Genomic DNA, 72089 nt, shown 5'->3' with positions numbered 1-72089 from the left:
GATAGGAATAAGACATGCTGCCCGAACGGGCGCTTTTGACACGTGGAATGAGTAACAATGCTTTATCACTCGGTCTCAAAAATCTCCGCGGGTTGTAGTGCCTACGTTTGGTAGCTATTTAACCAGGACAGTTTCTAGTTAGAGCTTTATGCGTAAGACAACACATTTTAAAAATGATTCACTTCCGAACCGGGAGCCAATGCAAGGTCTACAGATGGGGAGCTGAGGCAGCCCCAGGTGACAAATTGCAAAGCAGGCAATCCACGGTGTTCTGTACCACCTGTAATTTTGATAGCAATGTCTCATTTGCAAAACAAACGTTGCAATAATCCAGGCGGCTAACCACAAGGGCCTGGACCGTCATTTTCCTTGCTGAGAGTGGAAGGAAGAGAAACGCTCTTCTCAATAAGTGCCTGATATGGAAACAAGAACCTGAAGTTGACATCACCTGCTCTTTCAAGGTAAGAGGTTGGTCAAGGCGGACTCCCAAGTTCTTGACCACCCGCTTGGGTGTTGGCACAATCCCAAGTTCTGATGGACACCAGTTAACAGTCCATAGTTGGTGGGCCTTGCCAAACAGCAGTTTTTTCTGCATTCAACTTGAGAAATTTTTCTGTAATCCATGTGCCAATTGCTGTCATCCGTCTAAAAAGCTTTGTTTAGTTTTGGCTAAATCTTTCTCAAAGTAAATTACAAGCTGTGTATAGTCTGCATATATTATGATCTCAAAGGCTCTTACAATCTTGGTGAGTGGTGCAAAATATATGTTGAAGAGCAGAGGGTCAAGACAAGAGCCCTGGGGCACCCCCTTGTCCAGCGACATCGTGCGAGATTTAAAAGAGCATAAAATAATGGTTTGGGTTCTGTTGGACAGGAAACTGCCAGGCAAATTTAGCTCTGTCCCATGAATGCCAATCTATTGTAACCTATAGAGTAATTTGGGATGGGTCACTGCATGGAACGTGGCCGACAAGTTGTGCAATACTAGCATAGATGGTATATTGCCATCTACAGAACCTCTGATATGGTCTGTGACCACTACCAAGGCTTTCTCAGTGCTGTAAGACGGTCTGAAACCCACTGTGATGGGTCTAGGATGTAGTTAACCTCAAGTTACTCTAAAAGTTGTTTGTTAATTAATCCTTCCAAGAGCTCACCTAATTAATGAAGCAATGCGATTGGGAATTAATTAGATAGGTTCAAATATGTTAAACTAGCCTTTTTTTGGATTGGCCTACCCTGGGCAGCCTTCCATGTGGCAGGGATTTTTCCAGTGTTAACCAAAAGATTGAATAACAACGGAGATCTTGGCGGGACAAATATCTAAAGGAGATCCGGATTTTTCTGAAGCAAGTGTCACCTGAATTTCATCCAAGGGAAGCTTCTTGAACTTTTCCAAGTTTGATACCCCATGGGCGAGGGGAGGTAAGGAAAAGTCACCTCCAGATAGTAGGGGAATTTCTGACAGATTTTGTTTAGTTTTTCTTCACAGTGATTAGCCAGAGAATCTCAAGGAGGCTGCGATGGCTGGGTGACTAGAGTAAATTTTCTAGGGTTTACAGAAACATTTTGAACTCTAAATAACATTTCAATGAGTTTTTTGCCTGTGAAATGTGATCCGAGATGTATAGTTTCCGAGATGTATAGTTTCCGAGCAGCATTTACGGTGGTAGCATGTACGTGCTGCTCTATACAGCTCTCTGTCACAAGTATTATTAGAGCACCTACACTGTCTTTCTAATTTTTTACATGATGATTTCTCCGTTCTAAGAGCCAATGTATACCAAGGGGCTTGGGCACCATGTGAAGGAATATGATCCCTTTGAAGAAGGGTAATCTTATCAGAGGCACAATTTAGAACATTGTGATATTTAAAAAGAGCTTGATCCACATCTGGGGTACTTGCTGTGATGGGATGATTAAATGCTAAAGCAAAGGACTCAGGAGTGATTTTGCGCCAATGTCTACTTAGGTTTTTACCTACTTTAGATGATTTATGCATTTCTGTTGTCGTAGGAATCCTAAAATTGATCAAAGAGTGGTCCGTCAAAAGTAAAAATTGTTGATGTTCACAAACCAGAGGAATAGGGATGGTGAAAACTAGATCTGTTATATGCCCTGTGACATGCGTGGACCCGTTTACTCTTTGAGGCAGTCCGAGAGAGGCCATGTCAGCAATAAACAGGCTTGCCTCCTCATTGTCTGGGTCTTCCGGGTAGCAATTAACATCACCTGATAAAAAAAAACTGTTTTGCTGACAGGACATGAGGAGCCATGTATTCAATTAGGTGCTCAATAAACTCCATTTTAGGCCCTGTGATCGATATACTAAGGCACATCTCCAGTGATCCTTGGGAAAAAGTTCCAGTTTTAATATGCAAATCTCTGCCCAATCAACCGTGTCAGCATCTATAATAGACATTTTAATCGTGTTTTTGAAAATAATATCAATACCTCCCCCTATCCTGAGATCCCTTTCCAATCTAAACATGGAGTCATTTAGTGGGAGGGCCGTTGTTTTAGCTGAGGAGGAGGCTGGGGTCAACAGGTTTCAATAAGGAAACCTACCTCCAGAAGGCTTGCAGAGTTCGGTCGTATGTTTAGACAGTGACCTAACATTAAGAAGGAAACAATCTAAGCCCTGCAGAGTTGAAACAAGGCATGCTTGACACACGACGCATTAACCGCAATGCCTTTTTCAGTGCATTGGCACCGATGTGTGACTTACGAGCAAAACTACGTTTGCAATGTAATGCACAAAAGGATGAATGTTTGAGTTTCGGCCCCGCACGCAACTGGCCTATTGTCTGCGATACACTGTGTAGTAATTTGTACATTGCAGGTGAACACAGCTTGAGCCTCACTTACCTTGCTCCTCTCATCCCACCTGACAGGCTTGATATCATCAGATGGCTGCATTGTCATTGTAAAAATAGTGCCTATGGGTGGATTTATGCCTTTCTTGTGCTGACATATTGGTTGACAATATTTTTATGTGAGGAACACATCCATGTTGTGATGTGTAGAGACATAACAAACCATTTGATGTTTTGTGGGTTGCAGTATGCTTGGTGAGACGTAGGTAGCTGCGGAGTAGTCATCTTTTTGCTCTATTATATAGCATTGCTATGCCTATGAAATACAATGTTGTATAAACTATCATGCACCACATCAATATTCATACATTCTGTCTGCATTGCAGACATAGATTTGTTTACGGATGCAATTGATACTAAGGGAGGCACAGAGACTGACTCAGCCCTGCAAAGTACCACGCATCAGGCGTTGGACTAACGCATTTTAGTGTGGTGGTCCCCATCACCGCACTAAAATGCGAAGTCACACATTTATAGCGGCTCCTGAAGCTGTCAAGCCAAAGCACTATAACTGACCAAAGCAGCGCAGGGCCCATTTCGCTGCTCTCACCGAATCTGAATGCTGCAGGAACTGGGGGCTGCCTCAGCTGCACTCGCTGGCTTCATTCGGCATTGCATTCACATGACAAAGAGTCATGAAAAGTCATTGCAACAATGTGTCCATGTTTAATTTGCCCAGTAATGCCGGCCAGGATGCAAACTATAAATAGTGCAGGCCACACGGGGAGCGGGAGTGGACGCCAGTTATCACATTTTCTTTAAGTTAAATTCTGGCTGGAGTCACCTTGCCGGTACCACAGGCAGTATTTGGTGCGTACCTGCTGCCTCTCGAGTGAGTGCCGCCTCATGGGCTTCTGGACAGACTGCGGTTGGTGCCTGCAGCCTGTTATGATCATGTTGTGTGAGTTTGGACTGGACACGGCTGCCAAAGAATATTTGGTGCCTGCGGCCTCTCATAACCCTGGCCCCGACAGTACTCCTTAGATCGCTCTGCCAGAGCCAGACTGTCAGAAGTCTCAACAAGGTTATTTAATACTATTATATTAATTTTTGAGCATCAGTAATCACTGTGCTGTGCCTGTTACAGAGCTTACTGCTTGACTTTCTACCCTGTGTTTTAATTGGATATAGGACACCTGACTGGGACCTGCAACAGTGTCCGGTGCCCTTTCACTTCATTCCTAGCCGGTAATCCCAGGCAGAAAGGGAACCATTAGCCCTTCACCAGACCAAGTCGGGATAACATGGGGGAGCGGTGGTGGTGGTGGAGGAACCCGTCCCGCCCCCGTAGAGCAAATCTCAGGTGACACAGGTCAGACCTCCGTTAGGTTGCCCAGTGCAGAAGAGAGTGTGCAACTGCAAAGTGCCAGTGCACTACCCAATTGCCCCAGGTATTCAAGCACTGAGAAAAGCCGCTCACCCCTCCTGACCACGGAACTGCACAGCAGGAAAGTCTGTGCCCTGGAGAGGGGAATGGGGTTGCATCCGTACTGGCCACCGTGAGAGAATCCATAGCTTGGCTCTGGATGGGTAAACCGACAAAGCTTCAATAAAGCCTAAACCGGCCTTGTGCTTTTTGTCAGTGCATGTGGGTCAGCCGCGGCCGGTAGTGGGAGTAACGGCCGGGCGGTGACGTGGGGAGGGGGAGGGGCAGGGTGGGGGGTAGTAATGTATGGATTACGACCTTTAAAAGGTAAGTAACCATAAAAATAAATAAAACGAATTTCGTTGCACACACTGCATCACATTTGGTGATGCAGTGTGTGCAACAAAATTCGTTTTATTTATTTTTATGTTTACTTACATTTTAAAGTCCGTAATCCATACATTACGTACCTCCACCATACCCCTCCCCCTCCCCACGTCACCGCCCGGCAGGTACTCCCACTACCGGCCGCGGCTGATGGGGGTTACTGCTGAGACCACAGTGATTTGCCCCCTTAGATGAGGTTGCAGGTATCTCTTAAGTTGCCGTTCTGCTACCAGTGCAGTCAGATCTTGAGACTGCAGGTCAGTGTGTGGGGTTAATTTTTTTTGTCTGTTTATGTGCTTGTCGGGCTAGGTGGCTAGGCTGGACTGCTGAATTTTCTGGAAATAAAATCCTGCATTAAGCTTAATTGGATGGAATATGACATATGCAAAATATGTATATAGCATATGAGGAAAATCTGAAAATGTGGCAGCTATGGTGTAAGTCATGATCTCCTACTGTTGCACTGACTTGCTATACTATTACAATGTGCTTTTGCTGGCACAGTCACGTTGCTCAAATGGGTGTAATTTCTGATATTTTTGTTTCTCTCCTCTTTACTGCTTGATTTTGCTTGCAAAAAAGTGTTACTCATATTCGTTGAATTTCACTCATAATTTCACTAAAATTATGAAAACGTCACAAATAGCAATTCGAAACCTTGGCAGCTATGCTGGCTGGTTCATCCAGTCTACAGTGTATTTGGCATCCTGCTTACCATTTTACAGGACAAATATTATGCTGTGTTGTTAAGCTAATATGACCCCTGTGACTGTTGGACAGACATCAATTACCACACTGCACTAGCCAACTTCCACCCTGGAATTTAATGGCGCAGAGACATTTGCTTTTTGGGCTTTGTGTCGGAAACAAGATCTGTGGCACAGGCACAATGCACCTTGGAAAAAGTCTAATCGAAATCTGTTTGCCTATGGTATGACCATCACGAGTCCAGCTTCAGTAGGCCAGACAAGTGTGATTTTTTATTTATTTATTCATGAATCCTGAGTGCCACTATATATGTATATATAGTCCCTACATTGCATTACTCTGGATTAGAGAGGGGTTCCTTCACTTTTGCATGTGGGTAGCCATGCACATCAGCTGTAAATATGTGCATATACTGAAAGATGACACTCGGCAAACCTGTAAAGCGTCAGTGACTGCTACCTTCACTGGAGTGATAGCACATGTAGTTACACCTTACCATTTAATCTTTTCTATTTTATTGGTATCCTGTGTACAGCAACACACATAGTTGGAGCACTGGGGCAAACAGCAAAGATAGGTTATCACACATTTACAGTCGCATCCATTTCTAGTTGTAACAGTCACATCCTTGCATCGTGGGGCAAGTGTGCCTGCACTGGCCCTAATTTGCCATTTCAGTCCCCGCACAGGTCAAGAGGTAACATTTTTAAAGGTTTATGTTGGATACTGTACAAATCTTGCAATGTACTTGTAAACATAGCTGTGGCGTAGGGAGACTGTCTGTGTGGCCTTGTGTGGCCATTGCCAATATACGCTCCTCTATTTCTAACCTCAGGACATCATGTAGACTATACAGTGTTCCACGTATGTAAGACCAAAAGTATTGTCATTGTCATGACCCCCTCATGCACCCTAAGGGCAGTGGGCTTAACTTGCAGGGATCATGTTGTATTACCCACGTGGTGCTTCATGGACTGCAACTATGCCAAGACTGAGTTTTCATAATCCCTCAAATTCCTTGAGACTTGAGTCTGTTATTTTACCCCTGTGCTGCCCCACCGCACTTAAGATTCCATGACCGTTGATCTCATTACCCGTCATGCCATTGTGCTTCAGTGACATCAAGCGTCCCCCACAACCCATGACCATATAGGTACCTTGCACCCATTGCCACTAGAGTCTTGGTTTTGAGTTCCTTTGTGCAGGTTTGAGCTGAATAGAAACATTAGTTTCCTGGCTGATTGGATCCAAACATCAGTTTGCACCTGCCCTGCCTGTAAGATGGAAGCCAGTGCAGCAACACATTTATCCTTCTAGAGTCACAGGGAATCGTCCAGGCTGCAACATGATGCATGTATCACATGTGAACTGCTACATCTGTTGGATTCTCAACTTGGTATGTCAACCAGCCCTAAAACCCAGGACCTTGCTTGTCCTATGCACCCTGCAAAACAATCTTCACACGTCCCAAGCACATGAAGAATCTGCCAGACCCATTCTGTTATCTGGTCTTAAGCAGTTTAAGCTGGGCTGGTTATTCCCATGTGTGCCCAGCTCCCTCAACTCCGCCTTCTTCTCAGCCTCCTGCAGAGCTACTCCAGCTACTGTAGCATGATATGGTATATGTGACAATGTAACCAGAAAAAAGTTCACATTTGCTGTGTTTTGTAGAAAGCCACACATGTGTTTATGCATTGTTTACAAGTGACAGTTGTTACATTTTCGCATGACTAACAACCACAACACTTTGCATCATCTGCCAATGTAGAAAAAGCTAGAGGTTTGCGAAGTTTCATGGAGATTCATCAAAGAGAAGTCAAGTTATTAATGTTCAAAAACCCAGGAAATTCATAACTGTGTGTGTGTGTGGGTGTGTGCACGTGTGTGTGTGTGTGTGTGTGTGTGTGTGTGTGTGTGTGTGTGTTTTGTTCCATTACCATTTTTTACCATGCCTCACGAAATCTGTATTTTCCAGGTGTGGTACACCTTGACATGTGAAAATTGTTCACATCCGAAATAAAAAGATACATTTAGCTCATGGGCACAATATACAAAAGAAGCCAAATGTTTTTTATTTCAAGAGAACACCGCGCCCAAATAGGTTTGCTATAGTTTGTAAGGTACAAGTAACACTGGTTGCTACATAGTGTACTGCAAATGTACCCACACTGCCCTGGGGAGCATCAGACAGACAACATTTTCACCAGGTTCAACCATAAGATTTCAATGTTGGGATCCAGTGAATACTTCACAAACAAGCCATCTAATAGCTCAAACACTGTGCCAGACAGACAACGTGGGATCCAGCAAGATTAGAAAATATACAATTAGTGACCAAGAATTACAGATCTTATCAGATAACACAGTTAAAACCTATTACCACTGCATGGGTCATTTAATGGGGAAGATGCCACCTATGAACATCAGCGAATTGAACTGACGTCACTCAGGAAGTTACAGCAGCATCACATTTTCCTTGTGAAGTGGAAGACGTAAAGAAAAAATATCATGACTTAAAAGGAAACGTGTAAGAAATGGTTGCAAAACATAAGAATAGTATAGCTAGCAGGAGTGGTCCACCACCTAAAATGCAATTTAAGTCATGGAAGGAAAAAGTACTGAGTGCCATGGACGTGCCCTCAGTATCTGACATTGCAGGTGGACTTGTGGTTGAGAAAGAGAAGAGGATGGAGGCAAGTTATTTGGAATTACTCTAATAACATCAAAAAGTTACAAAAAAAGAAAATGAATAAATGGAATTAACAGTACTGCCACAAAACTTGTATTTACTAGCAGATATATATATATATATATATATATATATATATATATATATATATATATATATATATTTCAAAAAGTTCCGAAAAGCCCAGGCAAGCCAAAGACAGACGAAAATTAGAATGGAACCACCAACTCCGTGCCGATCTTTTCAGTGCATTTATTTGTGCATAAATAAAAGCCCACAAGTCGCCATGACGCGTTTCACCTCAGCCGAGGCTTGATCACATGTCATGTCAAGGAGATAGAAAACGGCATTTATAGTGCAGGTGACCAATGGCAGACTGATACAATTTCAAATCACAGAGTTTAAACGGACATTTGTTTTAGTAATATAGAACATAGTGTCCTTTACGTACTGGGAATACGACATATTAATTCCAACAAAATATTATATTGGCATGTAGGGGAAAAGAAGAGAAATATAAATATTTCATATTGCTTCAATGTTTAAATACTTTCATTATGAAAAAATATAGTAAAATGTCATTGAAACAACAACAATTCGTATATTTACATATAAAAAGAATTATAATTCCCAACTGCATGTACGTTTCTAACAGTTATATTGTTGCCTGCGTAATTCCCAAAAATTGCCCGTTAAAAATCAGGACTTCATTGACACCCCAATGGGTTATCCAGAAGTTAAATATCTGCCTACCAATCTAGTTAAGGTAACACTCAGCCCAAATGCCTCAATATGGGAAAAACCAAAGGTTTTTATCAAATTCAAAGTGCACGTGATAAACATTACATAATGTAAACAAATATACATGTTAAAATCTGTTGCGACAAGCTGCCCAATCTGTTTAATTTGGCCATAAAGGCATCATTTCTATGTTATGTTGTTCATCTATTTCTTATTTACTCTATATATAGATGTATTCAGTTATTTACTATCATAATTTATGAACAATTCTAATGGTTTAAAGGCATGTGTACAAGTCCTCACTGATATAAGTCCCCCAGGCTGCTTACTATTAAGTTCTAAGATGTAACGTGTTTCCAGAAGACGGAGTTTACCGTCTCTGTCTCCTCCCCTTTTCAGTGGTAAGATGGAGTCTATTAAATAGTATCGAAGCAAGCTTGGGTCGCTTTTGTGACAGCTTTCAAAATGTCTCGCAACTGGGTATGACTGACCCTTCCCCGTAATAGCCCGTAGATGCTGTAAAATACGTCTATGGGCGGGAAGTCGAGTACTCCCCACGTACTGCAAACCACAAGGGCATTGCAGTACGTACACCACAAATTCGGTTTTACACCCCAATTGCTTGTTGATCATAATGGGTTTTTCCTGGAATGGGCTACTGTAGTGGGTTTTGTTAATGCCATGTTTGCAAGCCTTGCATGTTTGGCATTTCTTGAAACCAGTGATGCAGTCCCACCATTTCTTGGGGGTGTCCAAAGTGTTGCTAACCAATGCATTGGCCATGGATGGGGATTTACGAAGAGTTATGTCGGGTCTACCCTTTACCAATTTACCAATGACTGGATCCCCCTGCACCAAGTTCCAATTTTTGGTGAAAATTTTACGGATATCTGCATGCTGTTGGCTGTAGGTCACTATTGCCCTGCATTGCACTTGTTCCTCTCCCTTGCCAATCATAATTGATTTTTGGGAAGATTTCAGTGCTTGGTTTCGTGTTAATTTAGCAGTTTTTGTTATAGCATCATCAATCAATTTGTTACTATATCCCCTCGCCAAAAACCTCTTCTTACACAAATCTTGAGCAAGCGCACATTCAGTTGCAGTGCTACAGATGCGTTTCAACCGCAGCATCTCCCCATAGGGGATGCTGCGGATGAGATGGCGGGGGTGATGACTGGATGCATGTAATAGCGTATTACCCGCAGTACTTTTCCTATGCAGTCTGGTCTCTATACAATTTCCACAAGCATACACTTCTACATCTAAAAAATTAACTGTATTTTTACTGATGTTGGAGGTGAGCTGCAGATTCATATCATTCACATTCAATTGTTCAATGAAATTTCTGGCACTATCCTCAGAGCCTCTCCAAACAAAAAAGAGATCGTCTATATACCTTAGATACATCATTACATGCTGTTCCACAATCTCCCTATGTTGACCCATGAGGACCCGCTCCTCCCACAGCCCCATGTGCAGACACGCGAAGCTGGGGGAGAAGCAGGACCCCATGGCAACACCTCTCAACTGTTGGTAGGCCTGCCCATTGAATGTAAAGAAATTTTGCTCCAAACACATTTGTAACATCCCCATGATCATTTTGTTGTGATGCACATTGTGTAATGGGCGTTTGTTCAAATAGAACTCTGCAGCTCTCAGTCCGTCAATATGTCTGATGGATGTGTATAGGGAACAAATGTCTAGAGTTATGAGTAAATATTCTTCACTCCAAGTTATTTCAGACAGTTTGCATAAAAAATCCGTAGTGTCCCTCACATAAGAGTTTAGTTCTCTTACCCACTCCTGGAGAAAATAATCAATATATCTCGAGACATTCTCAGTAGAACTGTCGATGGCGGATATAATAGGTCTGCCAGGTGGAGCTGCAGCATTCTTATGAACCTTCGGGAGAAGGTAAAATGTAGGAATGACTGGAAAATCATTTTTCAGGAACTTAAATTCATCCTGTGAGATCAGACCACTGCTGCGCCAAGCCATAAGTTTGGAATTTTGTTCCCTCCAAGCTTCTTTAATGATAGAGATGTTAGTCTTGCGGTAACAAGCGGTATCACCTAGCTGTTTTTCAGCTTCTTTGATGTAAAGATCCCGCTCCCAGAGGACAATATTGCATATATATACACACCCACAAAAAAGGTTGCCCTCGAAAGAAGACACACTCATAGGTAGGTATACTTATTTAATGAGGACAGCAGCTAAAACAGCATATGGCATCGGATCCATTCGAAAGGGCCTACCGCGTTTCGGATTCCATAGTCCGAAGCCCTTAATGACTAAGATAACAACAGAGATTCACAAGCTATAGTTATCTCAAGTATCCTAAAGTGCCCTAAAGTATCTATAACTGGCATTCTAAGAAACACTAAGGGGCCACTCTGTGTGGTGGTATTAAAGTCCTATATGCTGGTACTCAGGTAGAGAATTGTAGGGTGTTGTGGCGAGATGTAATTCTATGTTGTGTAGAAGACAGTGGCAAACTGGCACTATTTCAGCTCGAAGTGAGTGGGAGAGTGAGGCAGGGTAGTATTTACAGCCACATTGCCATTTGTGAAAGCAAAAAAGGCTCATTTATTGCTTTTCCACTTTTTGTTACTGGTATCTCTTTAACCCGGGTCAGTAATGCATTAATGCCGTCTGCTGTGGGAAATAATACATTTCATATTCTCCGGGTTTCCTCAAAGACAGCTCTCTGATCTTGAAGGTTCATACCATTAAAATTTACAATCAACATGGTTCCTGCATACATTTCTGCAGATAATGAAACCTTTCCTTCCGCCAATGGATTTCCGTTCCACAGTCCAACCCCTTGGTCGTATCAGACACCAATAGAAATGTAAATGTGTTCGTATTTATATAGCACCTTCTACCCTGAGGTCTCATAGCGCTGTATTCATACCGCTGTGGAACCCTTCCTGGCTTTCATATGAAATGTCCACTCCTGGGCACCCCCAAGTTGAAGCCAGGCATCCAAGCGCTGCTGGGGCCGTTGTGGAGATTAAGCAAGCTATTGCCCAGAGTCACAGAGTGGGATCCATGATTAGACTAAGCACCGAGGCGAGAATTATCAGGTCTGGGGAAATTGTGCCCAAGAGCCGCCGAGGCGGGAATTGAACCCTAGTCCCAGGCCAGACCTCTGCATCAGGGTCTGCCGCTCTAACCATTGAGTCACGCTTCTCCACAAGAGACACTGTGCAATGTGAAATCCATTGACTAGTCTCCAAAGAAAGCTGAGCACATCTCATCTAATTTAAAAGAACTGCATTGGGTGATTCTCACTGCCAGAATCAACTGCATGGATGCAGTGAGGGACTCCGGCTCTGGGTGTGGTCGGTCATGAATAACCCCACCGGCTTGCTGACTCTGACTTCCTGTTGCGCTTCACCCCTTGCCTGGTCTGCTGAGACCTGATCTGCATTCTATCCCTTTACGTTTCCCCCATTACCCTCCATACCCTATTGAGCTTGTTTGCTATGTTATTAAATATCCAAGTAATGTCATTTCCTTTTTCTATGCCAAGCTCTTGTAACTGATGTAACTTTGTAACACTGTTTAATCCTCATGTAAAGCGGTCTGATACCTCCGGGTCTAGCCAGCGCAATATAAAACTCGGCAAATAAATAAAAAACTTGAACATCACTTGTGTGATCTGTGAGGCTCTCTACTTGAGTAGACCTATCAGCCTTTTCTCTAAACTCAAAAAATCTGGAAGACGGCTGCTATGCCAGAAACCGGTCCTGGGATGGCATGGCTTGGCAGTTCGGGCTGGACTGTTCCCATGAGGCACAGGGTCAGACTGATTTGCATATGGCTATGTCTGAACTGGGGTGGCAGAGTGGGCTAAAGAATGGTGATGGATTAAACCTAGATCAGTTGACTGGGTGTGAGTGCTTGTATTGTCAACGCTCCGTCCATCATTTCCTTTGGTTTTGCTCTGAGCACAAACATAGCCATGTTGTAAATCTGAAAGAATCGATTGAATGCATAAGACAATATTCTGAGTCTGGCAGTCCACACACCGCCAGACTCACGGTGGCAGTCGCCCGACCACCCTATTATGACTAGGGCAGTCAGGCTGCCCTGGGACCACCGCAATCGACTTTCCCTGGCAGTTGTGCGGTGATCCTGAGGCTGCAATATGCTAGGCAGGACCACTGCAGTCCCCCCAAGCATAATATGAGTCTCCCATCCAACACGATTTTCATGGCAGTGAGTCTGCCATGAAAACCGTGGCGGAGAGGTAACTAAGGGAGCCCTACAGGGCCCCCTGCTGCCTCACACCATGTGATTGCACACAGGAGGGCACAATATGAGCCCCCCTGTACCCCAGCACCTGCACCCAGTTCCTCCACCCCAGTATCCATGCCGTGCAGGTACTGCCTTTGACATTCCCATTGCAGTGACTTCATAGGCACCGCCATGGCAAACGCCAAAGAAACACCCGCCAGACCAGAAGTAAACTCCTGATCTGGCGGGCGGTTCGTACACAGGTTTGGCGGTGCGGGAGTGGGCGGTCCCGCTCTTGCAGCGCCAAACTCATAATAAGGCCCTAAGACTCTTCAACAATCTGTGTTTGAACCTCTGATTGCTCAATCATTGGTGCAATTAAGGACAGGCCTAAAACACCACCTCCAGCCCACAATCTTCCTTTCACCCAAGGCTATATCCCTTCACTATCCCACCTCCATCACTATGATGTTGTGCTTCTGACCTGTTCTTATCTGCATTTGTAGGCATATTGCCTTGAGTTATTTTTAAAAATATATCTGCACATCTGTCTATCTTCATATTAGTTGGGTATCCTGCTGCTATGTACAGTGCCCTTTTGCCCTCTGAGTTTGATTTGATGCTTAATGAATACCCAAATAAAATATAAGAAATAAAATATTATCTGGCACGGTTTGAAGTCCATCTGTGGAAGCTTGTTCGATCTATTCTTACCATGAAAATCTCAGTGGACAAGCTGATCAGAGATTGAGTGGATATGAAAATTGACCTGAAGCGTACCTAAAAAAAGCAGTGCAGATTTTAATTGTGGGGTATGTGCACAACAACATGCATAATTGTTTAATTTCTTTCACCAACACTCAAATCACATCACAAGTTAACATATGGAAAAACGTGAACATTTAAGTTTCAAACTGTGATCAGCTCAGCCGGTGAACCGGAAACCCGCGCAGGTGGTAGGCGATCATGTTGTCAGCTGCAAGTTTCGCCTGTCACGGGGCAGTAGCCCCAGCTGCTTTTGGGCACACCCTGTGACACAGATGGGACAGTCCACTTCTTAAAATAGAGCTTTATGTCCTCTCAGTTTTCATAGGTTATTTTTTCGCATTATTACATCACCCAAATGTGAAACATAGAGGTCCAGCAAGAGAAAAATGTGAAATAAAGACAGAAAAAATTGCACATTTATCAAGGAAAAGAGCAGTTGAACATAAATCATTTGGTATAAATCTCAGTAGTGTGTATTACAATGTTATAAGAAAACATCATATGAATAAAGCTCTGATGGAGTGTATTTGGTGAATGTCAAATATACACATTTAAATTATCACTAAAAATATTTTTGAATTACTTTAAAGTACAATTTAATAAACTGTATAGCACATCATGGATTTGATTAGTGCCTTGATATTTGGGTATTATTTTCCACAGCCAATAAATAACAATATCAGTGGGATCTTTATTTTTACAGGAAGTAAATAATAACGCCATTTACAAGTTTGCCAATTGAAATGGTCAATAACATGCATATGTTGGTGCTAACCACACCAGAAATCTGCATGTCTCGGTATTTACTACCATTTTTCACATTTTAGAGGGTTTGTCTTATCAAAAAACGATGGTCACAAAAATTCAACTACCACATTTTCCAGGCAAATGTATAATTCTGACATTTGTGAAAAAGGTAGTTTGCAAGGGTGTCATAATGTTATTGGGCAAGTGTAATAGAGCACAAAGAAGTTACATTTAATACATTTGTAAATCAACTACAAATATTTAGTAGAAGAATTTTAAATAAAAAATACCAGATATTAAAATAGATATATCTAGTAATTATGTAAACAGAGAATATTAAGACATGCTGGTAATGCCTTTGGATATCAACATACAAGTGCTATCCCTTCTACCACTGGTAATCTGGAAGCCTCTAAAGATCATTCAGAAAATATTCTGTTAAACAGGGATTTTCTAAGGGGCACATTCCAGTTGGATGTCCAATGTATAGGTATATGGCTTATTGCTCAAGATTTACAGAAACCACCCAAATATTTGCATCTTTTGTGTACTGATTCAAGAGTCAGATCCACAGGACTTAATTAAGGCCTTTGAAACAGTGATAAAGTTGTTTGATAAGACAAATTATATTTTGCGGTGACATCCGGATCTATGACCCTGAAACCTCATGGAGACGTAGCGAACCAAATAAAGAAAATGTTATATGGATACTCTCCCATCAAAAGTGCTTTTAAGAACATCCGTCAGGCTTATCAGACTCCTCTTGAGTTCATTTCAACCAAAATATGTAGGCTGCCTTATTATGGTCACCTTTAGAATCTATATAGATTCTACAAGCACAAGCATTGAGCTGGGTGGTGGTAGGGGTCCTCCAGTTCATAATAAGGATGAGTATGAGAGATTTGTTGGGACTATTGCACAGCTTCCCATAAATTGTACTATACATAAATGGGTCAACCCAATGGTACTGGGACCTGGGTAATTAACGGTACAATATAGAGTGATCCCAGTAAACAATATTTAGCCAGACAATACATACATTGTTATAATCACACAGAATTAATACCAATATATAAAGTTTATGAGTAGCCAGTGCTATTTAATCACACTGCTCCATTAAAGGAATACATTGTACATATATCAAAATTCAAATGCATACACAAAGTGCCTAAAAGGACAAGGAAAAAGGGAAAAAGTGGGTGGGTGATTCTCGTGAGGATAAAAGAGTGTGAAGGGAGAATGGAAATCGTGCACGCAAATAATGCCAAGTTCAAATGAATTATGGCCTAATTATTTCGCCAGTAGTACATAAATTGATCAATTATTCAATAGCTAGACCACATAAAGGAAACACAGTCCAGCAATCTCTGTTGTTTCTGGGGGCTGGCTCAAAGAAAAAAGTGTCGACGTTTCTACCCAAAGGTATATTGTAGGTCAATTAACACCTTACACGGGGGTCTTCCTCAGGACTGTGATAGGGGGAGGGCACCTAGGATCATAAATTGTACAGCAACACCAGGGTACGCTAGACCCATTTTAGAGAGAAAAACCTTGATTGATAATCAATGATTCTATTGATCCTCAGTTTCTTCAAGGACCCTTGTAATGAAGAGGAAACTGATGGATGGATCGATGGACGGTCTGCTGGTGAGAAAGGAATCATTTAGAAGGACAATATTTGTAAATGTATTAGGAATCAATGTATTATCATATGTATAAGTCTAACCGTGTAACAGCGTCCATTGTTTCCTCACAGCGCTCTACTCACCCCTGCCGCCCATCGCGCCCTGTGCCTGCAGAGTAAACTAGCGGGGGAGGATGCCTTTGAACCACTGCTGTTTGCATTAAAATAGCTTTTATTTTATTTATGGGCTCAGGGACTCTTCTCAGGTCCATGTGTGACTAGTTAGGTCCTTCTGGGACTTGTAGTCTTAGTTTTGCACCGGGTAAAATAAGACTACAAGTCCCAGAATTCTAAGAACACAACGGCACTGGCCTTACTATTCAAGCAAGGACACAGGAAAAATGATAGTTGTGCAAATGTGCCCATTTTTGAAAAAAAGATTTTTTAATGTAATTGGCTCTGAATAAAAACAATAAAGGTGATGAGGTACATAGCTAAATATTACGCTGGCTTTTGTGGTGATGTTTGGCCAAAAATGTATTTATTTATTTATTCATTTGTTTGGCAATTTTATCGAGCGTGAATAAGAACCAAGTGGCAATCTTATTACTTTTCTTAAGAACCGAAATAGCATGCAGGGCAGGAAAATCTTATTAAAGTAGAAGTGAACTAGGAATACCCTGCCGTAAAAAGGGTACTTAATGCTCGTTTCGGTGAAAGATGCCGCCAGTCTCTTCTAGTAAACGATGGATATTCCCACAGCTAATAGGATTACCCTTAATCCCCCCTTTGGGGCTGCACACGTGCCTCATTGGGATCCTTAAGTGCTTGTTAAGAAGGAGTTCTTTGAGGCCATCCTGTTAACAGATTAAGCTCATTAAAGAGGCAAATGAAACATGAACAGCTTTTGTTGCTACCAGATTTATACAGATTTCTGTCTTTAAAAAGTTAAAGACCCAAAAGTCCCCAAATCCACTGTTCGGTTAAAGCAGCTGCTTCACCTCAACTGAAATAGTTTTCTGTCAAATTTACATTTGTTCATGATATTTTGGCGAGTACTTCACACTGTCATTTGCACCGATTGATCAACATGAAAACAAAAGGTTGTCCCTGTCAGTAAATTCGCATCTCCTCTTAAAGATAATGAAAAATATGCCCCCAAAAAATATAACCGCGGATGACGGGTACAATTCACGTGATCTGATCTAAGATTTCTAATTCTTATTGATTCACATCTACTAATAGAGGGACCTGGGACTAATAAAAAACATAGAATGTACCTAGAATGTACATTCATATGAAATATTGTGATGAAAAATTATCATTAAATAGCACATCTGAGCATAAGTGGGTAAATGTGTAACTGAGATCAAATCCAACTTCACAAGTATGCATAAAGGGATCTACATTTATGTCACAATCCCTAAATCCGGGCCTATGCATAATTTAGTTATTGAAGTCTTGTCATTACATGCCTGTAGTATGAAAATGCCCATCACTTGGTCATTGTAATAGCATGCTACTCTCAAGTTTTGACCTCACAACGTCAGCTGACAACTTTTTTCATAAAGACCTTCAGTTTCTGACAGTTCACATTATTTATTTGATAGGGAAACTAGGGGTGGGTGAAATATTCCGTTCCGCACGCGGAATTGGCAGAATTTTGGCCCCTCCGTGTTACTCTTTAATGTGGAGTTCCGGCCAAATTTATCGAATTGTTGCAAAGCGGAATTTTTCTCCCACGAGGCTCCAAAATATGTGAGCTGGCGCGCACGAATGAGATTTGGAGTTCCTCGGAATGATTTTCGAGCGCGGTCGGTTACCTGCATCACTGGCGTAACAAAACTTGAGGGGGGCCCCCTGCAAGGTATGTGGAGGGGCACCCTCCGGACTAAATCAGGAGCTCTCTGGCCAGAGTGCTGTGTTGAGGGGCCCCCTGGAGCTTGGGGACCTGTGTTACGCCACTGACCGCGTTTGCGAGTTTTCATGGTCAGTAATTTGGTCAGCGCATGGTGTTGTTTGTGCTGATTATTAGTGGTGCTTGCATTACTGGGGTTAAATTGCAGCATGAGCTGCTTATTTTTCTCCCGTTGGCGGAATTCTGCGGAATCACACAGGGTTTTTCTGTGAAACGCCCGGAATTCCGCCCACCCCTTATTTACTGGACTGATTAACGTGAGAGCAGAAGTGTTTACATAAAAGGTAACACACTTGGCCAACATGCCTTATAATGATTTACACTAAACTGCTGAAAGGGTTCTTTGTCCACAATAGCAGGCAGCATTTTGGATTGTGTAATTTCCATTGTAGGTATTCACCTGCTGTGGTCGTAGGTACACCGGAACGATGTCTTGCATATGATATCAGATGATCACACAGATGTGCTCATTAAGCGTCGATTAGAAAACGGAGGCATTTCACCATCAAACCACATAATTAGTGATTTGACTCTTTCAAAATATAGATGTTTAAATATTTATTTATTTATTTTATTTTATTGAATTTGTATTGCGCACAGCTACCCGTAACGGGTTTCCCGGCGCCAGGGACAGTCTGAAGAAGAAAGATAGGTAGTTGCTGAAACAGGAAAAGCAGAAAACATTTGACCAACTAAAACAGAAAAGTTTTTAGCTTTTTGCGAAAAGCCAAAAGATTGGTCTCCGTTTTGAGCGTCAGCGGAAGAGCATTCCACATCTTAGGCCCCAAATGGGCAAAAGAGCGGCCTCCCATTTTTGTCAAGCGAATTCTAGGAATTTCAAAATTGGCTTGATTTGATGACCTAAGGGGACGATTTGGCTGGTATGGCCGAACAAGATTGTGCAAATATGTGGGAGCGGAACCCTGACGGATTTTAAACATAAGGCACAGAGTTTTAAAAGCTACACGGTCAGCAATTTTTAACCAATGAAGGTCACATAGGGCTTGTGTTGCAGACATTCTGCGTGGAACATTGCAGAGAAGGCGGGCAGCTGAGTTCTGCACAACCTGGAGTATATTCATTGTGGCTCTATCAGCTCCCAGATAGAGCACATTGCCGTAGTCGATACGGGACATTACAAGAGCCTGGACAACGGTTCGACGAGTAGACTCAGGCAGCATCCATAGGATCTTCTGCAACCAGCGTAGAGTATTAAAGCAGATTGCAGCGACCTTAGTTGCCTGTTGACGCATCGAGAGTTTCTCGTCGATTAGAAAGCCGAGGTTACGAACAACTGGCACGGGGGTAGGCAGTGGACCCATGTCGCTAGGCCAGTGTCTGGAACCCCACAGATCTTTATGTTTGCCAAGTACGATAACCTCGGTCTTATCACCATTGAGTTTTAGCAGGTTAACCTGCATCCAGGCTGCAACCCGAGAAAGGCCGATTTTAAGGGCAGAGGTGTCCTGAGAGCTACTGTCAGACAGGGAGAACACGATCTGTGTATCGTCTGCATAGGAATAAATAGACAGACCGGCGTCCTCTACAATCGTGGCCAGGGGTCTGATGTAAATATTGAACAACAAAGGGCTCAATATAGACCCCTGCGGAACGCCGTAAGCAGATGAACAGATCGCCGATTCAGCTTTGGTTGAAAATACCTGAAAGGTACGCTCATTAAGAAATGAAGCCACCCAGGCAAGCGCAGATCCTGCAACACCAAGGGATTGAAGGGACTCTAAAAGAATGGAATGCGACACGGTATCAAAAGCCGCGCTTAAATCCAATAGTATAAGCGCAAAGGTCTCACCACTATCAATACCGTGTCGATAAAAATATAAATGTAAAAATGCATGCAAATATGGTGTTTTCTATTGATGCTCTCTATAAGCAATGCTTAATTTGACCAAGGGTTTCTCGTGAGCAAATAATCATCAACACCAGCACTTTTCATGAGCACCAGTTAAGGTCACGTTCATTTATGGCACGGAGAGATTAAGGGATTTACCCAGAATCAGAGGATATTGAGCCAATGAATGCTGAGACTTAAATTTAGTTCCCCGGCCCGGAAGTCGGCAGCTCTAGCCATTACGCCACATCCTTTCCCCACTTTCATGGTTAGTAGTTGGTTCTGTTTTAGGCGGCGCTAACATGAGATAGGGCTGGTGCAAGCTGCCTCCTGACGAGAGCCCCAGCATGTATTTTTTGCCAAATGAACCACTGTCTATAAGATGTTCCCTACTGTATTTTCTCAAAACACTACATTAAAGAGTAACTGGGCGTTAAATTATTATTGTTGGCTTCCAGGAACGCTCCTAGAAAGCTTGTGAAATCAATGTTCTCATGCCAAAATAGAAACAAATATATTTTCATGAAGTAGTCCGCGATTGCAATCCTGACTTTTTCACTAGATTGTCCCCGGGGATTTATTCCCCATTGAGGAACCCCTACCACCATATGCCTATCAGCAGGGCCACTGGAATTATACAGCAGGGGAGGATCAAATTATGTGGCACGGTTGAGTAAATTGTGTGGCAAGAAAAGTCAAATTATGCTGCATAATGCAGCACATTTTGTTAAGTATTACTTTATTATTCTGTCATGTGTACACTTGTTAACACCATCTCTGCATTGGTTGCACCTCATTATTACCAGTTTAACCAGGGCTCGAGTCGGGGTACCACTTATTTTACCGGGAGCTCGATAACTGGAGCCACACATTCACTCTTTGGCCTCTCTGGGGCGAGATCGGAGCTCATTCAGAACGCTGCTCACGCGCTGGCTTCTCTGATGCAATCGCATCTAAGTGGAGGCAATTAGTCTGATGGTGCAAGCCACCTTTCGTGACATCACTTTCTGTCGTGACGTCAGCGTCCCCCACTTCTTTTTTTAGGACTTGTGCCTTGAGTTTAACATCCTAATATAGCAGAAAGCAACATAAAGGTGACCAGTTAACCTGTGCAACTGCAAGGGGCCTTCCACTGCACAAACACGTCGCTTCGTTTTTAACTTTCGAACCGTTTGAGCTAGAAACAATTTTTTTGTTTTGTTAAAATCTGAAGATTTTGCAGCTGATGATGGTTTATGTAGCAAGTGCAGCAAATCTATAATTATGCTGAAAACGCCATGCCACACAATTGCATGATTCCAGTGGCACTACCTACCAGTTTTGGGAGTGTGCACGTGAAAAACGTTTTAATCCTACCCTTGTTTTGTTGTAAATAAATAATCTTTCACTGGGCCCTGTTCTTGAGCCCATTAAAGGCTGTAATACCGCTTGTGTTTTGTTTCTGTTTGAGGCTCGTCCAGCTTAATGCTGGGTGTGGTTTAACGGCTAGGGCGGCCGACTTCCAAACTGGAAAACCAGGTTCGAGTCTAGTATAGGGCTGAAAAATCCTGAGATTATGAGTAAATCACATACAGCCTGATTCATGAAGCAAAATTGCACTCGCAAAGGGCAAGATTCTCAGAATCTTGCCTTTTGCGAGTGCAATTTTGGCATTTGGGATTCACAATCCCAAATGCAAAATTCGCTAATGAGGAATTAGCAAATATGCGAGGATTAGCATTTAAGGAATCTCTATTAGAGATTCCTTAAATGCTATTCATGACACTTGCAAAAATTGCGATTTAGCAAAATTGGGCCGCTATTTACCGAGAGTAGCAAATTGCTACTCGCAAATAAGGGATACTCCCCATTCATTCCTATGGGCCTTTTGGCCCATAGGAATGAATGGGGAGTTATTCCTTTTTTTGCGAGTAGCAAATTGCTACTCGCAAATAGAGAACATGTAGGAATCGCTATTGATTTAGCAATTCCTACATGAATGCCGTTTTGCGTGTCCTCAATAGCGAGTCGCTATGATTCGCTATTAGGGCCACGCAAAACGGCCCGTACATGAATCAGGCTGTAAATGAATGTGTCCATCTGTGACGCAATTGGTGCTCGTGTAAAGTGCTCTGAAACCTTCAGTTCACGCTATAGAAACGTGCAATGAAATGTATAATGTTTTGATCACTTTGTGAAGATGAAATTGAATGGAAAGCGTCTTCTGTTGGCTTGAATTGCGAGACGTGGCCCCCTAGTAACAAGTTAGGGTACTGCACCCCTTATTGCTTTTCTAATCGGAATATAAAAACAAGCATTGACATAGCCAATAGGTCTCGCTTTTGGGACATCAAGTGCTTATATGGAAGTTTGTGCTATGTTGTAGAGTGTTGTAGCTGATGTGTTTTTTGTTAAAAATGTGTACTTAAAAGTGTTATATCTGGTAGTTATTTGTATTATGTGCAGTGTATTGATGCTGTGTCACAACTAAGACACTAAATTGTAACATTTAGGTACAATGGAAACAGTGAAATATCACACATGAGCAAACTGAAAGCTTGACAGACTTCATTTCCCTATGTTGTGCACTACAGAGCCAGTTCAGAGGGGCAAGCCACAGAAAATGACACCTGCTAATGAGTTGTAGCATCAGTGCTACACATGTTCACTTATATTGAAGTATTTTATTATTTCAAAATATCACACAAATGAACAATAAACTAATTTAAAAAGCATGCACTTCAATTTTTACGCCCCTTCCGTAACATGGTAGGTGCAGAGTCTAATGAGCACAACTCTGTCCACTCATGCAAAACACCAAATTTGGTCCTTGTAGGCCTGCCTGCAATTTCAAAATTCTTCCGGCCAAGCTCTCGACCATAGTGTAGTGCGCTATCTGATTTGTCAGATGTATGAAGCACTACATAAATGCAACATAAACTACAGCTTCACCCTCACCCTTCCCACCCACCAAATAGCTGGGTTCTGGAATCATTAATCTTCAGCCCTTGGCTGAACAAAGTTCATGGAATTTCTAAAAGTAGTCCTATCTCAACCCCTCACTTCACTATCTGGATCTCCACATTCCACCTAAAAGTTTGAAGGCAATACTTTTCCATTTTCTGGGGAGGCTCTCCTCTTCCCTATCTTGTGGCATGCTAAACTAAGGGCATCCAAACATATCCACTTAGTTTGTGAACTGAATACAATAATACAAACTTCATGGATTTATGAAGACATCTGCTCCAGCATTTGCAGTATTGCCTTTGTTATATTTTTTATTATGTACTCCTATATTCTCCTGCTTCCTTGGAGGACTACATTTCCCAATATATGCATTCAGCCATTAATACTTTCAAAATCTAAGTTGATTAGCTGGCCTTGTTGAAACGGTGGTGTATTACTAACCAACAATAAACTTGTAATAGTCTCTGTTTTAACTCTATGTCTCTTGCCTGAGCTACTTATGATGTCATTGTCATAGTAATAGAACCTTACAGTTTGAATCCCAGGGACTCTGGTGTCAGTTCCTGGAAGCTGTGGAGACATACAGCCAATAAAGTCTGTGTTCCTGTACTCACCTGTGTTGAGTAATTACTTCAAAACTCTAACCACCAATCTGAATCTTTGTTCCCAGAGCAGGGTAATGCCTAGAGTAAAGTGCTTCAACGCTCGCCAGGGTTAGCAAGTGCTATATAAATTCAATTACAATTACAAATCCTTGTACATCAATGCTATAAATAGCCAATTGTCTTGTTCGACCAGCTATGTTAAAAATATGTTTTAATTTAATTGATTTTGGCAGACCTTTGCACTCATTTGTGAAACACCAGTTGCAAATGCTTATTAACGAAACTAAGTATGGGCGAATTTAGCGAATCAGCGGTCCGCGAATTCGCGCAAAATGGCAAAACAATCAGCGAATTCGCGGAATTTCCCACGAAATCGCGGATTCTTTTGCGATTTGCCCCATACTTAACTGGAGTACTTTCTACTGGCTAATCAGTAAGTGCTACCTCGTTGGGTAAATGTATTGTGCTTTTCCTACACTACAGCTGCGTAAAGGCCCAGAAGAGTTGTCTCCAGTTACCCCGTGTGTCTGTAACTTTGCCACCGCGCCCATAGCGCCGAGGTCCCTCAAGTGAGCTGTCCATCACAGTGGGGGAAAGGGCGGGAAGAGGTTGCATAGCATAGTGTGTGTGGGGCCGGGCTTCTGTGCGAGTTCACATGCCTCTCGTTTATAAAGGGTCAGAGACCGATCAGAGCAGCAAATGATGAGAAAGCAGTAAGTGCTACCTCGTTGGGTAAATGTATTGTGCATTTCCTGCACTGCAGCTGTGTAAAGGCCCAGGAAAGTTGTCTCCAGTGACCCCGTGTGTCTGTAACTTTGCCACCGCGCCCATAGGCGCCGAGGTCCCTCGAGTGAGCTGTCCATCACAGTAGGGGAAAGGGCGGGAAGAGGTTGCATAGCCTAGTGTGTGTGGGGCCGGGCTTCTGTGTGAGTTCACATGCCTCTTGTTTATAAAGGTCAGAGGCCGATCAGCGCAGCAGATGAGGAGAAAGCAGCCTCCTGGTCACTGGAAGTACAGGGAGATTGGGCTCGAGAAACTCGTGGATGCCTAGACCCCCATCACGGATTAAAGCTAATTGTAGACGGTAGATCTGGGGAGAAAGCACACCTGCCTAGCATCGACCATACTCACTAGATTTTTGGGCTGATTATTAAGTTAATGCGTTACTGAATTTGAGCTTCAACTCGGGCACCTGTTATCTGTAAGTGCTTCCTGCTGAGGTTTAATTTTAGTGACAGCAGCCTCATTGCCTAATTGTTACTATTCTCTGACCCTGCTTCGAGGGTCAGAGCAGGGTCAGAGAATAGTTGCAAGTAGGCAATGAGGCGCCGCTCAGGAAGCACTTACAGGGTTACAGCAGGTGCCCAAGTTGAAGTTAATTTCTTTGTAACCATTTTGTAAATGGTTACAAAGAAATTAGCCTCAACTTGGGCACCTGCTTTAACCCTGTAAGTGCTTCCTGAGCAAAATTCGTCCCGCTCGCGGATTCTGACGCGATTTCGCGCGATTCGCGGATTGCGAAATTGTGGAAAAAATCCGCAAAATCCGCGAGCGGAACGAATTTTACGCCCACGGCACGGTTAAATGCAATGTATAGCTGATTTCCTGTGTCCTTCTGTATGAAATCCTGCCGCATGACGCCCGATAAAGTCTTCAATATGATTTCCTGTCAGTAGTACAGCATGGTATCACTAAGCAGTCTAATTCTTTATAACACTGCGAGCAGCCTGCGCCGTAATTCCATGAGCGAGTAAGCCCCACTGTGTCACTGTCTCTGATTCGATTGTAGGGTAAACTATGATCACAACAGCAGATCTGATTGGTTCCCTGGATTGCATGCTAGTTTTTCGGCACTTCTGAGGGTTGCCTCTGGTTCCGGATCAGGATCTGCCAGTTGTGTCTGACAGCGGGGAGCCGAAAACTTGCTGGAGCAGGGACTGGAGATGGCATCTATGATCCCGGCCTTGAGGGAGCTGGGGAGGTGAATATCTGACAGTGAGTGTGTGCGAGAGGAGCAGCTATATCGAAGGGCGGCAGCTGGAAAGCGAGTTGGCAAAAGTGAAAGCGTTTGCAGCAGGGGGAGGGGGGAGGGGAGAGAGGAGGAGGCCTGCGCCGGATTCCTTGCCGGGGAGTGAGCAGCAAGGCACGATAATTGATAACATATGGTGCCAGCTGCTTGCTCCCGCAAGGGAATCGCCAAACGTGCACGCGTTGCCATTCAAAGCAATGCAACACGTGTACGTTTTTTCCCTCAAAGCTGAGCCGATTGCTAAAGGTCTTCTTCCTAAGCAGCGCATGCGCGCTGCGTAGGCGAGACCTAAAAAATGTATCATTGTTGAAAAAACTACATAAAACTGATACCTACAATGTGTGTCTCATTATAAAGCTGTAGTAAATATTTTAATTTCAGTTGCTCAATGTACATTTAAGATTTCTCCGTTCCTCGTTCGCTGACTGCACTAAATCTACTCCAATTACACCATTTTGCACTAGTGTCAGAGGTGGTGGCCTGCTTGCTATGCACTTTCGTAAAAAGATTTATCTCATCAATATGTGTTGTAAAAAGAATGAAAAGATGATAGCTGAAACTTTAAAGGCTAAAACCTTGTTACATCGGAGCTCTTTCTTAACCTTTGTGTCTGACATGTAATAAAAGACGAAAAGAATCCACAAATGTAAAAATGCAGTAAGGTAAAGCTACCCACAAGTTGACATTTTTTTAATTCATGTCACTAGTGAGGTTGATTAAAAAGAAGTAGGGGAATGGTTCCACTCTGCTAGGTGGTCAGCACAGGTAAGTCCTTAAACGAATAACATGTACACGGGTCTAGGTGCTTTCTTCAGGACCAAGGCCCCTATTGGTTACTGGAAATGAACAGTGAATCAATGAGATCGCTGTAAGATTATATATACACCAGACCAAGTTCATCCTTGGGTGCACCGGCTTTTCATCGCTCCAGGACCGCTGTCTAAATGGTTATTTACCCTATAGGAATTTTGGGGGTAAACTGCCGAGACCTGCCCCAGTGCAGATCCGTCTCATCACTACAATGTGCCATGCTGCCATAGAGAGCTGAGTCCTCACAGGAAGTCTGGTATTCCTTTGAGGGCCAAAACATGTCAGTATCCTAAAATGGTCAAAGTATATCCCTGCTTCTTTTTTATTCCGACTCATCACTGGTGTCGTGAAAAAGGCATTTGTCAACCGGCAAGTAGTTTCAACCTTACTGTTTTTTCCTGTTATGGGTCCTTTACAAGACCCTTCATTACTACAACCCACACACAGAATCAGAAAGAGCTTCTTCTGAATAAGGTTGTAGCCCACACTGGTTCAATATTTGCGACCGGTGTGAGGACGGACTTAATAATGAAAGATGCACATAAGGAAGGATGGTGGTGGCCTTCCGCCTGCCTGCAACCACCTGGACAAATTAAGCACTGGCTGTGTAATCAGCGACATTACCCTCTGACTAACTGAGTTTTCTATATTCTCCTAGTTCACAGGTAATTTGGCAGAAAAGGATGTCGGTCTGAAGTTGGACAACTTGCTATATTTCATCTTCTTGGTTAAATGACCATCCATTGAGCAGCCTCATTCATACCTATCCCTCAGTCCAATCAGAATTGAAACACAAGAAATAATTTTTGCTAAAGGCAAGTGAATTAATCCCCAAAGAAAAATACACTGTCGATTTCTAGGGTACTTCGCGGTTCCCATAAGGTATGAGCAGAAACCATTAAAAGTGAAATTCTTAGCAAATAGGGAAATCCTCTCTGACTGATATTCACGTTTATTGTTCACCACAGATATGAAAATATTAGAAAGGCAGGTAAAAATTAGAGCGAAATTAAAGTTTGGTGGAAAACATTTTACATGTAATGATAATTCAGCTATCAAGACAACTCATTTATTCATGTATTTCAGCACAATGAACAAATCATAAGCCTATAGTTAATAAATTCCATGAAATATCTTGTTAAATAATAAATTCCAAGCTGACACATAATTCTTTACTTGGGTAATCTTGTCTACCTTGGCGCTAAGACCTCCGCATGGCTTGGGCTCTCACTACTGTATTGGTTGAGAGTGCAGCTCAGCATGAATGAATGACTGGTTTGAGCTCTCTAGCTTCAGGTGGCACAAATATAGGTTTGGGTTACATTATTTATTTCACTGTGTTCTCAATGTACTACAATGGGGACCAAGAATGGATACCCTATCGGGTGATTAGCCGCGCTTTATAAATCCTGTTTGATTGATTGAAAAATGCCACAGCTCCAAATTCTACACTGCTTTATTGTACCTGTTTAGTGGTGAAAAATGGCGGAACAGGTAAACTTTAATATATAATACAAACTCCTTTGGCCAGATCTCAGACAGATGTATATTTGACCTTCTAAAGTCCTTACCCTTAAAATACCGCATTGCGAGGAAGCTTATAGTTTATTTTAATCAATCAAATCCGATTTAAACATACTTTACAGGCTCAGCTGACGGTTTCATCATATTTCAAGCGTTTTCTAATAACCAACAAAAGACAATACAGTACAAAGAAATATTGTGTTGGGTTTTGGCAAGGGTTATCAGCTTTCTCATCATTTGTACAGCTTTACCAGAGATTTCACAGTAATATCAGATCTAGATACAACCTTGGTACTCCCTCACTTCAGGTAGCAAGCACTTTCTGTGCTGTTTTAATTAACAATCATATAAATGCTTGTTCAGCTAACTTCATCTCAGCCCCATAAACTGAAGCCTTGATTCTTTGCCTAGGAGATACCTCAAACGTTTGAGGAACTACAACCCCTACAAATAAGAAATAAAAAGTATTTAAATCAACATTTATGGGAATTAAAACAAACTTTCATTTTTTGTTTTTGTTAAAGGACATTAAGGTGTCCTGTTTATTCAAGGCCTGGAATAATGTTACCAATCCTCAGATCTGGATCCCTCGCCCTAGCTGCAACCCGTTGCATCCGTCAAACATACAGCAGAGGTCGCGCCTTCTCCCATCTGGCGTACAAGACCTGGCACGACTCCCCTTAAACCTCAGAGCCTCACCATCGCTCCAGCATTCCAGGAAGGCCCTCAAGACATGGATGTTCAACCAATAGGCGAACAACCAGCACTATTCGACAGCGCCTCGAGACCCTCACGGGTGAAGCAGCCACGCTCTACAAATCCTGATCAATTGATCGATTGTTCCTGAACATCCTGCTCCATCATTTTCTCAAAGTTATCGTTTATGTGTCATTAATAACATACACATTTTATTGCATAATCACAGCACCCAATCGGTAATCTGCTCAGTTTGTTCTTGATTCACTTCTGCAACCAATGGCAGGTATACCATCTCCGCCCACCGTTGAAGTACATAAATTTAAATCTATACATGATTTTTTTCTCAAATAACTTGTATACAGATTCTAAAGAGCGAGGGACTATGGATATTTTTTTCCTTTGCATCAACGCCACCTTTCTTAGTGTCCTTCATCGCATCCACTGTGAATCCGGAAAAAAGCATTCTGTGATTTTCTTTATGGCTCTTGCCTTGAACCTGATTTCAGTTCCAGATTTCACTGTTGATGTACTTTCCTGTGCTTTCAGCTTGGCATAGAAGTCTGAGAATCTATTGTACAGAATGGAAATTGGCATTCCGTTCAAGATGATGCCGAAAGAGATGCACAGGAACGCAACAACCCGTCCCAACGCTGTATCTGGCACTGTGTCGCCATATCCGACCGTCGAGAGGCTGACCTGGGAACAGAGAGAAGGAATGAGATTCTCAAACTTTGAACTCTTTCATATCTAACAATAAACCTCTCAGCCACAAGATCTTCACATTTATAAATCAAATAAGGCAAGCACTGTATGTCAATGTTGCCCTTAAAATCTATACCAACAACAAACTTGATATATTAGGTGTCAAACTTAACTAACAGCAACCCTACTCAATGATTTTGCCAACAATCAGGATATTTCAGCAGCTTCCCAAGTCACTCTAAACATACAGTACATTTTCCCCAGATCACTGTCATTACCCCAGAGATTATGTCTTGTCAGTAGATTCTCTTCTAACAAGATTCTCTCATCTAGTTCTCTCCTCTTTTTCAGCTTTTGTCACATTCATCACTTCTATCATAACCAATTCTAAAGGCACTGGCTATGCTATCTTAATTCAGTTATTGTGTGAAGCGCACAGTCCCTTTCAACTGATGTCTGACAAAGAAAGCACAATTCCCTATAAGAAAGCAAATCCTTTTAAAATCTGTGAATTAAGGATCTTTGCAAATGTTTGGCGGTAAGATAATTGATTTTGAATTTTCCCTCCTGTAGATGATCCCTGGCTTGGGTGACCACATACTATATCCAACCCGCGACCTTCAGTGTTACAGAACATCATAAGGGCACCCCATAAAGCAAGGCCCAAGAATTATTTCCATCATGCAGCAGAGACTGTGAGATAAGCAATGTAGCAATGTTCAAATAGGCCTTTATTAAACTAGGTGGCTGGTATTATTCTTGAGACAATGGGTTATTGTTTCTTTCTTTTTACAGCTGATTGGACATGATGTGATTGCACATGCGCACTCAAACTTTGTGCATGTTTGTGTTAACTAATGGCTGATCCTCATTTTCACATGAAGAATGTGTAAGATCACAGTGATAACCACCTAACAAGGAACCTGCCACAGTAGCTGTTTTACTTCTCACCCTATTTTTTTCTATTTGCTATTTATTTTACCTTATAGCTTGCTGATTACCTCATGTAAATACGGTTGTACTGGCTGAACGAATACGCTAATATGGATGTTATCTGGCGCTTCTGACAACTGTTAATATTTTGAAGGCTCTAAATTGAAACAAAAGATAAAAAAGACTAGTTCTTATAAAGTTGCTTCAACCTACCCCAGAGGAACTGCAAGTATGCCCAAAATATGTTGGACAATATGTAATAATCAAGTTACACCACCAAAAATGTATTTGTAATAATCAGATACAACACTGTATTGCATAGTTATGAATGTTGACACGCCATGGGCATTTTACAACCAAGGCAAATAAACACCATACGCTACTAGAACTGCATAATGGAAATAACTCTTGGGCGAGACAGTCCTGTGCTTCCATTACACAGACTCAATATACCAGAAGTAGTAAACAAAAGAAGAATAGGTGGTGTTGAAAATGAGAAACAATGAAAGTGGTTGCAACTGAGCATTGTTCAAGCTCAGAATTTAGGGCCTTTTGCAGCACTTGGTGAACAGGTTGGTCCGTCACAAACTTGATAGACATCCTGCCCGACGTATAACAATTGCATTATATCCTATGGTACTTGCAATAAGGCGGACGTGAATGTATGACGGAATATATGTAGGCCAAATTCTAAATCAGGCCCTTTGTTATGTGTTTGTGTAGAAAGGCCTTAGACACAAATTTTAGATTTGGGAAAGAGGTGGACCTGGAGTTAGCTTATCATTGGGTTTAATAAAAAATCTTGGCATGCGTAAATCAAAGAATGGTCAAACGAATGAAGAAAGCAAAGCAAAACTAGTCAAATTAGCAAAAAGAAAATGCATTCGTGAACTACAAAAACAAAATTAAAAAATTCATGCCTAGTCATGTGATCATTACATCTGAGTTTTACTGGAACAACTGGCATTTTGTGGAAAACAATTTAAAATCTGAAAATCTTCTAAGTGTCCCTGTGGGCTTTCTTAGAAGGATTGGATTAAAAGATAGTTGCTAGGTCTTGAGGGCACAAAGCCTCTCTGTTGAGGGGAGGAGGCTTCCCTGTTCGAGACAGAGGAAATGGTTGGATAAAGATACATTATTTAAGCTCAGACCAGTCCAGATGTGGTCACATGAAGGATGAATTCTTGGAGCTCGCCGTAATGTCCGATGAAGTCTTAACGGATGAGTTTGGGGCCACAGTAAAGGAAGCTAGTCAAGATGACAAGTTAAGCCATGCTGTAAGCTAGCTCTGGGGTTTGGATGATTTTGAATCAAGAAAATCCGTTTCATAGTTTTGGGAATGCAAGCACATTTTCAGGATGGTTGTTTTAGGATGTGTGCCCAACATTCTCCCTTGCACATCCTGCACACATTCAGACACTGGTTACAGCATGCAGGCTCTAGGTTTTTAGCGGGCTTTCCTCTGCAGATTTGTCTAACTTTAGATTTTCCTAAGAGCAGTTGCTAATACAACCACCTAGCTGCTTGACACTTAGGCCTCCATTGCCAGACAGGTGACACAGAGTGCCCAGCACTGGAGTATCACTCACAGAACAACAGCTGGTTCTGGAAGTTCATCCAGTGAGGACTATCCTGTGAGGGCGACACCTCTTCTATTTCTTTTCGTATTCTTTTTAGCTGCAAGGATTGCCTTCCCAATCACTAGCCAGACTCTCATCTCAACCAATCAGATGTGGAATCACCTCAGTTTTGGTGTAACATGTTGACCTCCTACCTAGTCTCATTGCTACCTACCTCTCGAGACCCCAGCCCTCAAAGAGGCTGCCCCCCCAGCACCTTGAGACCATAGCGGGTGAGTAGTTGTGCTTTACCAACCCTGATGGATTAAGATTGAAGAAATGCAGACAGTTTGCTTACATCCAGGGCCGGCCTTTACCATGGGCAAGCTGAGCCCAGGCCCAGAGGCGCATGGAGCTGTTTACATTAAGGTCCTAGGATTCTTGTTTCCGGTCCAGGGAAGGCCTGGCTTGGCAGTTCGGGCTGGACTATTCCCATGAGGCACAGGGTCAAGGCTGCTTTGCATATGGCCATGTCTGAACTGGGGTGGTGGGGTGAGCAAAAAAAAAAAACCGATGGATTTAGGCCCAGACTTCTGTACTGGGGTGAATGTATGACATTGTTCTGCATTCTGTCCATCAACTGTGTTTTTTGCAATTTTCACCCCGAGTGGGCTGGGTATGTTCAGACGTGAGTCCCGTGCTCTCCGTGCCACTGGAGTCAAGCTATCCTGGCTGAAGACGGCTGATAGCCAGAAACCGGTCCTAGGATGCTTGATTCCGGTCCAGGGAAGACATGGCTTGGCAGTTCGGGCTGGACTATTCCCATGAGGCACAGGGTCAGGCTGATTTGCATATGGCCATGTCTGAACTGGGGTGGCTTGGTGAGCAAAATAAGGATGGATTAAACCCTGATCTGTGACTGGGGGTGAATGTTTTGCCAATGTGTAACCTTCCGTCCATCAACTTGTATGTTTTGCTGTTCGCCCTATGTGGGAAGGGTATGCCCAGACGTAGGTCCCATGCTCACTATGCCACTGGAGTCAAGCTATCCTGACTGAAGACGGCTGATAGCCAGAAACCGGTCCTAGGATGCTTGATTCCGGTCCAGGGAAGACATGGCTTGGCAGTTCGGGCTGGACTGTTCCCATGAGGCACAGGGTCAGGCTGATTTGCATATGGCCATGTCTGAACTGGGGTGGCTTGGTGAGCAAAATAAGGATGGATTAAACCCTGATCTGTGACTGGGGGTGAATGTTTTGCCATTGTGCAACATTCCGTGCATCACCTTGTGTGTTTTACATTAAGGTTATGCCAACAGCTGCGCTCTTTTCATCTTTGCTCCAGCCTCAGCTGCGTGAGGCAGCTAAACTATGGTGATTTAGGTGAGCTGAAGAAGGTCCGGGATGTTTGTGTTCAGGGGCCAGCCTCTGTTCAACCAGATACTGACCAGTGACCACAAACGGGACAGTGCTGCCTCATTTAATCCACTACCATCAGCAAGGGCGCCATTTTCTCTCCGCCTGTGCCCAGGGCGCTATCTTAGCAGGGACCTGCTCTGCTTACATCCCTGCTGATTTGATTCTTTCAAACAAAAATTAGCAGACTAGAGTCGGTGCTTTCCAGGCGTCAATGCAGACGTATCTATTCTAGAAATAGATATCAAAAGTGGACTTGAACCATTACGGTAGCTAAATCTCAGGTATGGGTAACGCCAATTTAAAATTAGCGTACTCTTTTTTTTCCCCCGTGCTCCTTGTCGTCTCGTAAACATAGCACCTAACCTATTGTGCGCTCCTCCTTCTGGCCCAAAAAACCCTCACTGTTTCTGACTCCACAATGAAAAAAAATACTTACGTTCCCTGCTGAAGGAATCATCTGGTCAAAAAAACATATTTCCTGCTTGTTTCCAGTACTAGTTGGATCTTGCATTTTTACAACCCCCTCGAACATGCATGTTTTCCTTACTACTGTATTATATTACTGCACTCTGCAGATTGCGGACAATTCATTTCAGAGATCACAATCTCGCCTTCCTTTAAAAGTCAATAACAATTGAAAGAAGCATTGGCAAAGCCAATAGGTCGTCACTACTCGAAGACCTGCCTTTCTAAATGTGTTTTAGCTTACATGCCAACATTTTAGAAAAGGAAAGTGGGAGATTTTTGAAAAATAATCAGAAAAATATATTTCCCCCATTGACTTCTATTGAAGCAGAGGCCATTTCAGGAGGGCGACAGTCAAAATAAAGCAATTTTTGGCTTCAAGAGTCAGGAGTCTCTCACATGAATCGGGTCTATTAGCATGTATGTTTTCATCATGTTGTATAATAGAGCACCTGATATACACCATGGCTAAAAGTCGAAGAAAAAACAAGCATTGGCAGAACCAGTAGGTGTCGCTTGCGTGAGAGCTTTTGACTTTGTCAAGGTCATTTAGCTATGTTGTGCCGGAGATTTTGTTTCTGCCGGGAGGGGTGGGGCAGCAAATCAACTAGCGATGGGGTGGGGCACACAACATCGGAGGAGATGGCGCAAACAACACAATGCATGATGGGGCTTTGGGGGACAGGGCAAGTAACACAATACAGGTGGGGAAGTACAGCCCAAACAACACAACGCGAGAGGGGAATAGGGTAAGCAACAGGGATGGGGCAAGCAATGACGGGCAAGCAACAGCACAGGAAGAACAGGCAAATGAACTGGACAGTGCAACAGCAACAAGGCAGGAGGGGTAGCGTGCCAACAACAATGGGGGATAGACAGGAGGTGGTGGAAAGACGGACTGCAAACACATGCATTCTTATGAAATGCTGCAACTAAAAGAAGAAAGTAGCTCAGAAAGCGCGAGTAGTGGGAGGACCAGTGGTGGCTCCTCCATTAATGCGGAGGAGCGTCGCCCCACTACTCACATAGCAGTGTAAAAGAAAAAAGAAAATGATAATAACTGAAGTTATTATCATTTTATTTTAGTATCGTCACAGGAAAGGAGGTTCTTGGCTACCCTGATGTCGGGGAGGAGGAGTGGTTGCAGCACTCTAAAGTGTGCACAACACTTTGGCCAGCCGTCTCGGGCTGGCCAAAGTGTCACGCGCACTTTGCATGTTGTCCACCCAAGCTGCATTACAGCCTGGGTGCAGAACATGCCCAGGCCCCCAGCCCCTGTCCAAGCGCTGAACCATGGTGCACAGACCAATCACAACGCTGCATTTCAGCGTTGTGATTGGCTGTGGGGAGCCTGGGTGCTTCCTGCAAGAGACACAATGTGGAAGTGATGGAGGAGAGATGTTATGAGATCAGGTAAGTGAATAAAAATATATAATTCAACTCCTCCCCTGCCACACCCCTACTGTAGCAGCCGCCACTGGGAAGGACACGGGCAAGAGGTATTTGGGCCATGATCCAGGGGAGGGACAAACATGCAAAGACAAAGTGAAGCCGGCATGCACTGACCAAACCGAAGCAAGAAAATGATAGTGATGATTAAGCCAACCAGTGGTATGTTTTGGATTGGATCTAAATCCCAAGCTCTGTCCCAGGGGGCCTAATGCTGAAGGGAGTTGTGTGCTTTAAAATGTGCCTGTCTCCTGGGTCGACCATCTTGAGATGGCCAGACGGATATGTGCATTTAAAAGTTCTCTAACCTAGTTGTCTTAGACAGATGAGTTAGAGAAAGCGCAGTTCTCCAGTGCTCTAAGGAGCGCTGAGATAGGTCACTCTATCCAATCCTGGCGCTGCTTTCATGCTGTCAAAGCAGCACCAGGATTGGGTAGTGCAGTTTTCTGCATCAGGAGCTTCATGGGAGGAGAACATTGTGCAACAAAGTAAGTGAATAATTTTTTGGTGTGCTCCCCCTGGCCCTCCACCCTCAGTACAAGCCAGCCGCCACGGACCTAACCACTGGCTAATTACATAAGTTATCTTTCAAATCAATGTAAGTATATCATTATGTGGATGACAAGAACATCTGACATGGATTTAGGTTTCCTGGACCTACAATGGACACTTTTCCTGTGACTTGTCGTCATTTTAGCTATCCCACAAAGCAGAGACTAGTGTAAGAATGGCTGACGAATTGTGAATTGCTGCTTGGAGTGCAAGCACAGTAAAATGTATTAAAAAAGTAACATTTCGAGTGGTTAACCCATGCTACTACATGAAGCACAAGTTCCTGTACTTTTTTCAAGCTCTGAAATTCACAGAGACCATTCGAAGAAAAAGCACAGGGCAGTTAATGAGTGAGCTAGAATAGCATCTTATAGGAGACTGGATCCTGCAAAGGAGCTTCCTGGGCTCTCTGGAAGCTGTTTTGACACGCTAAGGAACAAACTGAGCTAAGAGCTATAAAATGTTGCAAACAAATGACTCGCATTGCATAGATGCTCGAGGACAAAAATTCCACGTGAAATACGTAAATTGTGTTATTCACAGTGTCTATGTATCCAGTTCGGAGAAATTTGTTCCTTGTATGTCATGTCTGAATTTAGAGAATAAACAGGACAGTTGATGCATGAACTGAGCTACCACATGTTATTTTTCTATAAAGTTCGATGTGAAAAGAGACCAGACAAAGTAAAATAATAAGTGCCAGGTGTGGTCTTGATAGAGGGTCATGTTATTCTGAAAATGTCAGGAGTGCATCATAATCACAGATAGTCAGCACCCACATATCTAAAGGAATGTATTAACGTGTAGTCAATAGAAATGTAGTCCTAAAAACAATATATATTAGAGTGAATAGAAATGTAATTACGTTACTCATGAAGACCCATGTCGTGTTTAACCGAAAATGTGTTTAGATGATGCATAATGAATTAGTTCACACATAAGGAGATGCAATAGATGTAAACGTGTACCATATTAAAGTCTGCAGTGTAGTTTTGTTTATTGTGTATGTAGGTAATTGAATCAATGCTTATAAAGTGATTCTAGAAATGTGTGTTTAAATGTGTAAAGGCCTAGTAGATTCTCTTTGTTTGCAATACGAGGCCTATTTGTGATTTCTTATGTCAGCTGAATATCGTAGGCCTGAAATGTATTTTTCCTTGGGAAGGCTCTTCTTGGTCGAATGTAGTCAGCAGATGTTGTGTACGTGCAAGGTTACTTTGCTCATATGCTTCTTGTTGCAGGTGCAAGGACATACAACTCGGTAGGCAGATTAACCCTTGGTTTTAGGAGTTAGGATGGTAGGAGAAGCCGCCGTGGGAGTGTACAGGAATGCAGATATGATACTTAAGGCGAAGAAGGTGCCTGGGACCCAAGGACACCCAAACGGTTTTTGGACAAAGTCAGAGTTTTGATGGAAAAATACAGAAAGGAGACCTGTACTAAGGGGCGTGTAAAGGGTGTGTTCTACTGTTTTGTGATTTTGCATTAGGGATAGTGCCCCAGGGGAGGAGAGTCAGAACGACAGAAAGAGAGAAGGAGAGAACAGGAGAGGTCAGAACAGGAGAGGGCAGATCAGAAGAAGGAGCATCTTAGAATGAGCTCTGTAGCTTTGGCTATTTGCCTAGGCAAGTGAGTGTACTTCTGAGGAAGTCCTCACTACTGACACCTTTTACTTCTCTTGCCTGTGATGATGCAAAGTAGGGATGTCACTTTAGCGACAGTGTAGGGACAGATTAATTGTTTTCCTTTTCTAGGTTGATGAATGCTAAAATTGAGATTGGAGCAGTCATCGTACGCTTGATGCTTTTAGAATTAACCATTCTTATTATTCTGAGTTAGATGAGACTTCTGCGTAGGATTATGTTTGTATTAGTGCTTATTTATTTTCTTAACCTCGTGCTGAGGTGCTTATATGTTCAGTTATTTTTGGCTTTGTAATAAATCCCTTAACATTTGATTTCGTAGTCAGCAATCTTTTGAGTCTGAATTAGTCCGGTCATTCGAAAATTACATATGAAATGGTTTTCTCCCCTTTACACTTCTTAGCAGGAAAAAAGATCCAGTCGGTTGAGGATTCTTAACATTGGTAAGATAAGGTCAAAGATAAGAATCCGGCGTTATCAGTCTCTTCCTATGGACACTACAGCTGTGACAGATGCTAGCTCAAAGGGTTTAGGTGCAATTTTAAAGCAAACTAGGGAAGGAAAAAAAGATCTCATTGCTTGTGCATCAAGGAGTTTGCGTGGAGCAGAGTTAAACTACTATGTAATTGAAAAAGATGTGTTGGCCATTTACTGGGCAATAAATAAGTTGCACATTTTTTTTTGTGGTGGGACATATTTTAAGGTATGTTCTGATCACAAACCGTTGAGGAGATCTTTTCGAAGAAAGGTCTAGACTTTATTTCCTCAAGGATAAGGCGTTGGGTGATTGGTCTACAAGATTTTAATTTTGAGATTGAACATCTACCAGGTGCTGAAAATGTAACTGCGGATTGCCTGTCCCCCTTGGTATCTGATGTGGAACATGAACTGTTAGTGGAAGATGTTCTGGAGGATGAAGTCAGTGTTTGCGAAATAACTTCAGGTATTATTAATGAGGATGAGTGGAAAGAAGAAGTACAAAAAGATTGTGAGTTGGTAAAGGTCATAAACATTATACAATTAAAAGATGGATTTGATCAATCTTTGTCAAGAACTTGGCGAATGATTGCTGATGAATTGGCTGTTGGTAGGGGAATACTGTTAAGAGGCACTAAGTTAGTTCCCCCATTGTTGTTAAGGAAGAAACTTATGGAAGAGGCACATATGGGGCATGTGGGTATAGTGAAGACTAAGGAGAGGTTGAGAGCTAGTTTCTGGTGGCCTAGTATGGATTTGGAGATGGAGCGAGAGGTTAGAGAATGCATGCAATGTAAGATCCGTGATAAGATTCTCACCACTCGAACAATGCCCATGGTTTGTCGAAGGTTACCAAGTAGTCCCTGGAAATATATTGCAATTGATATTGTTGGGCCACTTTCTGGTGAGCATGATACCCCTTTTTTGATAGTCCAGATTGATCTGTACACTAGATGGGTGGAGGTTTCATGTGTGTCAGATGTGACTTCTACATGTGTGATTTCATTTTTAGGGCTCGCCCCTTTTCTATTTCGCAGAAATAGAAAACAGGGGTGAGCCCTTATGTCGCTGATCTGCTTCTTTCCCCAAAGGCTCTATTCAGGCAGCTGATTGGCTCTCTTCAAGCCGGATTCCCAACAGTTCACGAGAAATAGAATCACGTGACAAGCTCCTCGTGGACGAGCTTGCACGATCCTTCCCCCTGCCAGCAGCATTTGGCACATCAAAGGCTTTGGTGCCACATCCACAATTGAAGCTACGATCAAAGGCTTCCGCTGCCCCGCCCCCGCCCCCCGCCCCCCGCCGTCACTTATTCAGGGCCGCAGGCCCTGCCTCGCTTCCCGGCTCTGCTGTAACCACATGCTACTGGACACCGTCACTTATTCAGGGCCGCAGGCCCTGCCTCGCTTAATCCGTGCACCCTTTTATTGCCTCGCTTCCCGGCTCTGCTGTAACCACATGCTACTGGACTCCCGTCACTTATTCAGGGCCGCAGGCCCTGCCTCGCTTCCCGGCTCTGCTGTAACCACAGTGTGCACTAATGAAATGCACCTCGAGAGTCACAGTTAGTTCTTTGTCCTCCATTTGCTTCAAGCACCTAAATAAAGTATTTCTTGTTCAAAAACGGCTAATATGAACAAACGCCACTCAGCCATGCAACGCCAATCTCACCCACGCAGCTCTACTCACCCACGCAGCGCCACACTCACCCATGAAGCGCTACTCACCCATGCAACTTCACTCTCACCCACGCAACGCCACTCACCCATGCAACGCCACTCAGCCACGCAGTGCCACTCTTAAACACAAGCATGTCTGTGTACTCCCTCCAGCTGCACCCCAGCATATCCATGTACTCTTTCACAATCACACACACATGCAAATTTGCAACCCCACTCACCCACGCAACGCCACTCACACACGCAAGGCCACTCACCCACGCAACGCCACTCATTCACAAAACGCCACTCACTCACGCAATGCAACTCATACAGCGCAACTCTCACCCACGCAGCCCAATTCTCACCTACGCAGCGCAAATCACACCCACGCAAGACCAGTTACCCACGCAACGCCACTCATCCATGCAACGCCAATCTCACCCACACAGCTCTACTCACCCACGCAGCGCCACACTCACCCATGAAGCGCTACTCACCCATGCAGCTTCACTCTCACCCACGCAACGCCACTTTTTAGTATTGCTCGCAATTTTGGCACTTAAGATGGGAGAGCATGCCACCCAGCCCTCCCTCTCTGCATGTGTTCTCCTCCTTTTGTCAAATTAATTCGCATAGTTGTGCTTTAGTGAGCCCACAGTAGTAGAGCACACGACGTGAAGAAATGGCATAAATGTCAATGCAGTACAGCTTTACACCACCCACTTGTGGGATTTAAAAATATAATAGCAGAGTTGGCAAGCAACCTCTATTTTTACAGGCCCTGCTGCAGTCGTATCATGTCACACTTCACGGCCATCTGTCTGACTCGCAGACTTTCTCCCCCCAGCATTCTCTGGCGTCACACTTTGTCTCGTTTCACACACTACCCACAGCCACAGCCACAGCCCTACTCTGATGCACAGTGTGTTCTTAATATTCTTTAAAAAAAAAAAAAATTAGACCTACTCACTATGTCCTCTTAACCACTGAACATTTGTAACAAACAAACACAAAATACATCTACAATTGTGTGGTCCATCATGTTTTTTTTTCAAAGGGAGGCCTGGGGGAGTGTGCTGACAAAACCACAGCAGGAGACTGGAGTGTTTTCAGTTCAGCCATTAAGATTCTTATCTGTTGGCGGGCATCCCCTGTGAGATGCAAACATCAGCTGCAAATGTGTGGGTGGGACATCATGTTTTTAAGGGAGGGATGGGGCCGTCGGTCACGAAACCACACCAGGATACTGGCGTGCTTTAAGTTGAGCTATAAAGATTCAATCTCTTGCCGGAAATCCCCTGTGAATTGCAAATATGAACTCAAGGACAAGAAACAACGTAACTTCCACAGTCACATCAGACGTTGTAAATGTTGTTTCCCGACTTGGTCTTTGCTGTTTACGTACTTGCATCAAAATCTCAGAGGAAAGTTTCATTATTTTGGTACATTTGATGTACTGCGCGCAAAGACACTTACCACACCTTAAAACACATCCCCCCCTTCACATTCACACACTGTGAAAATTTCCTTCCTTAATCCCATTTCTTATTAGATTTTTACGTAATTTTTCAAAAGGTCGTCTTTCCTTGACCATTATTCAACTTAAATGTTATTTTCCTTCGATTCAATGATATTTTTAAAATTATTTCTGTCCCCCCTTAACTCGGTCTCTCATTTTTTTCATCTCTCAATACAGACGCCAACTCCCATCACGCTCTGCTCCCTCTAACGTGACTCTCGTGCACAGCTCACATACACACGTACGTGCCCTTATCACACCAGCAAGTCCCCACAGTCACCCACGCAGCGCCACTCTAACATATGCCTCGCAACTCACACCCACGCAGTGCAACTCACACCCACGCAACACCACTCACCCAAGCAACGCCCAGCCAATTAACGCAAATCACCCACGCAACGCCACTCACCCATACAACGCCACTCACCCACGCAACTTCAATCTCACCCATGTAACGCAAATATCACCCACGCAGCTCCACTCAGACACGCAGCTCCACTCACCCACTCAGCATCACTCTCACTCACGCACCGCCACTTTGAGGCACGCAGCTCTACTCTCACACACGCAGCGCAAATCTCACCCATGCAGCGCAACTCACACACACGCAGCTCAACTCACACACACGCAGCGCACTCTCACTCACGCACTGACACTTTCAACCATGCAGCGCTACTCTCACCCACGCAGCGCCACTTACAACTACGCAGTGCTACTCTCATACATGCAGCGCAAATCTCATACAACACAAAAAGGACAGTGCACAATTTCAAATATCACACATACCAACAGCCATCAAATCACACTTTCAACAGGCACACAACTCCAGCTGTCAAGGCACAGTTTCACCAGACACACACACTACCAGACATCACTGCACACTTCCACCGGACACACACACCACCAGCCGGCCAGGCACACACACACCACCAGCCATCACTGCATGCTTTCAACAGGCAAACACACACACATCAACAGCCATCAGTGCACACTTTCACCAGGCATACACACCACCGGACGACAATGCACACAAGTGTACATCAAAGTCATACAATGTACATGCTGTATTACAATGACCTGTTATCGATCAAAGGTTAACGACATGCACAGTGGTCAGCCTAAAGATAAAAAGTACAAAACAATATCACAATACGTTCAAGTACTGTACTTCAACATAAATTAAGGTATTCGAAAAACTAGGGAAAGGAAGCTGCCCTGTATACTCGCAAACAGGATATGGTTTCAGTGAACAGAAACCACTTCAAAAATAGGAAAAGGCAGGAAACGCGCGAACGTAGCGCTCAACCATAAGTGCAAGTTTTTGCAGCCTTCGGTGTACTGTTCAAAGATAGCTAAATAAAAAACAGTGCATTTACTGCCATCTTTAATAGGAAGCAATGTGTGCTCAAGTCCAAACAGAAGGTGTCACATTTCCACTAATTAACACTATTAGCATTGTAAATGCCAAAGTTAGAATTTTCCACAAGTTAAAATAAAAAAAACTAAAAAAACTTTGTCATTTACAATAATAATCCCTCAAACTTTACTAATGCGAGCCCTATTGCATTGCAAATGCTTGTTACAGGATGCGTTCGAAAGGGAAGGTTTTCCTAGAACACTATTATCTGATAATGGTCCCCAATTCTGTTCAAAGCAAATGAATGATTTCTTGCTGACATGTGGCATTCAACATAAAAGATATGCAATTTATCATCCCAAGGGCAATGGGACAGTTGAAAGATTTATTAGAGTGATAAAAGAGAACATTCAACTGTCCAAAGTGAATTCCTTAAATTGGAAAGAGGAGCTACAAAAATATATCTTGGCACATTGGTTTACACCTCACACTTCCACTTGGAAGTCTCCTTTTGAATTGTTCAAAGGAAGAGTTCGTAAACCTCTACTGTTAACCTACAACGTGTCTGTCTTATCCAGTTGAAGATCTTTTACCAGGGCCCTGACCCAGATGCCACTGCAGCTTGCACCACCCATTAACCCCGTCATCGCTGCCAATGAGGGTACAAAAACAACTATTAACCAGCTCTCTCACCTGAAAGAGCGACAGTTCCGATTTATCCAGATCCCCAAAGCTAAAAGAATGGCTGGGGAGGCAGGTATTAGTATTTTCAAATGTATATTGTATTCATAAACAACTGTTGTTCTGCTCATCTCTAAATTAGATGAAGAGTGCCACCATGTGACAGAGGGTCATAAGTGCCTTGTTGACAATTAAGTGCTGGTGCCGAACACTGGAAACCAATTTAGTGCTGATGCCGCGCACCGCAAACAACCGGCTCAAATTAGGCAGTGGGCAGATATAAAATGGAGGTACTTGAGATGAGCTGCACGTTGGTGAGGAATGTGCCCAGAAGCTGTAGAAGAGGACAGGAGTGCTGCTGCACAGCTTAGGAGCACTGTGGCCTTCCATATCCGGGTGGGCTACATGTAAGAACAACTGGTAGGTAGCCACCGAACCGTGTCAAAATGTGCCATGTACTTACTCTCAAGGCATTGCTCCCTTGTGCAACGAATGAACAAAGCACTACACAGAGCACTGACAGAATAACACGCTTGCGTAAATAATCAACCAAGCGCTACAAAGAGCAGTAAGAGAGAGTAACCAACATGTTCAAAGAATAGACCAAGCATTATAAAGAGCACTGAAGAATGAACTAGGCGCTACAAAGAGCATTGACAGAATAATGTGCTTGCACAAAGCTCGAACCACGCGCTACAAACAACGGTACAGAATAACCTGTTTGTGCAAAGAATTCACCAAGCGCTAGATAGAGCACTGACAGCATAGCCCAATTTCTCAAAGAATTAACAAAGAACTATGATGGACGAACACCGCTGTACAAACAAGCAGGCCAGATGACAATAACACAGGCTGGTGCAACCTGAGCTGCTGCAACCTATAGCTTCAAGTAAAGGATTTAATTATAAATGTTGATGGAAGCACATTTCTGAGGCAAAAGGGCAATGCTCACCTTGGAAATCGCACTACAAAACGCAAAAAAATAACATTAAACACTGAAAGACCATACACTGAGATATGAAAATGCAAACAAAAGCCCAGGAAGCACCTCCAGTGCTGGAGTTCTGTCAAAGACTCCACAGGGAGCTCGATCACAGGGTGTGGTGCACAATACAGTAGGCTGGTGAGCCTAAAGATCACACCAGTGGCAGCTGCACAAAACAAAAGTGGGAGGCAGGAGATGGGCGGGGGATAGGGATGAGGAATTTAGGGAAAAATATTAATTAAAAAAAATACCTTTTTCTGCCCTTGGCTTCGACGCTGATGCTGGCTCGGTGCTCTCCCAGCAGTCTCTGGGATAGCACAGGTTCCCCAACCAATCCAGGTGCTGCTCTCATGCTATGAGAGGAGCGCCAGGATTGGTCTGAGCGGCCTGGTCTGATGCTCAGATGGTGCCTGGGAGCCTGCAGGTTTTCTCCAAACCGGCTGTGCAACACAGCTGGGTTGGAGAAATAGAAGTGTGTACATCTGTTTGGCCAGCCTAAAGCACCCAGTCAAACCATCATACACACTTCTAAGCGCCCAACTCTCCTTCATGTCATGGCCCGGCCGCACACGCATGCTCAAGCCAAACCCAGTCGCAGAAAAGTGTAATTATATTTTTTGTATTGTCATTTTATTTTTCTGTGACTTACCCTGACCAGTGGGGCAACTCTCCTTTGCCATTACGGAGGAGCCGCCCCTGGCTCACACCAGAAATCCTGCTGGCCCCCGTCCAATCTCAACAGAGCTAAGAAAAGTTCAAAAAAGCGCTAGGACGATGCCAGCCCTGGCCATGTCATAGCATTTTATTTTCTTATGGCAGTTGGGGGTGGGAGTGGGCAGCACGGACAAGAGGAGTGAAGATGAAACAGACAACAGGAGGGAGGGTGGGAGGTCAACAATAAAAAAAGAACTATGACACGGCCAGAGCGGTCATCGTCATAGCACTTTTTCGTATGGTGGGTGGACTATGGAAAATGGGGCAGTGGGAGGGTTACAAGCAACAGAGCGGGGGAGGGTTACAAACAAAACAGACAATTTACAAGCAACACGGACAACGGGGTGTGGGTGGGTAATAGCAACACAGAAAGCAGTTACGCGCTACACGGGCAACGGGGTGGGTGTGTTACAAGCAACCTGGATAACAGAGTAGTTGGAGGTGGGAAGGAAGAAGCAAAAGGCACAAGGGGTAGAAGGGAAGAAGCAACGTAAGAGTGGGAGTCCCTTGCAGTAAACATTATCTTTCACAAGAGACCACGCATGCTCGCTGTCTCAAGCAGTCCTAAAAAAGTTTGGTGGTTTAGGGAAAAATGAGTTAAAAACTATTAGGCTAATAAAGCGGTCAGTCAATACAACAAGGAATGGAGGGCAGAATGTAAATGAGGCAACAGGATTGATTTGCCACAGAATATGCGCCTGTTAAGCCATGAGTTGGAGCCATCACACTAAATGAATGTGCTGAAACCTTTTTCCGGCAAAGAGGTTAAAAGCGGATTTAAAAGACAGGTGCTTGTCTTTCTGAGAAGCAATCCAAGATGCTGTCTTAGGTGTGACCTAAAAAGCCCTATGACGTGGCCTGTGCTGGCTGAGTTATAGAACTTTTTTCATTGCTGGAGGGAGGGAGGGAGGGCGGTGCATGCAGTAGGGTAGGCAACAAGGAGGATGGGTATGGGGAAAAATACACTATGACGCAGCCAACAGTCTCTGAGTTAGCACTTATTTTGTTATGGGTGTGGGGGGGATCAACATGGACAACGGAGGAGGGGTGGACGGGTCGGAGGGTCCACACGGACAGTGGAAGGAAGGAGGGAAGCACTATGACATAGCCAGTGGTATCAACATTTTGTGTCATAGTACATGTTTTGTTATTGCCGATGGGAGCAGGGCAACCAGGCCAATGGGAGGGAGAGCGAAACACGGACAACACAAGAGAGGATGAGGCAAGCCAACCCAGACTACTGGAGGAAGGGTGATAGTTGGGCAACACAGACAATGAGAGGAAGGGTGCTGGCAAGCCAACATCTGGGTAGGAAAAGTAGACGAGGGAGCCAGCTAAAAAAAGACAAATTCTAGTAGAGTGCTTAAACCGTAGTGCCTAAAAAACAAAACACTGGAAAGACACAAGTAATGCGTTGATACTCCTGTAGAGGGGTAAACACAAAGAAGATGGAAGTGTACAGAACATGACCAATAAGAAGCAAGCAAATGAGAGTGACAATGAAGCCAACCAATGGTAAGCAATGGGCGGTCTCTATGACATCTGGGAGAAACAAAGGTCTTGAAGGACAGCGCATGCAGTGTCTAGTCAAGACCTAAACTAAACCCTAATCTTGGGTTGCCGAGCAGTGTGCTTTTCAACACCATGTCAGGAGTAGTAAGTGCTGCATAAATGCAATTACCATACCATATGAGTTATAGGGCTAGGTACACAAAATTACAACCAAAAAGTACCAATTTGCAAAGCACAAGTGTGTATAGGAATTCACAATTACCATCACGAACAACGGTGTACACATTGCAAACGCGCCTGAGTCACAAATCAGACATGCTTCAAGGCAGTGTTCCCTTCTTTGTAATGAATAAATGCAGTCACAAGCATCAACCTATTACCGACTGCTTGGGGCAGGCATGACCATTCTTTCAGATAAAAACTGCACTTTTGTTTTATAGCTTCTGCGCTGCTAGTACAGGGAAGTAGGCGTGATGGCACTCATTCTGAAGTGACAGACAGGGAACGTACAGGGGCGTACCCTGGTCAGTTAGATTTGGACGGTGTGGAACAGAGACTTCCCCTCTTTCCCTGACCTAGAAAATATTTGTAGAGGGGGTCCCATATTTATGCTAATACAGAGACTTCCCAACCATCACTGCCATTGAAATGGCAAAATGGATGAAAATAGTCTTAAATTGAAAAGGCTTCTCCGCATAAGGGCCATCCGCTCCTTTGTTTATTCTTTGCATGTTTTGTGGGAGAGGTGGGTGTAGACAAGCTCTGCAAAGTTTAAAAGAGAGGTGTGTCTGTGCTATGAGAGCTGCTAATTTGAGAGGAAACCTGACCACAGACACTGCTAGCTGGACCTGGCCAGGCAGTTTGGGCTGGATTGTTCCCATCAGGCACAGGGTCAAGACTGATTTGCATATGGGTGGGTTCAAACTGGAATGGCATGGTGAGCAAAAAAACGATGGATTTAGGACCATATCTCTCTACTGGGGTGAATGTATGACATTGTTCTACATTCTGTCCATCAACTGTTGATTTTGCATTGGTCCCTGGACCCAACTACACACATCAGAATCCATTTATTAGGTGGGTGTCACACCTCAAACATTCCCCTGGAGCCACGCCCCAGGGAATGTAGGTGTTAATACTGCACCATGTAAACACTGTGCAGAGTTATATCAGTATTAACATTGCAAATGGCGTCAGAGTGGATCAAGTCAATTACTGTCTCAAGCCTACAAACCTTTCTACATTTGTTGTACAATTATATAAATGTTGTTGAAATAAGACTCCAGTATCAGACTGCAATGAAAAACATAAGGTCCTTAAATATCTTTATTTGTGTGGCTAGGAGACAAATGGGATGGATCATAGCATGTTTTCACTTGGCTTGTTAAGTTCTCTGCTTGCCGCAGAAGGTCTGCACAGTTCAGCAATGGACCATCTCAGTATTTTTTTAGGTTATTTTTTCCAAACAGTTTTATATAGCGCGAACAAGACCCGAGACATCGGGTATCAGAGCGCTTTACATGAGAACCAGTTTTGTTACTCGAACCCGGTTCCCCAGTTTCGATGTCGACAGCTCTAACCGCATGGCTCCATCCTCTCAGTGTTTGGTTTTCCATCCAATGCAGATGGAAAAAAACACACAGGTCTGATCATTTAATGTCTATGACACCCTCAGGCCATCAGGCTAGGCTGTGTCAAATCTTGCATCAATCAAGTTGTTGTCAGAAAAGTAGGTGGGCAAGAGGCTGAGATGATAATAATGCCACCATATTATGTTTGCTATAAAGTCAAATTCTGAAGAACCCTAAAAAAAATCCCTACATTTTGGTTATTTAAATTAATGATTATTGATTAGTTGAAATATTTTGAGTCAGGGTTATTCTATGCCAATTACCCTGGTTATGCTGAATTTTTTATTTGTTCTGATTTTCATCAGCTCCATTGTCCTGTGTCAGTCAAGCACTTTGGACCTTACTTGGCGCTGTAATCATGGCACAATATATATACTGTTGCCTGAATTTCCTATACTCTGCTTCGTATGAACCCTTCCAGCATAGAGATTAATAAATCTCCTACAACAGATGCAAACTGATGTAATGTTCATCATTATTAACTTGTAACAGACTCTGGCCCTCCCCATCCCACAATAAATCCAATTTCTTTCTTTTAAAAGGAGAGAGGTAAATTGTGAGATACATTTCGGCTATAGACTTAAAAGACAGGAAATGTGCCTTCCTCCGACTGATGTGTCATGTGCATTAGCAAAGTGCATTTAGATGCCCTGTGACCGGAAGTTCAACCCAGAAAAACAGATAATGGCCCTCTCAATAAAAAGTAATCTTATTCTTGGAGATTTTGAGTACATCTATGCGATGCTTCCCCTACAACAAGGCAGAATAAGGAAAACGGAAAGGAAGAGGGCGAGGGCGAGGTCTTTGTTAGAAGCACTGATTTCTTGAAAGAGGGACGATTGTTGTGGTAAAATGGCATTTCAAAACCTTCTAGCTGAACAGTGCCAGAAATGTGCATTATTCAACATCATATAGACACGGTCACTGAAATTATGCGATACTAAGGATGTATCATTTTCCCCATAATGATGTATCTGCCACAGTTGCCACATAATTGATCACCTACTGCATAATCTGCTGATTTTTTAAAAACTTAATTACATTAAGCTCAAACATGTTAAAAGTTAACAAAAGCATGGAAACACTTGTTCCTGCACACTGGAAGGCCCTTCAAAAAGGTTGTCTGGTCATCTTTCACTTGCTTATTGCTGCATTTGCTATTAAATTAGTTCTAATAAGTTGGAATATTTTACCAAACAGTGTTACCATGTGCAAAAATTACAAAATAAGGAAGAAATGCTATTACAAAATGTGCCACATTACTTCACATAATTTACTTGTTTCATGAATAAGTGGACTGTGTCGCATAATTTGGTGCTCCTCTGCCGCGTAACTCCAGTGGCCATGCATATGGAGCACAATCTTCCCGTGGGACAGCATTGCAATGCTTTCAGTACTTAGGGGGGTGACTTTGCAAATGCTTTGAGGTTGCAATTGAGGACCAGAGTCTATTTCAGTTTGTGAAGTTGTGCTATTGGTAGCAAGGATGAATTGAATGACTTGTGGGCAAGTGTCCTTGCTGTTTGATGGGTACCACCAGAAGGCTGTGCCAAATCGCGGTTTGCATCTGTGTGTTTGTGTGTGTGTGAGTGTGAGTGTGTGCTGCCACTCTGGGAAGCAGCATCTTCAGAGGATATCATTGCATCCTTTTTGTGTCCATTGACAAAGAAGCATGAGGCACTCTTCATTGTAGGGTCAAGATATAAAGCCTTCCTCCTTCCCAGTACCATACATTTCACCCTTGCGTCACTGGAGTGCCGCTATGTCAAAATTTGCAAATCATGATTACCATGCAGGTGAGCGGCTGAGACGCATAGATGAAATGAGTGTCTACCAGCAGGCTGGACCACCACTCCCAAGCAAGGATGCGAAAGATACTCACAGGCTGGATGTATGACAGTACAATGCGATCATTTTGATCGCGGTACTTTACATCGTGTTTTTTTACAATGCAAGTTGTTACAATGATTTGTGTTGGAGGGCGCTGCATTGAGGATTAATATGATTTTCTATTCCAACGCCAGCCCATGTAACAGCAGGGAAGGTGTTGGAATAGAAAATCACACTATTCCTTAACCTAGAGCGCCATCCAGGGCAAGTCATTGTAATGACTTGCGTTGTAATGGCTGCATGGTAAAGGTCATGCGGTATTAACACTGCGTTGTAAACGACGTTACCCCACAGGCTTCAGGCTTCAGGCTTCAGGGGCAACCATCCTGGATGGGATCAACTGGCTCAAAGCAGCCGGGTGGTGCCTAGCCAGCTACTGCAGACCGGCTGAGGCAAAACCTTGGGTCTTGCAATATCTTAGCCTTGCAAACGTTCAAGAGGTGGTCAGATTTTACTTGGGCCACCACTTATGCTTTTTAGAAGGCAATAACAGGCCAGGCCTACTAAAAGAGAAGGTCTCAGGTTAGAAATTGAGAAGCACGCCTCCATAAATCATGGTACTAACGTGAATTAATAAATATGAGTTTGTGTGAATTTACTGTGTGGATGACAGTCCTTCAGCTTTCCTTCCTAAAAGCCACTTGGGGGCTTCACTCACTTGGTGAAATGCATAGGCTAGAGGAATAAGTAATACATAATGTACACCACGTCCTCGCTGTGCTTACTGTAGTTTGTATACAGCACTTTTGATCCGGAAAATTGTAAAGTACTGTGACTTACCTCAGCTTTATCATATTACTCCTATTGTACACAGTGCCAGGGCGTGAGAGACGCCACGCTCCACTGCACACGTGTCCTCACAGGAACACAGGAATAACTTTAGCATGCCTCTATCTCTCACAAATATACTAAAGGGCCTACAACAAAACCACCAAAAACATTTTACAAAGTTACTCAAAAACCATCAGTTTACAGCTTCCATCCTCACGGAGGCAATCTTATGACCGTCTCCGTGAACAGAGTTTCAAAATCCAGGATTGCATTTCGCTCATCCACAAATCATTGCTGTTCCACATAGCCGTCTCTCTGCCACTCATCAGGGCCTTCCTTTTACATTGTCCCTGTTGGAAGAATGCACGGTACTATCCCTAGCACAATCAATTCAGTGTCTCCCGTTTGGGGGCGGTCATGCCCTGAAGCCCACATGGAGCAGTTTCTCTTGATACTAGGAACTGACATCAGAAACCTATTAAAACCCAAACCACCTCCCCAACTATAGGCCAATCTTCACTTGCTCCTTACCAGTGATATCATGAAGAAGAAGATACAAGCGGGTTACAAGACTATATTGAGAAAACCTATCTTTTACATGATCTGCAATTTGGTTTCAGACTCTTGCAAGTACAAGAAAATGTACTCGAAAATTTCAGACAACCATCTCATCGCCCTAGATAAAGACAAGAGCTCCATTCTGATACTTCTACAGGTCCTAGAAGCCTTTGATACTGTGGACCGCAAAATCCTCCTGAACAGACTTAATGAATGGATGGGCTTTCAGCACAGCCCTACAGTGGATGAATTCTTTCCTACACTTTGAAGTCCAACGCGCAAGTTCAATCCTCAACCTGAAAGGTACCATATGGTCAAGGCTGACTGTAGCGCTGGTGGCACCCAGTGTGACAATCTTTTTTTGGCACCCCTTTCCCATATGACCTCCTTCATGGATTCCCTCACTTCTAACCCCACAAAAGTGAGTGCCTTACTATCCTGACAGCGGAGTCCGATCATTATGTCCGACGCCCGGTGGAGCTGCTCTGTTCAGCTAATGAGGAGATCGGCCTTGGCTCACCCCCTGACCAGGGGGTGAGTCAAGGGGACCTGCCCAGCCAAACCTTGGGCACAGTTTCTCCCCTTCTCCCTGTCTCGCCCCCCCCCCCTGCTTTTTTCCTGTGCTCGGCCTTTGCCCTGTCTCCTTCTATCCTCCTTTCTGACCGATGCCCATTGGAGCTTCCTTTGAGAGACTGGCTCTGGACCACCTCCCTGGTCGTCACCTACCCATCTGTCGTTGGGCTGACTTTCCCTTTGTCTCCTATTCCGTCTTCCCCCTCGTCCTCTCCCTTCTCACCCCCCTCTCTCCGTTCCCTCTATACTTGTCTCTCCTTTTTCCCCGTTATTGTGTCTCGTTTTGCTGATGTAACGTGAAGTTGCTATTATTGTTGTAACTTTGCTGACCTAATGTAAAGCGCTCTGATACCTACGGGTCTAGCCAGCGCTATATAAAACTGTTAAATAAATACATTTTATTTTTTTAACGTGCCTGTAAAGGCTGGCTTTACTATTCCACTCAGCTAGCCACATAAAATACAGAGCTGTTCTTTGCAGCAGGAAGATTAACCCTCTGCGCTACTTTATGGCAAGTCAAATCTTCCACTAGACAAACATCTGATCGCTCTCTCAAGCAGGAGCATTAATCACAAGAATTATCATGACATTTTTACCGCTGTCTAAAAGCTGAGTGCACAAGGCGCTCCGCAACAGGTGCTTTTAAATTGCACTGTTGTTGCTAAACACAGCCCCTCCCCTCCCCCGAGGTCATCCCCCCACTTGAGGTCAGCGCCCAGTGCAGTCGCACCAGTCCAATTGCCCTAAAGCCGGCCCAGCATATGGTATTCCACAGTTTCCTTAGCACCTCTTCAGTTTAACATCAGAAACTCCCATTGACATATGCTAGAGAGTTGCAAAGTGGAATTTCAAGTGAACAGCGATACCTAAATCCATATGCATGTTTGCAACATACTACAATATTAAATTTTAAATATCCTGCTACAAAACATTTCTTAGAATATTGACTGCCAAAATATTGTGAAGATAAGTATATATATATATATATATATATATATATATATATATATATACACATACTTGAAAGTATGAAAGTATAGGTTTACTATTCCTGACTTTGCATAGCCCTTTTGTGGCATATAGGTATATAATAATAATAATCCACATTTGTAAAGCGCACAATCACCCGTAAGGGTCTCTAGGCGCTGGGGGCCGTCGGGAAGATTAAGCGAGCTATTGCCCAGAGTCACATGGTGCTGGGCTGATCTGCCGCCGGAGCCGGGGATCGAACTGTGATCCCCAGATTCCAGCGTCAGTCGCCCTGGCCGCGGCGCCACACCTCTCCCACCATGTATGTATACGTATGTGGACGTGGATTTAAGAATAGAAAATCTACCCTTAGCTCTATATAAACTTCCATTGGAGATATTTTGTTATGCAGCATCATGGCTGCGACAATTTTGTATCACAATATTTTTGCTCGATATTCTGACATACATCTTAGAAAGGAACAACGAAACCAGACATGCATCACTGAATAAAGTGACTCAGTATTTCACTGCATGAAAGAAAACTTTCTCTGCCTGACAGAGCTCCTAGCTTGTACAGGCAATAACTCCGAAATGTTTCCTTGCAGAAAGCCCACAAACCTCCTCACTATCCAAGAGACTGAACAAAAGGCAAGAAAGTTGGCGGTCATAATCAACACAGATCTGTTATACACTCAACAGATCAATTGAGTAATGAAAGGAACAAACCTACAACTTTGTGTACTGAGGAAAATATTACGAGTATTGCAAATAAACTACAGAGGAGGGCTGGCCAGACCCATTGTAAAGGGTCATCTGGATGACTGCAATATTATCTAAACAGGGTTACCTTGCAGGCTCGCTGGCATCCTACAGAAGATGAAAAACCAGGCAGCCAAACTATGCCTCAATTTGCAGATCTGTGACAACACCAAACCAGGCTGAAAAGCACTTCTTGACTACCACTGGAAGAAATTCAAGATACTCAGATCCATCCACCGGGTGTCTTGGAACAAAGGGACGGGTGCATCTTCTGAACCTGGCTCCACCCCTACCATCAGCCACCATGTATCATATCCAACAACTTACCCTCAGATGACAGTAATTCAGAGGCAGATCAGAAGTCCATGGTCCAATTCCTGAGAAATCTCGGAATCCCAACTTCAGAGCACGACTAATCACTTCCATTTCAGAAAACTGCTAAAAACTAAGGGGCTTATTTACAAGATCCCTGCGCCGCTGGTGCGTCATTTTGCGTGACGCACCAGTAGCACAACGATGGTGCAATCCTTCTCAGGTAATGCAGTGAGAATCTGGAACTCGCTTCCTCCATTGCTCCGTGCCACCACCTCTATCCGGATCTTCAAAGCGGACCTCAAATCTCTTCTATTCCAGAGACACTTTCAGAACTAATACTTTCATTCTCAGGCCCCTCTAGGAAGTTCGCTCATCATTGTAAATTTGTAAAATAAATTCCTGCACATTCCTCACCCTTGCTTGCTGTGTTGATATTGTGTTTGTGTACCTTACCTTTGTTTGTCTCCTGTTTATTTTGGTAAAGTTCTATTGTGTAACACTTTTCTCATGTAACGTAACTGGTCCTATTGTACAGCGCTCTGACACCTTCGGGTAACGTCCGCGCTATATAAAAATGCACTAAATAAATAAATGAAAAAACCTGCTGCGTGATATGTACAAGCACACGTAAAGCCACCCTGCGTGGCTTTACATTTGCTTGTAAATGTCGCCCCTTTTCATCCAACACTTAGCGTGTTAGGAGCATAACGTGGGTGCTCTCACGGAACCCCTATTACCACTGATGCATTTCCAGATTTACAAGCAATCATAAACCTGGAAATGCACCACAATGCTACGCCACCCTAGGGGGGGCCTAAGCGAGGTGCAACGAGTAGAAACGTTTAATTTCTCTTTCAATGTGTGCTGCATTCTACAGAACGTATTGGAAGGGGAAAGCACCTCACGCTATTGTTTTTGTGCAGGAAGGTGCCCCTTCCTGCACAAAAACAATCTCCCCACAATGCAGGCATCCTTGCACCATTGTACAAGGGCGCCAGCGCATGGCAGCAGTTTGTGCGCCAGCACAGGGGGAAGCACAGAGATGCAACATATTGTTGTAAATATGTTACATCCCTGTGCTTCGAAACTAACGCAGCGCCGCACAGCAAAATGACTTGCAGCACCGCGCTGCGTTAGTTTCTTGTAAATAGGGCCCTAAACCCTTCAAGATGGCGTCCAGCTAAAAACTAAAAACTCGCATTAGTTCAAAGTAGCAATCAATCCCACGCCAAGTGGCAGTGATTGCTAAAGAGCAAGCAAAGAATATGGGATAGGGCTCATACCCTTCAGTCGCTTGGATTCTCTAGCCAAATCCTTGAACTTGTAGTCGGTACTATATAGCGAATTGAAGTAAGAATTGGGTAGTGCTTTAAACACCCCCTCAAATAAATATGTAATCTAAAATATTGCCACTGTTGCTCCATGAGGTGGCATGGAAAGTAAATATAGTTGCGACTCGTTTCTTCCTAAGACTGCCTCCATAAAATGTTCAGCACCTTATTTTTGCGCCATTTGGAAAACATGTTGTTCCCTTGACATGTGCTTACTCAGTTTCACTATTACAGAATCCCAGTTTAAAATGTTAAAATTCTCTTTGTCCCTCACTTTTTTCATTTGGATAAATCTGGTGCAAAAACACCCCGATTATTTATTTACTGAATTGTGTTGTAAAGCTCTCGGTTTGGGGGTATTAATAGCTTACTGTGTGGGGGCTGGGGTGCTAATACATGCTCAAATATTATCTGAATTCATTTTAACGCCATGGCTAGGGTTTAAATTTCCTTGTAAGGCTTCTTAAATAGGGTTTAACATACTGCTCCCCTAGGAGTGGAAACCCCATTAATGCCCCATTTTGGGTACTTCTGTAAACTCTGACTCCCAATATATATGCCCTGCTTCACATTTCTGCTCACATCAGGTTCTTCTACAAAATCTGACACCCATATATGGGGTACATTATAAATTAGATCAAATATTCATGCCTCAGTCTTACCTCTTACACATTGGGTTAAATTACTCCAAATGCCACCTCTAAACACATGTACCCCCTTAAGCTCCTGTAGATGTGCCGAACACCTAGCGCCCCACTTCTGCGTACCTCTACATAACCCAATTCACAAGTGTTTCACTTGCTGAAATCACAGGGGCTAACAACGCAGCATTGGGTTCCTTGGTGAGATCTATGCATCTAACAACAAAGCGTTGAAGACCAGGTCTTACCGCAGCCCACCACCAAGTCACAGGAATGCTTGTGAAATTAGTACCAGGAACGTCATGCTCCACGGAGTGCATCAAAGCCGAGAAGGTGAACACCCCCATGGCGATGAAGAGGAAGAGGCAGCAGACCTGCTGATAGCACTGTCGAATGGTGAACCCAAACGCCCTCATGCCAGTAGAGTGGCGAGCCAGCTTGAGGATCCGGAAAATGCGCATCAGTCGGACGATCTTCAACACTTTGCCCAGCTGTCCCACCCGCTCCATCTTTTCGATGTCGGTGTGATGCAGGTGGATATCCGCTTCCTCAGAAAAGTGCTCAAAGATCATCTGAATGTAGAATGGCAGGATGGCGACCAAGTCTACGATATTTAAAACAGTTTTAAGAAACTTGCACGGGTCTGCAGTGGTGACCAGGCGCAGTAGGTACTCGACGCTGAAGAATACTACGCAGACGAGCTCCACCTGCTCCATGCAGGCCTTGCCGTTGATATTTAAGTTCTGCAGTTCTTCTACGGTGCTCAAACACATTGCGACAATGGACACCAGAACAAACACGCTGGACAAGATAGCGATCATCTTCGCAGGAACAGAGGAGTAGGGATCTTCCAGCAGATTCCAGATCTTTTTTCTGAATTCACCCATCCACTGGCCCTCAAAATGTTCCTCTTGGTGTAGGGGCTCCAGCTCGTCCTGCAGCTCCTTCTGAACCTTCAGGTACTCTTTCAACTCGTCTTGGTGTTCCATGAAGAGAGTTCGGCAGCATTTCTCGGAGTACGACAAGTTAAGTCCCCAGTACTCAATCTCTTCAACAAAGTTGGTGGGGCAGAGATCGTCCATGATCCACAGCACGCCGCTGCGGTAGAAGTGCAGAATGCAGGGGAAGACCATGGGGTCGCGGTCAAAGAAATACTCATTCCTCTGCACGGAGAAGTCATCACACAGGTCCAACTTCTTCACCGGGTCTGCCCAAGTGGCAAGCTTGCCCAGTCGCGTGATGGGGTAGCGGGCGACTATGTGGGAGTCGATCTGAAATGCTTTCCCGCCAACGTTGATGTTGAGGCCAACGCAGCTGTTTGCGCGTCTTGTGCCGCCAGAATCGTGGCAAATTTCGCCAATGTTGTGTGCGGAGCTCCATGGCTTCACTATGCTGGCTTGTGCAAAGGGCAAGGAGTGGTCGCAGTTGTCGGTAGCCTTGGAATCACCATGCTCACAAAAGCTAATTTTTAGATTTGCTGAGAGACTTGACCTCCGCTTCTCTTGGCCTCGCATTGTCCTTGGTCTTGCGCCGGGGCTAGCAGCGACTGGGACTTGCAGCAATTTTCTTCTTGCCTGCCGACATAGTGCAAGTCTCACTATGCAGGCTACAGCGCTGGAGGGGGCATGCAGAACTGCATCACCCCATGCCAAGCCCGTGCAGATGTCTCCTGAAACAGGATGTTCCTTCCAGTTCCCACTTACCTCACACTGAGGGCAAGGAAGAGGTCTGTGCCAGATAGCGCTTGCGTGGTCTTAGCGTGTCAGAATTGAAGACAGGCCATTTCTACCGTTTTAAGACACTAATAGGATTGACTTCGGATTAGAATTAACTCTTTAAGCGCGGGTCCTTCCTAGAATTCTTGTTACATGGAAATAGTGCAGAATTCTGTAGCATATCTCACTGTGGTGGATCCCAGCCGCCCACTTAAAACACCAATAGATAACTACAACCGGGGAGGAGGGTTGTTTACTCATTAAGTATCACACAACATATTCAAGTTGCTGAGAATCTGGAACCTTCTGCGCGGTGCTGGGACGTCACAGCAGCGTAGACGCATTTACGTGACGCTACAAGAGCAGAAACAAGTTGTGTCGCGGAAGTACGTGCATAGTGGGAAATTATTAGCATTTTCTTTTCAAAATCGTAGCTCGTTAAACGCCACTCGACCTCAAACAACTCTCCGGGACCCTTGCACCAGGTGCTGCCCGTTTAATCAGATGCCAATCGTCTGGCACGACCCTCTCCAGGAAACCTCGTGGCCCTTATTGGCGGGGGTAGGAAAATGAATGCGGTGCACAACGTACAATTATCAAACACCAACACTCCTGCTGAGACTGAAGACTCACGCTGTTTCTAGCAAAAATTGTTGTATTTCTTTGACTTTCTTCCACTTATTATTTCCTCACCGCCAATGCACGTTAAAGAGTCTCTCAGTTTTGTCACTAAACCCTGCCCTTAGCTGCCCCCATATTTTGGCGTGTATGAAAAATTAAGATGCTTACGTAGTAACAACAAGGACCCATGGGCCTACCGCCTCACACTACCGACAGACATGACGTAATACTTAGGAAGAATGCCACGTTCACACAATAATACATTACGTCATCGTGTATGAAAACAGAAGTGAAGAGGAGAGTGCTAAAATACAAGTTTAAAGCTTTGAAACCTCATTCTAGAGTAGGGGTACTCGCAAACATTTCTCCAGGGGCCACAAAGTTTGCTCTGTGGTGTGACAGAGGGCCACATTGATGCCAGCAGAGTGGCAGTCCTATGGGGTGGGGTGGGGGAGGGAAGAAGTAGGAGTGGGACGAAGGGATTAGGGGAAGCGGAGCATACATCTAGTGGATGAATCGCACAATGTGAAACCAGAAAACCTGGGATTAATCCCAGCTTCCCAACTTTACCAAATTGTGTGATTTTAGGCAATCGTGACTTTGGCCATTGTTGGACGTTTGTGGAGATAATACTTCCTGATCTATAAAACAGCTGTACGCGTGACTATTGACTGTGAATAATCACTTGTCCTTCCAGAGCGTTCACCGTAATTTTCACTGACAAAGCCTTTTTTGAGGTGAAAAGCATTGGCTGTGATTTGAAGAAAAAGAAATAATTAAAAAAAAGAATAATATAATTAAAGCAAAGAAATCAATGCCATTAATCAAGAAGGCCACCGATTGTTCATTTACTTGTCTTCTAACTTTTGATACTCATCAATGAATTATTGTTGCCTCTCTTTTTGTTTACAAAATGGAGTGCACCTGACATTTTGAAAGATAGAGGTCACAGCAGACAACTTTTACAGTGACATTTCTTTCTCTCACACACATACACACAGTATACTTCCGTTACACTGCAGGAGGTATATCAGGAGTCATTACGGTGCGATTATTACATTAAGAGTCCTTACTTCACAAATTAATTTGTATTGTTTTAAGTAATTTAATTTTAAGTACACAGTGGCCACTGTGTAGTTATAAGAAAGTCCGATTTCCCATAGAAAGTGTTTTTTTGTTTTTTAATAAAAATGGTGCCATTTCACAACTTTTCATTAAAATCCCCTCTCCCCCCCAAAAAAAGGTGTGTATGTGTGTATAGTTTCAGGGATGGGAGAGAGAGTGTACTGGTAGGTAAAGGTTTGTTAGGGTTCTGGGAAGGGTAGCATTGGAGTAGCAGTAGGGTATAGGGATGGGTAGTGTATAGAGGTAGTAATGGGATTTTAGAGTTCAAGAATGGGTTGTCCTCTGCAGTAGTAATGGGTACTTACAGCTCACAGATGAGCAGGGTATAGGGGTGGTAAGTGGTTTTTAGGGTTCAGGGATGGGTTGTGTAGCGCAGTATTATGGAGTTTTGGGTTCAAGGATGGGCTATGTATTGGGACAGTAAGGTGTTTTTAGAGCTCAGGGTGGGTTGTGTTTATGTTTTTTTGAGGATTAGGGAAGGTCAGTTTACGAAGTAGTAATGGGTAAATAATACACTACGGGAAGGTTAGTGTGTAGGCATAGCTTGGGGTTTTTATGGTTTAGAGATTTAATACATTTTACATCATTACTGTTACATTGCTTTAATATCTTCAGAGACACGTTCTTCTATCTGTTATGATAGCAGATGTGTTACATCAAACATACAAAAGAAGATGGGAAAAATGCTTGCAAATAATCGAACCACTGGCAATACATCAGGGTACTATTTCAACTCATAGTTTTTCACCCACTGTGCCACTCTAGACAAAGGCTGACCTTATGCAAATCAGTTCCGACCCTGCTCCTCTGAATGGGAAACTGCTCTCTCCACAGCGGTAACTGTTTTTAATTGCCATTTTATAATAAAAGCACTAACTCTGTGGTCATTCCTACCTGCACACTCTTCCAGGCCCCGGTCCGTCGCGGCTATTGCCGTTTGTGCGGAGGGCCCTCGGGAGAAGATTCTCACTTCCGGTTTGGGGTAGCGCTCTAGCTCTGGAGCTCCCCAGACTACTTAGCCACCACACCATGCGCACACGCAGCGAGCGCGTGCCGAAGGCGCGCCAAAGGCAAGCCCGTCTGAGCCCGGCCGGGACCAGGGGCCAGGACCCCTGATCTTTTTGAGAAAACCAAGACCATCCGCTACAGCTACGACGCACAGTCATTGCGGAACTTAAAAACAGTCCCTGACCATATGTGTCTCCACGCAATGTGCCTGGTTAATAATATCTCAATCTGCTCTCACTGTGATTTCGAACTGAAACCTTATACTAACACAGCCCATGAATCCCGGCCACCAATAAAAATGTGTCTTTTAAACTGCCGTTCCCTTGTAAAGCACTGAGGAACTGTCACTCCTTTTGGAAACCCTGAAGCCCGATGCTCTCTTCCTTTCTGAAACATGGCTGCAAGACGAGGCTGATCCGGCCATCACACAGATTCTTCAGCTAGGGCACTCATTACACAGACTAGACCGGAAAACTGGCAGAGGTGGGAGTCTGGGGATAATCCTTAAGGATTGCTTCAGTTGTCGCTCATCTACTGCGGAAATTCCCAATCGCGAAAGCATGAGTTTTGCACTGGAATTTGCACCCACGGTGACCTTTTCTGGCCTGTTACTTTACCGGCCACCTGGACCGATAGGCCAGTTCCTCGATAGTCTTCCATCTGTCGTCTCGGAGTTGGCACTACCCCCAGCAAACTACACAGTCCTTGGAGATTTGAACTTACATCTAGATTATCCCTCTGATCATCAAGCAAGGGATCTTATGTATAGCCTAGCAGCTCTTCAAATTGTGCAGAAGGGCTTTGCACCTACACATATTAAGGGCCATGTAGGAGGATGGATATCTGACTATGGTTACCCCCAACTTTTTGCCTAGTGTTTAGCTGGTTTTTGACTTAGTTGGCCTGGGATCCTGCTAATCAGGGCCCCAGGCTATCTGCTCTCACTGTAAAATGAACTCCATGTACTTTAGGTACATCTCGAATTGGATATTGGGTCACCTTGTGAGCCCCTGTATAGTGTACCATAGGTACCCAGGGCATAGGTGCATCCACGGCCTACCAGGGGCTACAGCATGAATTATGCCACCCCTGGCTGACCATCCAAATTGACACAACTGGCTGATCACTCAGCTGGGGCAAGGTCGTGTAATCACCCCTTGCTTAGATATAGTATTCCTATATCTAACCTTATATATAGACACATATGCACCTATAAGTCACTCCTATGGCAGGCCTTAACAATCCTGAAGGCAGAGTGCTTGGTTTTATGTGAGATGAGGCTCTAGCATGAGCTGAGCCAGTCTGCTGCTTTCGGAACCATCTCCTTATAGCTGTTCTATGATACAGCCGTACCATATACTCTTAAGTGCATTATAATCCTCGCGGTTATTGCTAACTTTGGTTTGGCTTTATCAAAACATGTCGTGTAAGGTGTCATACGCTTTGGAATACTACCCCCTCACCAGTTCTGGCGTCGGGGGTAGCATTCCACCCTTCTAGAGGGAGAAGACATGGTGTTCCTGTTAATCCCAATTAAAGTTAACCAGAGCCTCATCATCACAAAATGGATGCTGCTGCCACAGACACAAGTCTGACCTCCTGCTGCTGGGAGTCCTTCCAGCGAGGGAGGCTTGGACAATAGATTTCCTGCCTTGGGAGGTGCTAGCACCACCCCAGACAGGCCTTAGTGTATTGGGGCAGGGAGTGCTGAATGAAATGAGACACTGCCTGGGGCACACGAGGTGCTCCATGCATAGTCCGGTTGAAAGCAGTTGCTGGGGCACACCAGCCCCAGCTCTGGCGCGAAACTGGACAAAGGGAAAGGGGTGTAACCACCCCCTTACCTGGTCCCACCCATAGGAGGGACCTAGCAGGTAATCCAGCCCCTTTGATTAGTATAAAGGTAGGCGCTGAGTCTAGAGACGTTAGATTTATCCTGAACTGAAACTTGAAACGAAACTCTGGACCTTCGACATTCTACTGCAACTAGAAGACTGAAGAATCTCCCTTGTGGTCAAGGAGTGACCACCCTGTGCAAACAGGCACCCTCAAGCGATCTGCGGTTTGCTTTGTCGATGCTCCCGCCGGAGCCTGAGCGCAGAGCCCGACAAGACCTGGACTTCCAGACTTCTTTGACCCCGATCCACAGCCACAGCAAAGCTGAGACCCGTGGAGGAGACGAGAGACGTGGGACCGGGCATCTTGAAAAACCTGCTCATTGCTACTTGTGCAGCTTCTGAGGCACCCTCGAAGTTGTGAATTTGGGATTGAGAAGCCCCAGCCCCGTGCACCTTTTGCACTGACGCACAGCCCTCCACACTCACCGAGTGCCGCGTGGGGCCTGCTGGTACTTTTGTGCTTGACGCGTCTGTCCGGTCACTTGCCCGTTGGCTAGTGGCCTCCGTGACGACGAACCTTTGAATTTGCACCGCTTGCCTGGTTGCTCCAGGCTTGCTCCTGCTTCCCTGAAACTGAGAAGCCCCCCAGACCTTGCTGGTCTGAACAGAAGCCCATCTTCGATTACTGCGTGGGTTGCATTTACCAAGGCCTGTTGTCTCCGATCCGGAAGCCGACACCGCCGACAGCGAGAGCCTTCGTGAGACAGTCCGCATCCAGCTCCTGGTCGTCGCCAACGCCTCCTGGTCCACGTGGCTGCAGAGACAAGCTTCGCATCTTCACTTATCGCACCAGACATCGCCTGGTTCCTTCCTGGTCACTGGCTAGTGACCCAGACTCTGTCCCCTCTGCTTTCAGGCACTCTTTATCCTCGATCCACCCTTGGATCCAACTGGACATCTTCCTTCTGGTCGCCTGCAGCATCTTTTTACAGGTCTCCATAGGATTCTATGGCAGGACCGGAGGCTCAGATTATGCTTTTCTTTCTTCGCATTTATTATAAATTGAAAAACACAGCAGCCTTAGAAAAGCTCATAATGCAGAAAAATGCTTAAATAACAACAATAAAGCATTTTAGTCGCATAACTCAAGAAAAAACAATGTCTCTGGGACTATAACTCCCATCATGATAATACAACAGTCTGAACGGAGTCCTTCCTCTATGTCCACAGTCCATAGATAGGCAGTCCCTTCTCCATGTTCCTCTCTTTCTTCGCTGCTTCCGCAGCCAGTTAAGTGTTTTTTCTCCTCTCTCAGTTTAATGCTGTTAGGGGATTTTTTTCTGACGTATTTCTGCATGTGATGTATATATTTCTTGGGGCTATGGGTCTCTGATGTGTTTTCTTTGCAGAGTCCCGTTCAGGTCGCGGAAGCGCCGTCTCGCTTCCTTCGCGACTGTTTCCCGATATTTGTTGTTGCGGTGCGCAGTCATCCGCTAGAGGGCGCGGCCGCGTCTCGTTGGTCTCCGGCGCGAGTTTCTCCTCACAGAGGAGCCGCGCTGAGGAGACCAACCGCCGCGGAGCCGAGCCCTCAAGTCTGCCTCACTGAACGCCCGTTTCTCGGGTCTGTACACATTTTTGCCCCATTTCTGAACGCCCCGGTGGGGGTCTGTATTGCGGTATTCTACCACGTTAACGCCGATTTGGCAAGCCTGCACTCGTGTAGAAAATTGGTGTGGCAGCGCGCTGTGAGGCAGCTGACCTGGTCCCCCTGGGGTGGGTCTGCGCGCTGAGGGAGTTAGTGCACCCAGAATTTGCCAGTCCCTGGCAACCAAAACTGTTGCAGTCCTCTGGTCTGCCCTAATCTCTGTGACACCCAGACTGTGGGTAGTGTGTGAACCCCCTTTGCGCTAGCTTTGGGCGACATGGAGGACGAGTATTATGGGGGTGATTCTCACTCCTATCTGCAGGATGAGGAGTTCTACCAAGCAGTAGACAGCTCCATCTACCGCTGCGTGACAGAGGTGGTTACCCCTATGGAGGAGCGTCTCTCTGCGCGCATAGTGGAGGAATGCGCCAAGTTAGCTCAGGCGCAGTCAGGAAACCCTTATACCCTCCCAGGCTCATCAGATGAGGGCCCCCCGGCTTCTAAGAAACCCTGTAAAGGGGGGTTGTCGGAGGGTGCTCAGGGGGTGGACAAGGGTGCCTTTGAGCGTCTACGTGACGCGTTTTTGGCTAAGGCGACTGAGTCCCCACCTGACCAGCCTGCGGCTCCCGCCTCGGTGGTGGCTACTGGAACTGCCCCTTCGTCTCCAGGGGATTCCCCGGATTCGGATGGGTATGAGGAATCGGTGCGTTCCTGGCGACCTTCGAGCTCGGCCACTGAGTTACCGCGGGACAGCTCAGGTATGCTGGACCCGGATGAGATCATGCATCCGCGGTCCCGGGTGACAAGGTGGCAAAGTTCGTGGCTAGTCGGCTGCGTAAGCCTCTGGAGCAGGAGGCCAGGGGATGCCTCCGTGGAGAATGCCCTAGACCCACCTTGGAGGGGAAAGTTGCCATGACACCAGATTTAGATACCAAGATGGCGACATTTCTAGCAAAGTTTATGAAGGACCCGCGTAAGGGCATTGACCGATCCTGGCGGTCGTGTCAGGACAAAATGCTCGACGCAGTGGGGGCCATTACTAAGATCCTAGACATGGCGGAGGAGGCTAAAGTTACTGGATCCGCCATTGACCCCGATGTCTTGTCAAATTGGGCGCAGAGGGTGATTGTTTTCTTAGGCAATGCCAACTGTGCCCTTTCCACCGAACGGCGGAGGTCTTTTCTGATTAAGCTAGACCCTAAGTTGGGAGACTTAGCCTCTTCGGAGGCAGGAGCAGTTGCCCAAGGCGGTCTCTTCGGAGAACCGTTCATTAAAGAGCTAGGGAAGTTCGTGTCTACCTTCACATCCCTTGATAGAGCTCAGACCAGTATCAAACGCGTGTTCCAACAGCGTTTCTCCCAAGGGGCCGGTCGCGGTAGGGGCCGCGCGACCGGCCGTGGGGGGCAGAATGCCGGTAACAGAGGGCAAGGCTCCGGGCGAGGGCAGTACAACACCTCGGCCAACTTCAACTCCTTCTACCCTACAAGAGGGCAGCGTTTCGGAGGTCGAGGTTTCAGAAAGAACTCCAACGCTTCCAGCACACACGGTGAGTGTTATCCCCGCAGAGCAGGTTCAGATTGGCGGCCGACTAGCGGCCTTTCGGAGGGCGTGGGTAGAGCTTACAGCGGATGCTTGGGTGCTGCAAACTATCCGCGGTTTTCACATCGAATTCTACGATCAGCCTGTCCAGGTGTGCGCCCCGCGCCCTATAACCTTTTCGGTGTCCGATGCCCAGTTGATAGACGAAGAGGTCGCGGAACTTCTCCGCAAAAGGGCCGTTCGCCAATCAACTCGGCATCCGTCGGGCTTCATCAGCAATCTTTTCTTAGTGGACAAACCCGGCGGTGGCCGTCGTCCGGTGATCAACCTCAAAGAATTCAATGGGTGGTTGGTCTATCATCATTTCAAAATGGAAGGGATTCATCTCCTTCGAGATATCCTCCTTCCACGAGACTGGTTGGTACGGTTGGATCTCAAGGATGCTTATCTTGTGATTCCAATCTATCCTCCTCACCGTCGCTTCCTCCAGTTTCTCTGGCGGGAACAGGTGTTCGAATTCACGGCCCTTCCGTTCGGTCTTTCCTCAGCTCCGTGGTGTTTCACCAAAGTGTTACATCCCGTGGTGGAATTCTTGCGAGCGCAGGGAATTCGCATGATCGTCTATCTGGACGACATCTTGCTGATGGCGCAATGTCCACACAGCTTGCTTTCTCAACTGGGCCGGACTGTCGACCTCCTTCAGGAGCTCGGTTTTGTCATCAATGGAGACAAGTCGGTTCTTGTACCCTCTCAGAAAATAGACTTTTTGGGTTTTGTCATAGACTCCATCGACGCCTCCCTGAGTCTTCCGTCTCGGAAGTTGTCCAAGATCAAACACGTCTTGCGACAGACAATTACAAAGTCTCACACGTCGTTACGTCAAGTTGCCAGAGTGGTGGGCCTGCTATCGTCCTCGATTCAGGCCATCTTTCCGGGCCCTCTGCACTACAGGGCTCTCCAGCGCCTCAAAGCATATCATCTACGAAGAGGCGTGTCCTACGACCAACTGGTTCTCCTATCGGAAGAGGTCAAGGAAGAGATGTTGTGGTGGCTTACCCACATGGAGGCCTGGAATGGTCGGGCAATTTTCGGATCTTCCCCGGACCTCGTCATCGAATCCGATGCCAGCAGAGTCGGTTGGGGAGCGCGCTGTGGAGATTTTTCAACAGGCGGCACTTGGTCCTTGGAAGAACAGAAGTTGCATATCAACTGTCTAGAGCTTCTGGCGGGTTCCTTTGCAGTACGCTGCTGGACCAGAGACTCAGTGAAGTCGTGCGTCCTATTGAAAATGGACAATGTATCGGCAGTGCGGTATGTGAACCACCTAGGGTGCGCGAGGTCCCGTGCACTGGCGAATTTGGCAAAACAGTTCTGGGATTACTGTCTAGAACATCATGTATCGGTGACGGCGGAGTACCTGCCGGGTCAGGCCAACCAGGTGGCAGACTGGCACTCCAGGTACCTCCGGGATTCCAGTCTGTGGATGTTGAATGTCCAGGTCTTTCGCTGGCTCAACGGGCTGTGGGGTCCTTTCTCACTGGACCTGTTTGCGTCCCGCTTGGATCATCAACTTCCGAGGTTCTTCAGTTGGAGACCGGATCCGATGGCAGAGGCCACGGATGCGTTTCTCCAGGACTGGAGCAAGGAGAAGCCCTTTGCGTTTCCACCTTTTTCGATGGTGATGCGAACGGCGGCGCAGGTTCGCCGGCAGGAAGTGGAGCTGGTGTTGGTGACGCCGCTCTGGAGATATCAAGTCTGGTTTCCAGTTCTTCTGGAACTTTCCTGGGATTCTCCAATCCTACTCCCCCGGTTTCCTCACCTGCTCCTCAACCCGGATCGGGATCCGCATCCTCTCATCGTTCAGGGCTCTCTCCTCCTCATGGCATGGAGGCTTTCAGGAGACGTTGGTTGCTCCCGGGCCTTTCGAGATCAGCTGAGGGTCTGTTATCCAAGGCCTGGGCTGTCAGTACGTCGAAGCGCTACAAATCCGCTTGGTCTAAGTGGGTGCGTTGGTGTCTTCGACGGAGTTTGGATCCCTTGGTCGCAGGACTCGTACCCGTGTTGAATTATTTGGCGGAATTGGCCGTGGGTGGCTTTGCCTACCGCACGATTAATGCTGTGCGTTCGGCTATTTCTGCGGCACACCACCCAGTTGACGGTGCTCCGATCGGAGTACATCCTTTTGTGTGCCAACTTTTGCGGGGCGTCCGGTTAGCGTTACCACCAGAGCCCCGGTACTCAGTCCTTTGGGACGTCAATTTGGTTTTGAACCTTTTCCTGTCCTGGCAACCTAACAGGTACCTATCGGTCAAGGAACTCTCGGCGAAACTGGCTATGCTTCTATGCTTGGTGTCCTGCCGGAGAGTGTCGGATGTGCGTGCTCTGGATGTCTCGGCACGCGTGTTTTCACCAGATGGTGTCACCTTCACGATTGGTAGCCGCACAAAGTCGGCGTCTAGAACAATTTCGTATCCGGCTTTCGTGGATGCCCCGAAACTATGTGTTGTTCAGTGTCTGAAAGCTTATGAAGATATGACTTGGGACATTCGCCCTCCGGGCGAGAGACAATTGTTAATTGCCTTGCGAAAACCACACCATGCGGTCTCTTCCCCCACCATAGCCAGGTGGGTGCGTTGGGTCATGCAAGAGGCAGGTATTGATACCAAACGTTTCGGAGCTCACTCTGCCAGAGGGGCCATGGCCTCTAAGGCTTTCTCTGCGGGAGCTCGTCTAGAAGATTTGATGCGGGCCGCGGACTGGTCCTCCGATTCCACCTTTAAGAGGTTTTACTTTAAGCTGGTGGTGGATATTGCAAGTTTGGTGGTGAGTAAGCTTTGAACTAGCATAATCTGAGCCTCCGGTCCTGCCATAGAATCGAAATTTGCCTAGCATTTGTAACGGTAAGTTTCAATTCTATTAAGGACACGGAGGTGAGGATTATCCCACCCGGTATATCGTCGAACGACACCCCCCCGTATGGCAGTAAGTAATCAGGTTTTAAAAGTTTTTCCTCATGGTTGAATATGAGCCTTGAATAGTTAATTCGATTGTAAAATCCTAAATTTTCCGTTACGGCGCTGACGCAGTTCTATTTCTTCTGTTAGGAAATGATGGTTCCAAGCCAGACCAATGAACTGATGGCGTAATTTGTGCGAAGAAAGAGGAGGAACATGGAGAAGGGACTGCCTATCTATGGACTGTGGACATAGAGGAAGGACTCCGTTCAGACTGTTGTATTATCATGATGGGAGTTGTAGTCCCAGAGACATTGTTTTTTCTCGAGTTATGCGACTAAAATGCTTTATTGTTGTTATTTAAGCATTTTTCTGCATTATGAGCTTTTCTAAGGCTGCTGTGTTTTTCAATTTATAATAAATGCGAAGAAAGAAAAGCATAATCCTCGCCTCCGTGTCCTTAATGGAATTGAAACTTACCGTTACAAATGCTAGGCAAATTTCGATTCTGCGACGAAACCCGACACAACTTGACACCTATGCACCCGGCTCCTGTGGGTGAGGTAACGCGAGTACTCCGGTGCTCCTGTGGGTATGGACTATCCAAGTGTCCTTGTTTTCAGTAGCTTTCTCCTAGTTCATCCGGAAGTGTCCTAAATCAACCAGTTTCTAACTTTTACGTTACCACTATTTTAATATATGGTTTGCAACGCCCCTAGGGCACGACTGTATTTTGTGCAACTTATTGTATGATAATTGAGTAACTTGTTATGTGCTTTGGCCTCTGACCTCAAAGAGTTCAGAGGGGTTGTGTTAGTAATAAATACATATATATTTTATATATAACCCGTGTGGTGTCCTTTCATTTGGTATTCAAGGGGTTACATATGGTACAAGGGCTGGCTTCACATGCTCTCTGAAGTTTTAGCCTAAGACTGCGTTGTCCATGCTACCACAAGGATAGCTGGTCTATAAGGTTGACTTTACAACCATCACCATAAGGGTTGTTTGGACTGATACAGGGTGCCCACTAGAATAGTGGACATCACATATCAGGCCAACTTATCACAGGCCATCTTTTAGATGCTGTGCTCAGCAACGACCAAAAACTCCACGTAGGCCCCCCAATCCTCTCCCATGGACTGATCACTTACTGGTTCCACTGAACTGGGAAATTTTGACATTCCCCGCAGCTCAGACCCCAGTTCCTCTGTTGAGGAGGAACTGGTCAAACCTCTCTGCTAGCCAACAATCGACCGCACTGACTGCTAGCACTCCTATGCCTGGCCATGACCCGGGCAAGGCTAACAGCAACTTTGATGCCTGGATACAGTCCTCGCTGGATTCTTTAATCCCTTTAAAATCATACCCAAAAAAGTCAAATCAAAAGAGGCTCTATGGTTCACTTCCAAATTAAGGGAATTGAAACAAAGTTGTAGGAAATTAGAGAGGAGCTGGAGGCAGGCGCCTGAGGCTGAAAGTAGGAACGCTTATAGGGAAGCGATAAGAAAATATAAAGCGAAAATAAAAACGGCACAATCTGCATTCTAGGAGTGCAAGATAAGTGCAGCAGCTAATTCCTCGAGGGAAATTTTTCGGATTGTCAACTTTGATGCCTGGATACAGTCCTCGCTGGATTCTTTAATCCCTTTAAAATCATACCCAAAAAAGTCAAATCAAAAGAGGCTCTATGGTTCACTTCCAAATTAAGGGAATTGAAACAAAGTTGTAGGAAATTAGAGAGGAGCTGGAGGCAGGCGCCTGAGGCTGAAAGTAGGAACGCTTATAGGGAAGCGATAAGAAAATATAAAGCGAAAATAAAAACGGCACAATCTGCATTCTAGGAGTGCAAGATAAGTGCAGCAGCTAATTCCTCGAGGGAAATTTTTCGGATTGTCAAATCGCTCATTAACATCCCACAAAAATTCCCTAACCCTAGAGAGGCTCAAAATCGATGCGACAAGCAGGCCGAATACTTCCACCAAAAAATCCAGCTTATCTCCCTCTCTTTTACCTCGTCCCAGTGTAAATCTTTTTCTCCTGGTGCCGAGAGTAGCCCGTCGCCCATGCACTGCCCTCTAGCGGAGTTTCCTCTGCTGGACGAGGAATCACTGAACACTCTAATGTCTAGAGTATCATCTGGCTCTCCGACTGATTCAGCCCTGTCGTGCCATCTGATGCTAGTTTCTGAGGTAATTCGACCAGTGATCCTGAATGTTTTAAATACCTCTAACACCACAGGAAAGGTGCCGCGGGCGTGGAAATATGCCCAAGTCAGAGCCCTACTGAAGAAACCCAATCTCGATCCCTCCATTATGGCCAATTATCGTCCAATATCCCTTGTACCATGGTTGGGCAAGCTGCTTGAGAAGCATATTAACTCCATTCTGATTCACCATCTGGAGTCCAACAATCTTCTACATGACTCTCAAGCAGGTTTCCGCCCGAAGCTCGGGACGGAGGCAGCCCTCTTGGTAGTGACAGAGTGCGCTCGGAGGTATCTTGACCAAGGCGGCACGGCAGCAATTATTTTGTTGGACCTCAGTGCCGCCTTCGACACCGTGGATCATAACATCTTGCTCTCACGTCTAAAAAAACTTGGAGTGACGGGGCTGGCTCGCACCTGGCTGCAATCTATTTTGGAAAACCGTTTTTTCCAGGTCTCGGAGGGTGCCACTCAATCCAAACTATGGCCACTCTGCTGCGGGGTTCCTCAGGGATCTTCCCGGAGTCCTACCCTGTTTAATATTTATATGGAGCCTTTGGAGTGGATAGTGCGTCCTTTCGGCATAGAAATTGTTACTTATGCAGATGATACCCAACTGGTGGTTGCCTTCAACCACCCTGCGGGATCATCTAGCACTCTGGGCAGGTGCCTTGAAGCAGTAGCCGACTGGATGGCACTCTCCCACCTAAAGTTAAACGGAAACAAGACAGAACTGTTGTTCTTGGGCAAGTCCCCGGCACCCAGAGTAACCTTAGACTGGCCGTCTTGTATGGGCACTCTACCGGAGCATAAAGATCAGATCAAGAGTCTCGGAGTTTGGCTGGATAGCACCCTTTGCTTCAATCATCAAGCTACCAAGCTCTCTGCCACCTGTTTCGGCCTGATGAGGCGGTTGAGGAAAATGTGCCCCTTCTCCCTTTTCAGGCCCGTAGGATCATGGTGCAGGCTCTTATACTGTCCCGTCTAGACTACGGGAACGCCCTGTATCTGGGTGCCCCGGCAACTACCAAACAAAAAACTTCAGGTGACTCAGAACGCTGCGGCACACTTGCTGTTGAGGCTACCTCGGAGACACTCAGGATCTGCCACTTTGAAAATGCTCCACTGGCTGCCAATACAGGACAGGATTCAATTCAAAGCAATGTGCATAGCCCACAAAGCTATGTGGCACGCAGGCCCTGCTATGATCTGTTCCTTAGTGACCCCTTACTACCCCTCCAGGAATCTGTGTTCTAGCACAACGTTTCTTGCAGTATCACGGAAAATAAAATAGAGCTAGATGGGGGGGGGGGGTCGTTCCTTCTCTCGGATTGCTGCCTCCTGTTGGAACACCCTGCCCCTTTCTTTGCGTAGCGAATCAGATCTACTAAAGTTCCGCAAACTGCTGAAAACCTTCGTCTTTCACTAATTGCATTGCCTAGTGCTGTCCCCGCCCACCCGTCCTTAGCGCTACGAGGCCTCAGGGTAGAAGTGCGCTTTATAAAACCCAATTTCATTCCATTTCATTTCATTTCATTTCATGGGTACAACCTATCCCAAATTGTCAGGCTCAAACTGGAAGCAAATTGAATTGACTGAAAGGGCCCAAATAGGCCTAAACCCGTCTTGAGATTTGTTTTCCAGTTGGGAGAAGTCCTTGCTCGGTCTGGACTATGCTTTTTGCACTACAAGCAGGGCTGATTGCACATGGCTGGGTTCTAATCTGGGGTGGTTTGGTAGGCACCAAAGGGATAGTCAGGGGAGCAAACTGAGTACTTACTTGTGGTGGATATTAGTTCAAGTAATTCCCATCACTTTTTGTATATTTTACTGTGACAGGCGG

The 72089-nt window shown here is 44.8% G+C and overlaps 1 protein-coding gene across 1 annotated transcript; it reads right to left on the bottom strand.

Annotated features, from left to right (window-relative positions):
• Positions 1-27275: 27275 nt before the first annotated feature.
• On the bottom strand, positions 27276-57218 carry LOC144797592 (potassium voltage-gated channel subfamily V member 2-like). Its single transcript, XM_078668259.1, has 2 exons — positions 55844-57218; positions 27276-29224 (listed from the first exon to the last, which is right to left on the bottom strand). The coding sequence occupies exons 1-2, from the start codon at positions 57107-57109 to the stop codon at positions 28958-28960; spliced, it is 1533 nt and encodes a 510-aa protein (XP_078524385.1). The 5' UTR covers positions 57110-57218; the 3' UTR covers positions 27276-28957.
• Positions 57219-72089: the final 14871 nt, after the last annotated feature.

The sequence above is a fragment of the Lissotriton helveticus genome, chromosome 12 (assembly GCF_964261635.1).
Source record: "Lissotriton helveticus chromosome 12, aLisHel1.1, whole genome shotgun sequence".
Taxonomy (NCBI): domain Eukaryota; kingdom Metazoa; phylum Chordata; class Amphibia; order Caudata; family Salamandridae; genus Lissotriton; species Lissotriton helveticus.
This window is presented reverse-complemented; position numbering and strand designations above follow the sequence as displayed.

Coding starts and splice junctions, on each gene's coding strand:
- LOC144797592 (XM_078668259.1), bottom strand. CDS start 57,109: ATGCGAGGCCAAGAGAAGCGGAGGTCAAGTCTCTCAGCAAATCTAAAA. Junction 29,225..55,843: donor TGACTTGGTGGTGGGCTGCG/GTAAGACCTGGT, acceptor CTCTGTTCCCAG/GTCAGCCTCTCGACGGTCGG.